The sequence below is a fragment of the Arachis hypogaea genome, chromosome 17, assembly GCF_003086295.3.
Source record: "Arachis hypogaea cultivar Tifrunner chromosome 17, arahy.Tifrunner.gnm2.J5K5, whole genome shotgun sequence".
In the NCBI taxonomy this organism is placed as follows: Eukaryota; Viridiplantae; Streptophyta; class Magnoliopsida; order Fabales; family Fabaceae; genus Arachis; species Arachis hypogaea.
Genome location: NC_092052.1, coordinates 38,955,472 through 39,027,560, shown reverse-complemented (window position 1 = coordinate 39,027,560; position 72,089 = coordinate 38,955,472). Strand labels below are relative to the sequence as shown.

Below are 72,089 nucleotides of genomic sequence, written 5' to 3'. Positions count from 1 at the left end.
GCTTCTAGAAATAAGCGAATCAGAGGCGTAGAGCAATAGTTTGTCCACGTACGAGAGCCCAAGGTGACGGTGGGTCACAAGAAGGAAGAGGTAAACTGAAACTGATACCTAAAATTTTATTTGCATATAGAATGTGAGACATCGCACTTATCCATACTTAAAATAAACTAGAATTGTGTTAAACTTCACAACCCAAAACTTCAAGGAAGAAGCATGACACGGATTTAGCTTTTAGCTGTAGATTACTCAAGTGGCGAGTGAGGGTGAGTAGCAATAAGAATTTGAGACAGAGACCGAAACATCCTTGAATACATTACGTACAATAACATTGTTAAAGTCGATAAAACTTGGAGAGCTAGATGAAGTGAGTAGTAAGAACGGAGTCCATTTGATTAAGCGTTCTCAGTGTGAAATACCGATGATGTCAGAGGAAGAGGAAGATAACAACAGAAACACTTTTGATAGTCAACTTACTACAGTCCAATCTAAAAGTCAATTACAATATCGCTTTTGTCAAATCGTCTGTGTACCATGGTTACATCACAAGTCAGTAGCTAAGCATTTCCATACTCATTACTCGAGCTTACTTCAACATCATCGTTGGCTATTTGGTAACTCTCCCGATTCTACTTCTTAGTTCATAGTTTTGTTTAAATTTGGAAGCCCTTTTAACAATTGGAGTAGATAGTCCTTTCAAATTATTCGAATCCTCTATGCCTCAGCTTCATATTTTAACTTGAAAACGTGTACTTGTTCTCAACTCACACGCAATCAACTTTCACCACTATCAATCACGAATTCAATCCTTACTATGTCATCAAACAAACTAGAGTCAATCTCATCGTAAGCCTACTCGTAATCTCCCACAAATTCCCAACTCTTTCAGCTCTCATCATTTGGTCCTACGAAATAATTATAAATAATTCGCGATTACTCGATAAGCTTTTCGACATTCACAATGGATCGATTACTTTCCCAATACTATTTCATACTTGCATGAGCCTTGTCTAGGCGTACTTATGTAAATTCCAAACTTGAGAAATTCGCTGTGAGTGGAGTTGTTCACTTCCGGAATCTACACTCTCCAGAAGTTAGTTGAGATTTACTTGACTCGATATTCTTCGTTCTCTCTCTATCACAAGACTAAGTTGAATTCCTTCCCATAATGCACTTTGATTTTTCTTCTTGTGAATGTTGTCATTCAGCTTGTATAGTTCCTAAATATCAGAAAATGTGGTTACTTGCATGAAAAGAAAATTAAAGTTCAAAAACAAATATATACAGACGACACAAGTAGAGGGTCAATAATACAAGGTAACACAAGTTCCTAACTCAGCCTGTGAAGCTAAGGCTGGCCAGAGAACATATACGTACATATATATACATAATAATAACCCAAAAGAACATGTTCAAAACCCTAGTTCTCCATAAAACCTCTAAGAGGTACATAAACAAAGTATCGTTACATACAAGAAGAGAAACTATACACATATATATACATCAGAGTAACAAAAGGAGGTCCCAAAGTAAACCACTTCGTTGCAGAAACTCCAGACACCTACCGAGGTGCCGCTCGACCTGCATCTAAAAATAGCAACACAGTATGGGATGAGAACTAAGGGTTCTAGCATGGTAAAGGTGCCACGCATATAATAAATAAGGTCCTTGAAATGCCAAAGGCAATCCTAGAACTCCATCATGTAATTATAAAACTTAATCTCTAAGCAGAAGCCATAGAAAGGGGTAGGTAATCTAAGTACCCTAAACTTACTCACTTTTAAACCTAACATAACCACCAAACCGCTCCACTCTTTCTCCGTTCCTCCAACATCCATGAATCAGCATAGACAAACAAACGAATAGTTTCACACACAAGTAGGAAGCAGGTAGTGCAAGTAGCAAATATAGCAGTTAGCAGGGTATATATTTAGTTAGGCAATCCTAAGTGATGCATAGCAGAAAAAACAAACAAATGCACATGATACATGCCTGTCCTACGGCTGTTGATATCAACTGTCGGTTACGTAGCCATCCCGACATATTCTCAAGCTCAAAAATACACCATGGAGAGAATCCCCAAGCTGACATGGGGAAGAGAACAACCCCAAGCTCAATAATATCCATGGGACGAATCCCAAGCTGGCGTGGGGAGAAGAGACAACACTCCAAACTGACATGGAAAAAACAATACCCCAAGCTTAATAATAACCACGGGAAAAATCACGGCTGACATGGGGACTACGCCCCAAGCTCAAGTTATTCAATCATTTCTTACAATTTATTGTTTTCATTCTCAATCTCACTTAACTCATTGAGCATACATTATATTATTCTCTTACTTACCTCACACATTTCATAATGTAGGAAATCAATCATTCAAGCCTTAACATCATAATTCATTCATATATACACCTTCTTATACAATCCATCATTTTTAACCTTAGCTTCACTTCCAAGTTATCTCTATTTCCTAGCTCCAACTAATCACTAGGCTTAATATCACTTATTATGACTAAGAGAATGAAAAAAGAGGTTTGGAAGTCTGAAATTGATTTTAAAACACATAAACCAGTTTTGCAGAAAACGGAGGACACGCGTGCGCGTGGGCCACGCGTACTCGTGGTAGTATGAAAGAGTAGCACGTGCGCGCATTCCCTTACCATGCGTATGCGTAGGTGAGAACAGCATGTCACGCGTACGCGTGGTCATGCATGTTAGATCATCACGCGCATGCATGGGTTATTCGCGCATGCATGTTGGCTCATCACGCGCATTCCCTTATCATGCGTGCGCGTAGACGTACGTTGATCAAAAAAATATAACTCATCCAGAAAGCTGCATAATGCCCTGTATTCTTCTGCATAATCACCTAACTCGTACCTAAACTTACGACGTTCATAACTTTTGCTACAAAATTCCGTTTTTCACAAAATTTATATCATTCAAAAGCTTTCAAAACCATCTTTGAGTTGGGACAATTTCCACTTCCATCCAAAATTTAAAACTCCAGTTATAAATCGTGGAAGTTTGGCCAAAAACCAAGTTTTTAAAAAAAGGAACTTCAAACCTCGTTTTCTTTCCAAAATTCATTCCCATTCACCTCAGTACATTCATATCCATCAATATAACTAGTCCTTAACCATAGCACAATAATTCTTGCAAACTTAGCTCAATAATATCATATTTTCTCAATTTTACATATTTTACTCACAACCAACATATTATTTCAATTTCACATATTATTATCATCATAAAATTCTTCAATCATTATCACAACATTATTCATCATAACAATACCAATCAATCCAAAATAAACACCCATAAATCATTATTAACCAATCAACAAGCCATAACCACAAAATCTCTTTAACATACTCCAACAACACCTTCAACTTACCATTATTAATTCTCATAACACATACTCATTAATTCCAACACAAACATAACCATCAATTTACCATCAACATCACAAGACTAGTCATTTAAGGTATAAAACCATTTCAACTTATCCTATAGTTCTCTAACCTAAGTTTTCACAAAACCTTATATGTTAAATGCGTAAAACCTAAACCATACCTTGGCTGATCACTATATTTTACCCAAGGCAGCCTCACAAGTCACAACACAGCCCCTTAAGCTTTGAGAAACCAACCAAAATCTTAGCTCCAATCACCACCAAGTTTCCAACATATACACTTATACACCTAATTTCATATATATCACCATACATACTCAAAATTTACATTTAACATACTAGAACCGAAATTGGCTAGGGTTTATGAATCTTACCTTGTATGTGCCTCAATCGAACCAAAGCCCACTCATTCTTCAACTCAATTTGATCCTATAACATCAATTTATTCAAAAACTTAACACCCAAAACCTTAATATTCCCAAATTGAAGAAGAGAGAATAGGGGCTAGGATTTTTATTTTCTCACTTTAAAAGGTACTAGGCTTTGTAGAGCTTGTCACTGCGGTCGCGTGGTCAAAAACGGTGCGGCGATCGGAGCTCCGGATCAAAAGTTATCTTGGTTTAAAGATTGAGCTAGGGTTTGAGAATCTCTTTCCTTCTCTCTTTTCATGGTGCAGCGTGGAAGTGATGAAGAAGAAGGGTAATGAGTTGAAGCTCATGTTTTAAATATATTTGGCTGGGCCTTGGGCCCAATACGAGCCCGGTTCGCTCGGTTCGGCCTATTTTGTCCAATCTTGGGCCAAATCCTTTAAAATTGGTGTCAAAATTCTCGTTTTAAAAAGCTCTATTCTATTTTGATATTAGATTTATATTTTTTATTTTTTAATTAAAATTTAATTTTTCTGTTAATTATCTGCTAATTTTGCGGAGTTTACATTCAGTCCCGTTTATCCAAAAAAAGAAGAAGATAATTTGTAATTTAAAAAATTGGATTAAAATATTAATTTTAGAGTAAAAATATTTTTAACACCTTGATTTTAGACTTTAAGATTAAGTACTCCTTCAATATCTTCACTATGTCTGTCCATTTTACTACTTTAACGCGTACGGCCTCACTACAATATTATATTTGAATTTTGGTTTTATATTTAAATTTATATTTATTAAAACAAAATTTAAATCAATATTTAATGCTTTCTGAGAGTCTTTTGTTTAAATTAAAACTATCTAAATTTATATATTACAAAAAGATAGAAATCCTAGAATAAAATTTTAAAATTGAAATTTAAAAATGAAATCTTTAATTTTTATCCATAATGTAATATAAATTAAATTGACACACTCTATCTTAAAAAGTGAAGCTTACATAATGCCTCACTATAATATTATATTTGGATTTTGATTTTACATTTAAACTTATATTTAATTTAAATCAATATTTAATGCCTTCTGTTTTGAGAGTCTTTTGTTTAAATTAAACTATCTAAATTTACATAATACAAAAAGATAAAGATTTTAGAATGAAATTTTAAAACTAAAATTTGAAAATAAAATCTTTTAATTTTTATCCATAATGTAATATAAATTAAATTAACACACTCTATCTTAGAAAGTGAAGCTTACATAAACACTATTATCTAAAAATAGGAAACCAAGAAAGAAGAAGAAGAAATAGGAAACCAAGAAGAAGAAGAAGAAGAACGAGTGAAGAGCAATCAAATTCTGCAATAATGAATCCGTGGGATATTGTAGACCCGTTGGATATGACCGACCTGGATGCCGATGAACCACCGTAGTTTCAGCTTGAGTCTCCGCCTCTACTTGAGCTCGTCTGGAATAGGGACGAAAACAAGATTGTTGCCGCCAATGTAGGTGATCCCCAGCCCCAGTCGTGTGCCATGGACGTGAGTGGTAATCAACCACCTCAGCCGGTTATTGATGAGTGTTTGCCCGAAGCTATGAAGATGACATAGCACTATTATAGAAGCCCATTATCTGGTTATCAACCACTTCAATCTCAGCCTCAGTCATGTGCCATTGACGTGTGTGGTAATCAACCACCTCAACTACCGTCTCAGCCTCAGCCTTGGTATTGGCCACTTCAATCTGAGCCTCAGTCGTTTGTCATTGACATGTGTGGTAATCAACCACCTCAGCTACCGTCTCAGCCTCAGCTTCAGCCTTGGTCTCAGCCTCGGCCTCAACCTTGGTCTCGGTCTCGGTCTCGGCCTCGGCTTCTTTCTCACCCTCAGCCTCAATCTCAGACGGATATAGTAAGGATGGTGACGGATGAGTTTTTTGCTGACATGTGTGGTTATCCACCACCTCAGCCTCAGCCTCAGACTGAGTGGGATACGAGGAACATGTTAGAGCTGATTCCCGATGTCGGTGGTCATCAACCACTTCAACCTCAACCTCCGGTCTGGACTTGGGAGGAGAACAAAGCCTTTCAATCAATTATTACCAGTTGTTTTCAGGATGTTATACACAACTGCTGGGAGGCCGTGGCTGCTCGTCTCTCCGGCAGGACCCTGGCACAGCTGCAAGAACGCTTTCAGAAGCTAATAAACGACATCAATTCCATCCATTACGGTTATCCTTCAAAAACTCCTCTCAATGCTGCATTTGATAACATGACCATCATGATGGAACACAACCCTCTCTCCATCCCTATCATCAATGCAACACCACCACCATCATTACAGCCTTATTCGACTAATCATCAACATCACAGGTCGATATTCTCAATGTTTTCATTCTCTTATTTTGCAAGGTTTATTTCTCGTATTTTTTCTTTCTTTTTATTTGCTTATTCTATGTTTCCTTTTTCTTATAAGTTTTATGAACAAACCGTATAAACAATGAACGTTTTTTTTTCTTTTGATTTGTTTTTGGAATAAATAAAATATTTTAAATTGGAGATGATCAAATATATAAATATTTTTGTTTACATGAAATTCATTGATTATCAAATATTTTGTTTATTTCTATCATGGCAGGGAGGAGGTAATGCCGATCATAGAGAAGGAGGCAGCACCAACAAAGACAGGATATCATTGGACCCATATGAACATAGGTTTTTATTATTATATTACTTCTTTTTACCTCTTATTTATTTATTTATTTATTTATTTATTTATTTATTATCTAGTTGAATATTGGTATTTACAAAAAAAAAAGTGAAGCAACTAGTATCAACATATAGGAGCACTTCTCTTGATTTAGATATATCTCTAACTTGTCAATGATGATTGTATGTTGTCTACAATATATAAGTCTAGCACCTCTTTTTTGTAAGATCGATTTCACTGCTCTCTTGTTAATTAAAGGTTTCATACATCAGTATTTTTGTGTATCAATAACTAGCAATTTGAGCGAGTTCTAAAGCAATTTTTGTTGATTGCTAAATTTACTTTTGTTTTGAACGTGGTTAGCATAATAAGGTTTCTAGTTGGACTGAAGACCAAAAAAGAAAAAAAATTTGTTTGATATCTAAAAATATCGTTACTAATTAAATAGTTTATGTTTTTGTTTAAAAATTTTTAGTATAAAATTTGTTAATAGTTATTTCAAAAATTATATTTTGGTAGGTTATTTCTTAGAGGGTACCAAGAAGAAGGTTCACATTGGAAAAGAATTTCAGAATATTATGTAAAAACAAAAACTCCTAGTCAAATTGCCAGTTATTGCTCAGAAACATTTTTTACATCAAGAAGAATTGGCTAAAGGAAAAAAGCTAAGAAAAAGAATTTTTGATATAATTTGATCATCGTAAGTCATTTCTTTACTCTCAATTAGTTAGTCTAATTCAATTTTTACTAATATAGAAAATATTTAATTGACTATTTTAAACTCTTTTAAGTTATTATCCATGATAGTTATACTATTTTAATTATTTTTCAATGTAGAAATTGTGCCCTATTTTAAGGTTGTTAATGGATGGAGGAGGATTTGCTTAAAGGAGGAAGAACATGTAATGGTTGCACATATCTAATTGCCCTATTTAGGTTGCACATATCTAGTTTGAGTTAATTGTTAGCTAGTTTTGTAAATCAATATAGATGTAATTGTGATTCATAACATTTTTATCAATAATATTTGATTTTTTAGTTCTCTGGCCTTGATGGCAATGTCGAAGGGGACGGTGAACTAGATTTTATCGAAAGTCTTGATGACTATGCTGAAGGGACTTTTGGTAAAAAAGATGTAACTTTTTAAAAGATTATTAGCTTCAAATGTATTAATCAAACAGATATATAAAAATTTTTTAAAAGTATTTCATCCATAAAAAGATCAATTCATACTACCTGTCAATTTCTTTTGACAAATCCTCCAACTTCTTAGCTTCTGCTTCTTTTTTTCTGTTGTTTATGCCTGAGTCTCTTGTTCAACTCAACTCTAGTGACCCTCTTCTTAAAAATATTTATCGAAATAAATATTCCTCTCTTATCTCATTTACACTAGATAATTTTGCATGTATTTCGTTTTTTATACGGGAGTACATATAAATTTTATTTGTTGCATGGGAGTACATAAAAATTTGAAATATAATTTAAATAAAAAGATTTCATATTATATACCAATAAAGTAGTGACATACATTAACTGGGTCATTAAATAAATCACGTGTATTTAAATTATATTTTAAATTTTTAAATAGTGGATAGTTAGAAAAGAAGTAACCGTATTAATAGTGGGCAGTTTAATGGTTTCCAAGTAAACGTGTTAATCTCTATTATTTAAAATGGACTAAAATTAATCAAACATATCCATTTTAATCTTTTCTACCAACTTTTTTATGTACCAATTGCATGCCAAAAGTTTGGATTATTGATATTATTAATATTTTTTATTATTTTCAAATTTTTTTTAAAAAAAAAATTACATATCACATGTCGCATACCCCTCTCTTATCTCGTTTACAGTGTAAACAAGATACATGTAAAATTATCTCGTTTACAGTATAAACGAGATAAGAAAGAAATATTTATTTCGATAAATATTTTTAAAATTATTTATTTTGGTAATTATTATATTTATTTAATTTATAAAAATAAAAGATCCTTGATGTTTTATTCAATTGCTTAAATAAATTATTATTTAACATTTAACTTTGTAAATAGTTCATCTAAATTTGTTTACCAATCCTTTTTATATATCAAATCAATTATAGAAAAATAATGTAAAATTAATAATCAACATAAAATTGTATGACATAATTATATATTTTGTATGACATAATTATATATTTTGTATAATAAAACATATATATATATTAGGAATTGTAGTTAAAAATAGAGCAATAAATTTTGAAACACATAAACATTTTATTCCATTAAACCTGAATAATTCAATTTTTTTATAAGATTTTTCTCTATAATTGAGATTTGAATTTTCTGGCTAAATGCAATAGTTTACTCCACTTGCTCCGAGTTAAAATTTGAAACTTTATGGATTCTCTGTCGTAAGATGTGGCTGGACACTATACCTTTTCGGATGATTCTTCCAAGAAAAGTGAATACCTCTTGGGGATGTGCACACTGAAAGACTATACAGGATTTGCTACTAGACATGTTGGGTTTGGCTGTATAACCGACAGATGAGTTCATTGGCCATAGGACAGACAAGCATCATTTGCATTTGTGTGTATTGATTGAGTGTGCATCTTGTATTTTGTTTGTCTTGTTGAATAACTGTATTTATATGCTATTTGATCTAATTGCTCTATCTGTTCTCTCTATTTGTGTATTCCTTGTATTGCTTTATATGTGTTTGAATAACTGAGAGATTCCTTATGTTGGCGGTGGTGACGAGGATTCATTCCTGATGTGGTAATTTGGAGGTTTGTAGAAAATTGAGAATAAATGGATAGTTTAGAATCCCTTAGGTAAGTTACTATGTTTTGGTTTAGTGAGAATCCTAGGCTTGGATTAATGAGATGTGGAAGATTAAGATTGCTTAAAGAGTTTCTGTTACCGTATATTGTATCGATTTGACACTTTTACCCTACTAGAAATCTCCTTGGGTTGGGTTCTCACCCATATATTATTTCTATTTTTCAGATGCAAGTCCCAGCACTCCTCAGTGAGCGGGGTCTTATTTGAAAGATGGCGAAAAAGACTTTTGTTTCTGTTTTGATATTTAGAATCTCTCTTTCTTTTGGAAAAACTTACGTGATGTATTTATTTATTTTAAAGACTTGTTTATAAAGGCTTATGATGTATTCTTGGAAAGATAGGTTATGTATATCAAATGTTTTACTGTTGTAACTCTAGTCAGATTAGTCTTCGCGGCCGAGACTAGTAGATATTTATATATACTTATATATATGTCTCTTTAATCTTATTCTTTCTTTAAACTTTTAATTATCTATCTTTTCCAATGCGCTTACGCATATTATTGAGTGGCGATTTCTCTTTTATCCAAAGTTTAAAATCCTCTTACAGGTTTCTAGCTTAATATCTTCTTTTATACATAAGTAATTATATTTCAACCTAGTATCGTAGCACCAAACCCTTGTTTTATGACTTAAGCATAAGGCTTTTAAGGGTAGAATGTTACAAAAGTCATCAAAGAACTTGTTCGCAAGTTCCATCTCTTCCAGCACATCATATCTTTTCTCTTCAAAAACCAGAACATTTCTAATTTTCTAGATAGAATACAAACAAGTGCAAAAAAATTCTCTTTGTTCTTTATCTAGGATTTTTAGCATATTCCTAGTTCAGGATTGCAGACTTACCTGGTTTTCCGTCTTTGGACTTAACGTGAAAGATATTAAAAACCAAATTCTTTGTGAAAATTCACAATCTCTAAACAAATTCATATTAAATTCTTCTTTTTGGTAACATCTCTAGCAAAGAGCTAGGCACCTCGTTCCTCTTCTTTACAAATTAAGCCTTGTTGGTAGAGAATTTCTCATCAACCTCCACACAAAATTTAAAATTCTTGGGTGAATATTGAGCTTCCATAGTACACTCCAATTTGGTTCTTTAGTTTAGACTCCTCTCTCACTAGTATTCTTGCCCTTAATCATTTTCCTTATCTTGTGATATGCGCCTTAGACTTGGTATTCACCTTGCCTTGAGAACTTCCAAGAGAAAGAGTCTTCTTGCTGTGTCATTGGAATCCTTATCTTTAGAATTTGTTCTACTTCGAAGTTAAGAAAAGTTTTCTTGATCAAGTTTTCGCTCCAGCCACTACCCTCAGAATTCATTAGCTCCCTAACCACCACATCCATCTGCCAATCAAGTCTTTGACTTCAGACTTTGAAGCCATTTTGGATTCAAATGTACAGATTCTCCCAAATTTTTACTATTCTTCCATCCTCTATTCTCCATAACCCCTCCCCCCATCTGCATCACCCACTTCGAGTTTCAAATACTTCTCCAAGAGTAGCTTGGGGCAAAACCTATCTCAACATCCAAAAAGACTTTTCTCTTAAAGTACTTTGCTCCCAAAGTCCTTGCCGCCAGTGACTCAAGGTTCTTGATGATCCTCCATGCTTGCTTTGCCAGCAGTGCTTGGTTGAAAGCTTCAAAGTTTCTAAAACTCAGACCTCCTTCCTTCTTTGGACTGCATAATCTGACCTAGTTACCCTAGTGAACATTTCTTTGCCTTTTTTTATATCCTCAATAGAACTGATTTATCATAGAATCCAAATGATTGTAGAGACCTTTTGATAGCATGAAACAACCCATAATATAACTTGGGATAGCTTGGACAACCGACTTTACAAACACCTCTTTCCTCGTTCTTGATAAACATTTCTCCTTTCAGCCAATAAGCTTCTTTCTCACTTTCTCCTGAACATAGTTAAAGACCTCTTTCTTAGACCTTCCCACAAAAGTAGGTAGTCCAAAATACTTGGAGTGACTCTTCACTTCCTTTAAACTAAGCCAATCTTCAATGATCATCTGTCTGGTAGGTGGCACATTTTGGCAAAATGAGATCTCTGACTTGTCAAGGTTGATACGTTGTCCAAATACTTTTTGATAGGAAATGCGAATATCTAAAACATTCAAAAAATAGGATGTTATCATCCACAAAGAAGAGATGTGATATTTTCTACACTGTCCTTGCTACTTGAATGCCCCTAATGTAGTGGTTGTTTTGTGCTTTCGTCAGTAAGCCCGAGAACACCTCAATGCACAAAATAAAAAGGCAAGGCGACAATGGGGCCTTGCCTTGGGCCTCTAGTTGGCTAGAAGGATCTACTAGGGATGCTATTTATCTAAATAGAGAAAGAGACAATGCTTACACATCTCCAAATCAACGTTACCCTTTTGTCCGGAAACCCCGTTGAGATAAGCATGAGATTTAAGAACTCCCACTCGACTCTATCGTAGGCCTTAATCATGTCCAATTTCATTCCAAGAAAATTCTTCTGCCCTTGAGTCTTCTTCTTCATGTAGTGGAAAATTTTGAAGGCAATTAAACCATTATCTGTTATTAACCACCGGTTTGGCACAAAGGCACTTTGAAACTCGCCCACCATCTCCGGCAACACCTGCTTCAGCCTATTTGCAATGGTTTTAATCATCAATTCGAACAAAATGTTGCAAAGGGATATTGGGCTAAAGTCTTTGGTATGTTTCGGTTTGTGTATTTTAGGGATAAGACAAATGAAGGTTGAGTTAATTGGGGTTGGATTAGCATTGTGGATTAGGATTTGTAGGCCACTTGAGACACTTCTTCACCCATTACTTTTCAGATCCTTTAGTAGAAGAGGGTCGGCATACCGTAAGGTCCAGGGGCTTTCGTTGGATGAATTTGGTTAAAGGCTTATGGTATTTCTTCTTTTGTAAAGTCCATATTTAGGAAATTAGCCATTTCCTAGTTTACTCTTTCCCTTACTACCTCTACAACATTTTCAGCTTTCTCAACATCCTCTGAAAGGAAAAAATTACCAAAGAAATCTAGGATTACCTTTTCTCTTTTTCCATCTTCTTCATTCACTATGCCCGATTCATCAACAATGCTATCAATGCAGTTTTTTTGCTTCCTCTGAGATGCTTTCCTATGGAAGAACTTCGTGTTTTTATCTCCGTTTCTCAACCAGTTCATTTTAGAGCGTTGGGCCCACCAGGTTTCTTACACTTTTAATAGCTCATCCAGTTCCTTTTCCCCAACTTTGTTCCTTTTAATCACCTCATGAGTATGTGGACGAGCATCTAGAGTAGAAAGCATGTTTTGGATCTTTCTTATATGTTTTGGGACTGCTCCAAAATTAACTTTTTCCTAAGAGTCCAACTTTCCACTGCAGTGCCTGATTTTTTTTTGTGAATATGCCCTTCACTTTCTTCCCAGGCTCTTCTAATCACATTCCCACACTCTTCTTTTTGGAGCCAACATTTTTCAAATCTAAACAAGTGTGGTTTGTTTCTTCTCCTATTACTCTTCCCAAAAGGTCCACCATGATAGGGCAATGATCCAACTTATATCTTTCTAGATGCTCCTTCCAGTCGATGTTTGCTAAGGCCCTGTCCAGTCTTTCTTGTATATTATGCTCCCACGTTTGGTCCACGTGAAAGAGAGTCCTACAAACCCTAAATCTAGTAGGTCATGAGTTTGGATAACTTGTTGAAAGCCTTAGACATGCATGTGAGAATGTCACTAGATTACCCCCGCTTTTCTCCCCTTGGCTTAGGACTTGGTTGAAGTCCCCAAAGACCATCTATGGCATATTCTCTGCTCTTCCCAACGAGTTTAGCAAATTCTAGTTTGCTTCCTTATTCAACACTTCTAGGAAACTGTAGAAACCTGTCGCGTGCATACTTGATTGCTACCTTCCAATTTAATTCTCAGGTCAATGTATTTTTTGATGTATAGAGGTAATGCCCACTTCCAGCATCTTATCCTATATTACCGTTAATCCTCTCATTCTCTGTCTTCCTTCACCATCCCAGTCCACTCTCATTATATTACATAATCTCCCTCTATATCTGAGTCTCGCCATTTCCTTCATTTACGCTATGTTTCCATAAGAAACACAAGGTTGGGTCCTTTCTATCGTAAGAGCTTATTCAAAGCTCTAATTGCCTATGGGTTCCTAAATCCACGGCAATTCTAACTTATAAATCTTATTGTTCTTGGCAGGGTTGCACCGCAGCCTCTGCTATTAGGGTTTCTTATTGGCTCGAAAACTTTTTTATAGTTGATTCGGTCTGATCAAGCTCCATATCAATTATTTCTTATAATTTCCTCTTCATTACTCCTGGCTTCCCATTTTCTTTCCCTTTCATAACATCCCTTGTTTGTCACTTCCATGTCTTCCTCCCATTTGCTTCCTTTTATTTTCCTATGTTAGTAATCTCCTGAAGGCCCTTGTTTTCATGTTTGGGGTTCCTCTTTTTCTCCATCTTCTCTTCTTCCCCACTCTCTTTCTCCCCTTGTTTCCTCTTTTTCTTGTTTCTTAAGTCTTTATGTTGCTCAAATTATGATTTTTCAGCTTGGATAATGGTTGTTTGTTCAAATTTCGGGATAGCTTTCTGGGATTTCTCCGTTTTAGGTCCCCTTTCTCCCTCCCTACCAAAGAGGTGTCCTGGGTACTCACCGTAAGGTCCTGGCTCTTGTTTTTTCCAGTGTTTGACCTATTGGAGTCTGTCATTGTCAAGCATGTCATTTTCTTCATTAGAATTCCAGACATGTTGTGGTTTTGGTTTCTAACTTTAAGTTTTTTATTGTTTTGGTTTTTGTAGTTTCCTTGTTCTTTCTGATTTTTCACTCTTATACCTTAGTATTTTGCTCTTAGCCATGGTCCTAGATCCTTGCTTCTGTTCACCCCTTTATCTTCATCTTTTCCTACCAACCTACAATTACCTTCTTTATGTCCTAACATTCCACAATAGTAACAAAAGGAAGGAAGCTTCTCATACCTAAAGTCAACCTAGAAATACCTCAGACCCTTATTCCCTACTTTGGTCCCTCTCAAGATTGGGTTTTGTATATTTAGAATTATAGTAGCTTTGAGAAATTAGGTCGTGCCTTTTGGTGACTCAAACAAGGCATACTCCTTCAATCCCAGCTTTGTTGTCTTGCGGTGCTCAGGAAGCCCCTAAATCTGGACCTTTAGCTATACTATGTCCAACCCAGCCTTCGTTAGTTTCCATCTTACTCCCACCTCTTCAATATTAACTAAGCATTTTTAAATAGTCATGGGCTCCCTTGCAGAATGTGTTGTAGCCTTTTTTCCATGTAGAATTGAAAGAGTTTTGGTTTTAATTCCACCACCCTTAGTCCCTCGAGTCTTCTCCAAATGTTCTCCAGTGTCGACTTAACCCACGCAATCAGTGGCGGAACTTGAAACAAAATTTGGGGGGCCACATAGAAGATAATTGTCAAAATATTTTTGATATGGACCCTATTTAAGATAAGCTCGTCTAATCTCATTTCTCCGGTTTGGGTGATATTGCCAAATTTAAAGCCGTTTTTCAGGGTCTCGTTCCAAAAAATTAAGGTCAAACTCATTAGATGTAACTTTTTGAACTTTTGAAGATTGTATCTCACTTTTTTCGTAATTCATTAAAGTAGAAGAACTATCTACAGGTGTTGATATTGTAAAAATTATATGTTCTTCTTCTTAAATATTAACCTTCCTCTTAAAAAAATCATCAATTCTTTAATTTTTTATTATTATTTTATATAAAAATTTGAATATATATCTTGTAGAATATGTAAAGAAGAGGTTAGAATGACAAATATTAAAATTTATAATATTTATTGAATTTTTTTATCAATTTATACAAATACAATAATATTAATACTTATTGAATATTCTATTATTTTTTATCATATAAAAAATTAAATTAAATAAATATCTAATTTTTTATATTTGAAGTTAAAGGTAGAGAAAGTATTACTTATTGAACTTATTGGGTATTTTAAGTCATAATAAAGTATTTAAACCAATTGAATTATTTTTTATCTTTTAAAAAATACTACTAATTTTTTTATAAAAAGTTTGGAGGCCATGGCCCCTTGTCTGAACTAAACTCCGCCACGGCACACGCAATATTAATGCTTTTTTCGTTACTAATCTCCCAATAATGCTCAGTTTACAGTTTTGGACTCCTTCGATATTGCTCTCGTCAAAATCAACCACCACCCTTTCTTCCTCTGCAGGTTCCTCGTGACTTGGTTTTCCTTCCTCAATGTCATTTTATGTGCTGGGACGCAAATGTCGATGTCGTCTCGCATACAAGCGATGAGTGCCACGGAGAGACTCGGATGTCTTCTTTACTCTTTCAAAATATGTTTTGAGCATTGTGTACATGGGATGCTTGGATCTTAATAGATAGTAATAGATTAGGATTGAATACATAGAATAATTTAAAGAGAAATAAATATTTAGAAAACATGAGAATGAAAAAACAATCCTATGACATAATACAAAAATAGGGGTTATGAGTGGATAAAAATATAATAAAAATCTTATGACATAATACGAAAGATAAAATTATGTCACCTATTAAAAAAAGAAAAGTCTAGGAACAATAATTTTTGTGTTTTCTGATCAGCACTTAATCATTAAAAACAAAAGTGAGTGATCTCCTACCATTAGATGTAATCTTACACTATTAAAAATATTATTGATGGCCAATTGATGGTTACAAAACACCAAAATTACTGACCCCTAGCATTCTTCATTAAAAAAGTCTTATGTAGTAAAATGAAAAAATGACAAATGTCAAAAGATGATTTTCAAACTATCCTGATTTCTCTTTTAATATATTGCAAATCCTCTTTTACACCTCCAGGGAATATAAATGTCACAGTGAGTTTTAGACAAAATGATGAGATAACATATGAGAAATGATTGGGGACTAAATAGTGAACTTAATTATCCTTCTGATTCTATAAAATTAATATTCATCAAAATTTTATTCAATTATTAAGATGTGTTTCTCTTTTCTTATTATTATTTTTTTATTCTTATTTTATCCATAATTAATTAATTATAATATTATTAAATTATTAATGGTAATAAAATATTACAAAAAAGAATAATATTAATTGTTTTTATATAATTAGGTTTAAAATATTCATTAATTAAGAAGTTTAATTTGAAATTCTTTAATTCAAGTTTATTTATTTTGTGTAAATATAAAACTAAATTATATCATCGTAGAAATTATCTATATTATTATCAATCTATGTAAAAAGTTAATATTATTCATATGAATATTATCATTAAGATTTGGTCTTTATTCTTTTTTCTTAATAAGTTAGTACTTGCCTACTTGGACTAGCATAATGCTATTATTTTTTTTTATTTTAAATTGTCACAAATTAAAATTATTGCTTATTATTCACCAAACAAATCCTAATAACAATGATGTTAAACTTACTACTATAGAACATTAATTAATCAATAGATGCTAAAAAAATAAAAAGAAAATTATTAGTAATAATCCAAAAGGTAGTATTATGGGTTGTTGACCTAATTTAACATGAGACAAAGGTTATGCGTGTAATCCTGTCCTTTTAAATTAAGTACATGAAAATAATGATAAAATGTTTGGAAATTAAAGACTAAGAACAAATGAAATAAGCTATGATATGAAATCAAATGTGTGGGTAAAATAGAAATAAAGAATCAATTATTAGAGAAAAATATATATTAATGAGATAAAAAAAAATTGACGAGCGTCAATTATATAGAACTAAAAGGATAATTAAGATCAGTACAATTTAATTCTCCAATCATTTCTCATCATAATATATAACACTTTCACAATTCGAGCAAATATATGACCACGTTTATGATTTAAGTTAACACTTAGCGATTCATTTTTCCACAATAGATGGCAAACTCTTCTTTAAATACTTCCTCTCCTCCATCCTATATGTTAAGCAACTGTTGTAGTGTCACTTCACTCCATTGATTATACAATCGTTCACAATGGCATTCCATTAACAGCAATTAGATTTAAATTCAAAATTATTTAACTTTTATATGTAAAATTTTTTTAATTTTTTTAAAAACTAATATTAAATTTAAATACAATTGTAAGCATATTAAATATTTTAATGTTTGGAGAAATTCATCACCTAATATATATTGCAAACTTAAATACTATAATGCAAGAATAAATGTAATGCAAATATGAATATAATGTTTCAATAATTAAAAATAATATCCACCTTTTCATGAATCATGATATTATATATTTTTAATATTATTATTACAACTAAATAATATTAAAAAATAAAAATTGTTAAAAAAATAGGTGATATATAAGTGACAAAAATAATATATAATTGATAAACACAATTAAATAAAAAAATAAAACTTAAAGATATTGTAAAAATATTATATATTTTAGTGTTTTAGGAGTTCATCATCTAACATATAATGAGAAAATTATTTTGTAAACTAACTAAAATAAAAACTTAGTCATCAATCAAATTTTTCAAATAATTGTACAAAACATTAGCAAAGATAAAGGAAAAGGAGTGAGATACATAAGATATGTGAGAGGAGATAAAAAATGTGTGAAATAAATATTGATTTACATAATAAATATGAATAGAAGTGAGAATAAAAAGAGAAAATAAATTAAGTTTTATTAAATAATTTATATCTTGAAAGAAATAACGTTACTACTAAAGGCATAGAGTAACCTACATAGAAATTAAGAGTAAAAAAAGAATATTTAAAGGTAAGGTTAAATATTACATAGTGTACAAGATGTCTCTGGTACGGGTTGAGAGATGGATCGAGAACTTGCGGGTTGAGGCAGATGCCGGATCACTTGCCTGGAACAATTGGGGGGTAGTACCTGCAAAGACACTCCGACGCTCAAGTCAGAATGGATCTAAGAGGTATAAGGTGTGATGAATGAATGAATACCTGGAGGGACCTGGGTCCTCTATTTATAGGTGATGGTGAATATCTTATCTTATCTTATTTGGCTAAGATAAGGGAGACGTTTGAATTATCTTATCTTATCTTATCTCATTTGGCTAAGATAAGGGAGACGTTTGAATTCGAAAGTTGGTTAGGAGCTCTAGTGGGCTGGTTCCGGGCCTTCTGGAAGGGCGAAGGGGGTCGGACCCTGGTAACCGGGTTCGGAGACCGTTCTGGGTGTAGGATCCGTGGGCCGGATCCGTAACAGTTGCCCTCGGAGCGAGAGAGTGAGGGTGCTCGATCTCATCGCTGGAGAAACATTTTCCTCGCCATTGTGGTTTGGCAAGGAGATTGTTGTTTGGTTTTTCCGATCGAGGTCGAGGATTTGGGGAGTTCCTAGCCGTTTCATGGTCAGGCCAGGAGCGCGTTGTTTGGGCGTCTCATCACATGCCGGGTTTGATGACCGTTCCGAAGAAGGGCCCAGAGATCGGGTCTGGAACAGTTGCCCCCGGAGCATGAGAGTATGCTTTCTTGGTCTCAATGCTAAGTCATTGGAGAGTCCGATTCTCTGTAGTTCGGGAGGCTGTGAGGGGCCTGAAAAAGGCGTGACGTCATCGTGCACCAATTGGTAGGATGTTGGTCAGTATGGCTTTTCGCGAGTTGGAAGACCGTCAGCTCATGCTTGTTTTGTGTGGCCTTTTTTGGGCCGTTATTGTGAACTTATTTTAGGCCTCTTGGTGGGCCGATTTCAAGACTTTGTTTATTTAGCTTATTTGGATTCCCGTTTTGTTGGCTTTGCGGGTGATCGATTTACGAGTCACTATTTTTGTTATTTGGATATCCATTTTGTTATTTGGATATCCGTTTTATTGGCCTCGGTTGATCGATTCCCGGGTAGCCATTTACTTATTTGGATATCCGTTTTATTATTTGGATATCCGTTTTATTGGCTTCGGGGTGATCGATTCCCGGGTAGCCGTTTACTTATTTGGATATCCGTTTTATTATTTGAATATCCGTTTTGTTGGCCTCGGGCTGATCGATTCCCGAGTAGCCGTTTACTTATTTGGATATTCGTTTTATTATTTGGATATCCGTTTTGTTGGCCTCGGGGTGATCGATTCCCGGGTAGCCGTTTACTTATTTGGATATCCGTTTTATTATTTCGATATCCATTTTATTGGCTTCGGGGTGATCGATTCCCGGGTAGCCGTTTGCTTATTTGGATATCCGTTTTGTTGGCCTCGGGGTGATCGATTCCCGGGTAGCCGTTTACTTATTTGGATATCCATTTATTGGCTTCGGGGTGGTCGATTCCCGGGTAGCCGTTTACTTATTTGGATATTCGTTTTATTATTTGGATATCCGTTTTGTTGGCTTCGGGGTGATCGATTCCCGGGTAGCCGTTTACTTATTTGGATATCCGTTTTATTATTTGGATATCCGTTTTGTTGGCTTCAGGGTGATCGATTCCCGGGTAGCCGTTTACTTATTTGGATATCCGGTTTATTATTTGGATATCCGTTTTGTTGGCCTCGGGGTGATCGATTCCCGGGTAGCCATTTACTTATTTGGATATCCGTTTTATTATTTGGATATCCATTTTCTTGGCTTCGGGGTGGTCGATTCCCGGGTAGCCGTTTACTTATTTGGATATCCGTTTTATTATTTGGATATCTATTTTGTTGGCCTCGGTGTGATCGATCCCCGGGCCGCTATTTTTGTTATTTGGATACCCGTTTTGTTATTTGGATATCCGTTTTATTGGGAGTGGGTAGACCGATGTTGTTTTGTCATAAGACGAGGTCTCCTGGTCCGAAGTCTCGTCGTACCGTGCTGCCATTGTACCTTTTATTCTCTATTTTAGGACTAGCTCACGTAGGTGTGCTATACTCCTGACCTTGTCTGCAAGCACCTACTTTGCTTCTTTGTCGTTTCCTCCCATAGTTCTGCGTAGATTTTGGTGTGCATCGAGATCGGAAAGGAAGATTCCTGCCGCGTCTCGGGATCTCTTGCGTAGGGCTAGGATGATGTTGTCGTATTCTACCGCGGTTTCCCGGTCTCCGTGGATGGTTCTGACGGAGCCATCTTCTGCCATGAACTTCATTTAGAAGGTATTTGGTAAAGATGACGGCGGAGAGGTCGTTGATTGTTTTCCTTCCGAGGATGACGTTATAAGCGGTGGAGTTCTTGAGGACCACGAACTTGGACAGGATTGTCTTCCTCTGGCTTCCCGTCCCTATGGTAAGGGGAAGAATGATGGAACCGTCTGGCTTGAGGAAGTTGTCTCCGAGTCCCGTGACACCGTTGCGATGTGTTTGGAGATTTTCGTTGCGGAGCCCGAGCTTGTCGAAGGCACCTCGGAAGAGGATGTTGGAGTCTGCGCCGGTGTCCACCAGTATTCTCTGAACTAGTCCTGTTCCAATTCTCGCCGAGATGACGAAAGGTGCGTCTTCGGCCGAGGTGCTGTGCTGGCAATCCTCGGGCAAGAAAGTTATCATTTTGTCGGCTGTGGTAGCTGGGGCTTGATCTCTGACGGCCAAGACTTTGAGGTCCTTTTTTAGTGTTGATCTTGACTTGCCTGACACATCCTTGCCTGTGATGACATTTACTACTATGGCCGGGTCGTCTTCTGGACTTTCCCTGGGAGGTTGTTTTTGTGTTCTCAGGTTGCGTCCTTCCCTCTCAGGCGACCTGTCTTTTTTCGCGCATTTTGGTTCTCTGATGATTTTGGCGAACTCTGGGGGTTTGCCGTCTCTTATAACTTGTTTGAGAGCATCTTTAAGGTCGAAACAGTCTTGTGTCCTATGCCCGTAACCTCGGTGGTAGTCGCAGTAAAGGGTATTGTTGCCGCCCGTTCTTTCTCTGAGTTGTCGGGCTTTCAGGATAATACCCCGATCCGCTATCTGGTGGTATATCTCGATAATCGGGGCTGTCAGGGGGTGTAGTTCGAGAATTTCCCGATCCTGGGTGGTCGGTTTGTTTGGGTTGGTCTCTTTGACTTTCTCTGGGCATCGGATTATGGCAGGAAGTCGGGTTGCCGTATGGGGTGTTGCCGTGTTGCCGTTTATTGGTGGCGACGACCTGGCTGACCTCTTCGTCATTTATGTAGTCTCTAGCGACGTTTTGGATCTCGTGCATGGTCCATACTGGCTTGGTGGTGAGGTGTTTGCGGAAGTCTTCGTTCATGAGCCCGTTGGTTAAACAGAGGCTTGCGACGGAATCCGTGAGTCCATCAATCGTTAGGCATTCATCGTTGAAGCGGTCCAGGTATTTTCGTGTGGATTCGTCTTGTTTCTGTGTGACCCCTAATAAGCTGATGGGGTGTTTAGCTTTGGTGATTCTGGTGGTGAATTGGGCCATGAACTTCCGTGAGATATCGTGGAAGCCAGTTATGGATCCGTTGGGGAGGGCGTTGAACCATTTGATCGCAGGGCCAGCTAAGGTTATCGAGAAGGCCTTACACCGGATCATGTCGGCGGCTCCTTCCAGGTTCATCCTAGCCTCGAAGGCCGTTAGGTGTTCTCGGGGATCGTTGGTCCCGTCCTATTTCATGTCAGTGGGCTTGTTGAAGTCCTTCAGGAGTTTGGCTCTCAAGGATTTTTCTGTGAACGGGATGGCTTCCATTATCACGTGCATGTTTCCTGCTCGTTTGGCCTCTCGATGGTGCCGTCGGTCGTCTTCTCCGCGTCGGTGTTTCGGGTCTAGGAAAACACTGCGATTGTACTGTTTGCAGTGTTGTTACTCAGGGGGCTTGGTGTTCTTGGTATCGCGATGAGATTTGGTCCTGGAAGTCGCTTGGCTTGTATGCTCCGGGTGGTACCGTTCTTTGGGTGTGACTCGACCTTTGAGGTTTTGCACCCTGAGGCACAACTCTTGGATTATCTGGACCGCCTTCTCTCCCAGGCCATCGGGTGGCCGGGCTTCAGTGGGAGGACGGTTGTCATCTCTTGGTTGTTGCTGGGTTGGTTGGCGATGTGCCGCGTTTATTATCCTCCGTTATGCCGCCACGATTTGGCTGTCCCCCGTATCTGTGCAAGAACCTTGAGAACTTTCTTGATCTATTGGCTCCTGAGAGGTCTGAGCTTGGCCACGGTGGTAGCATTTAAGGAGGTCGTTCATGATGTCATGGCGACAGAGTTGTCACAGGTGAGGCGGCGGATGACAGAGGTTTGGAACCTAGTGTTGAAAAAGGTGACCTCGTGGGTTTGGAGGAAGAGCTTGAAGAGTTCAAAAGAAGAAGCAACCTCGGTGGGCATGGAGTCGAAGTAGAGGGAGAAGATGGGGCCATGGCGCTTGGAGAGACGGATGAGGGAGTGGTGAATGAGAGGGTCCAAGAGGTGGAGGTGTCCCACTAAAGGGAGGCGAGACTTTGGGCTCAGAGGATTTGGAATTTCACCGTTGGAGTAGGGCGAGGGTGCATAAAGGGTGATGCAAGTTAAGGAAACATTATTCCTTTGGGATTTCGCCGTTGGAGTAGGGCGAAGGTGTGTTATCCCTGCAAAGGTGATGCAAGTTAAGGAAACATTATTCCTTTGGGATTTCGCCGTTGGAGTAGGGCGAAAGGATGCACAAATATGCAAAGGTGATGCAAGGTAAGGAAACATTATTCCTTTGGGATTTCGCCGTTGGAGTATGGCGAAAGGATGCATAAATATGCAAAGGTGATGCAAGGTAAGGAAACATTATTCCTTTTTGCTCTCAGTTACACGCAAGAAATCTGAGTTTGATGATTGCTCTTCTGGGTTATCCGTCATGCCGCCACAACGTTGCAAAGTCCCCACAGACGGCGCCAATGTACAAGATGTCTCTGGTACGGGTTGAGAGATGGATCGAGAACTTGCGGGTTGAGGCAGATGCCGGATCACTTGCCTGGAGCAATTGGGGGGTAGTACCTGCAAAGACACTCCGACGCCCAAGTCAGAATGGATCTAAGAGGTATAAGGTGTGATGAATGAATGAATACCTGGAGGGATCTGGGTCCTCTATTTATAGGTGATGGTGAATATCTTATCTTATCTTATTTGGCTAAGATAAGGGAGACGTTTGAATTATCTTATCTTATCTTATCTCATTTGGCTAAGATAAGGGAGACGTTTGAATTCGAAAGTTGGTTAGGAGCTCTAGTGGGCTGGTTCCGGGCCTTCTGGAAGGGCGAAGGGGGTCGGACCCTGGTAACCGGGTTCGGAGATCGTTCTGGGTGTAGGATCCGTGGGCCGGATCCGTAACACATAGGAAGGATAAAAAGTGATGTGAGAATAGAAAAATTATAAAATGACAATTTCACTAAAATATTTTTATAATAATATTAAAAGTTATCTAATATGCCAAGAGTTTATTGTGTTATTACTTAATTTTTCTTTTTATATATTATAATAAATTAACAGATAGATAGATAGTAGAAAATACACAAATAGATTCTTACAAATAAAATTTATTTTTCAAATAAAATATGCCATATTAGAATTTAGATAATTGATATGAATTAAAATTTTTATAATTTTTTTTGTAGAATTAGATAGTTTAGTATATGAAACTATGAGATTAATACTAAATTAATTATATAGATGCTATTCTCTATGATATTCTAAACGTAGTTCTAAAATAGATGTTTTTTCTATGTTGTTGCAATAGATGACATGGCAATTTTATATAAAACTTAAATCTTATGTCATTCATCCACTATAATACTACTTTGGACTCTCCTTTAATATATTATAATAGATAATAGATATTAAAAGTGAGTAAAATGAGATCATAAAATAACTTTTATAATTCATTTACACCTATTAAAGATAAAAATATAAACATAAAAAACATAGAGTAACTAAAGGAAATAATTGTCAAGATAGTAAGATGGAAAAAAAAAATTCTAAGTCATAATACATAGAAAAAAAAAGTAGGCTATGCCACCTTAGAGAAAAATATAATGTGGCACAATAGAAAAATCATAGGTGTTTGAGATTGATTCTCAATCTATCTTGGTTTCTCTTTTTATTTATTATAAATACATAAATTGATAAATAGATTGTTTTGGTTTTTTCTTTTATATATTATAAATATAGATGTTCATACGGATGGGAATTCACTTTCTCATATACCAACTTGTGTAAATTTTAGGAGTTAAATTCTTTGTTAACAGTGAATTTTCCTTTCTTTTCCCCTATTTTTATTTAAATTGCATTAGCTTGTAAGCAGTCTATATTGTTCAAATTATTGTATCTACACAATCATGCCAAAACAACTCCTATCTTCTAAAATATTAAGCTGCCAAAATTGCATATATATTGGAACCTACGTGAATATGCAACCAGAAGAGATGATCACAAAGTTGTTGATGAACAGCAAGTAGTGGTAGATGTTAAGAAATGGTATGAACTATGAATACAAGTAGTTCAATGAAGAATAATCCAAAATTTGAGTCCATAGTATTCTTTCAACAAGTTCATCCTCTGAGTATGCATGCTGATTGTGAATGATCAAACGCATTGTGCTTCTTGCTTAGATGAAAAATAAGACTTTCCATTTAGGTAACTTAAAGCTTGTTCAATTCACTTAATGCTTCATAGGCTTCAGATGCACTTGAGGAATCACTGTCATATGCTAATGAGTCAATCACTTGTTGAGGAGATGTTGATGTTTGCAATGCTGATGCTGGTGGAAATGATTCTTTCGAGAATGAAGCTGTAAAAGATTGGCAATATTTCAATCATTAAACTTATCAACAAAGTAGAATTTTAACATGAAAATCATCTATGAAAACTTCTATCCCATTTTCATGCCCTGATCGAGCATACCGGAAAGTCTAAGTAGTAAAAAGAAAGAAAAAAAATATTAAATAGTAGGAAAAAGACATGAGAATAAAACCTTTGTGTCCTTTAGCTTGGAGCTTTTGAGTGTGTCGCTTAATAAGCTTTTTAGCTTTCACAATCGTAAGCTGCCTAGCAAATGTAGAAGCTTCAGCTTCATTTTCACTGACATCTGATCCCTGTGCCTCTTGTTCTCCTTCACCTTTCTTTGTCTTGTTCACAAATGCCTTTGCTTTTTTCTTTTGAGTGTGAAATAGACCTTTAATGGATGTTACAAACCCATCACCTGCTCCATCAGCTGGACGCGGAAAACCTGACTGGTCAGATTTTACTGATGAATTGTCTTTTTCCCTTATCTCTGGACCACTAGCTGCACTGGGCTGAATTTGACCTTTGTCTTTAAATTTCTTAACCTGCATGAACCATTTACCAAAAGGCATAAAAATGTATTTAGTACAATGTTAGAAAATGGTAAATATTACCATAAAATAAATCTAGACTTTTCTTAATAGGAATAGAACATTTTAAATGGGATCACAAGAAAGAGTTTTGGCAATAGAATGTTTTCGGATGTTGCAATGGTTGGTGTGAATAACATAAATATCAAGAGTATGGCTACTGAAGGGTGTTTGGTAAGAGAATGATTTCGCTTATGAAAATACAAAAACTACCCTCATTGCCATCCACCATTACTGTGCATTGGGTCACCTAACCCACCATGTCTACTACCAATTGTCAAGTATTCTTCTAAATATACTTGAAACATTTTGGAAACTTGAAACATTTAGAATAAAAATTCGGACTTTTATTTTAAAGATTTTGGCCTAAGGTGGGACCAACGAGTTTAAAATTGCAAACGGACCCATGTTGGGACCAAACCCATAATATATAAGCCCTTCACTTAATCCATTTCAGCATACTCCCCCTTCATTAACTCAAATACATTCAGCACAAAGAGGGAAGAGAGGAAGAGAGTGATGCCCTAAATGTTACTATTCATCACTTCACTAAAATCCACATAACTTCCAAACCATAGCTCTGATTGATGACCCGTTTATGACTATGCATTCGTCTCGGCTCCCTCTTCGATAATATCTAAATATTGTGGTAAGAAACTTCGAAATCCTTGCTCCATTTTCCATTTCTCTTCAATTTTGCGTTTTGGGTTGAGGTGTTGAGAAAATTTCGATTTTTGATGTTTAGGGGAGGTTCAATCTTGTGTTCTAATGGAGTTTCAACCCAAGGTTACGTGAGACGAGGTAAGGAATCTCAATCCCCCAAATTTTTTCACTATATGCGAAAACCTAGACTTGAACTATGAGGAATTCATGTGATTAGATGAATTAGGAATTGTTTTGCTTGAATTTGGCGCGGAGCAAATTTGCTTGGCTTGGGATCGGTGCGAGATTGAGTTGATGATCATCATTGGTGAGGATTTTGGTGGGGCTTGGACCGGTTGGAGTTGGAATTGCCGGAGAAAAGATTTTCTGAGGTTGAGACCACCGTAAAAGTTATGGGTTTTAGTTTCGGGTAGACATTATATAAAATTATGTGAAAACCTAGGTTAAATGTCCCTAAGATATTGTTCAATACTGATGGATGTTGTGTGAATGATTAGTGTTGATTGATGATTGAATGATAATATGTTGTGGTATGAAATTGAGGTTTGATGATAATTTGGTTATAATTTTAAGTGAAAATTGATGAAAGATGGGAATTGGTTAATTGATGGGAATTTGATGGTTTTATGCCTTGAATGGCTAGGATGGGACTTGAGAATTAATGATTTAGTATAGAAGGTGTTTGAAGGTTGGATTATGTTGGTTTTGAAATAAAATAAATTAAGAAATAATCAAAATGAGCATTATGCAGAATTTGGTAAAAACAGAGTATTGACCAATTTCGACCGGCCATAACTTGGCGCTCGAAGTTCAGAATTGAGTGAAACATGTCTTAAATTAAAGATGATGATGAGAGCTTTAAAACCGTCCAAGAACGGAAGAAAAACGAATTTTGTAGCAAAAGTTTTGAACGTTTGAAAATTGGGGTTAAAAACTGAATTATACAAAGTTGCAGAACTTAGGGCAGTAGCAAGTTCCACGCGTACGCATGCTTGGTGCATATGCATGACCCTGGATTTGTGTTCGCGAAACCAGACTCAGGTTCCGCACGTACGCACGAGGCATGCGTACGCACAACTACCCAGTTTTGGCCAAAATGTTGTTTTTGAACTATTTAACCTTCCCAACATGTTTATAACCCCCTTTAACCTCCGTATGGAGTCGAATAACTAACTGATAAGCCTTGAATACATTGGGAAATGATATGACAGATTAAATTGAACTATTCACGGATAAACATTTAGTTAACCGGATGAAATATTGCGAGGATGGAGGTTTGTCCCGCTCGCAGTGAGGACAGTGATCTCATTCCGCTCACAGAATAATGAGATTAAAGTAGCTAATAAATGAATAGGGTTATGTTAGGTTGAATCTTCCGAGACTGGATGGAATTGTCAATTGGTTTAAGACGTGATATTGATTTCTTGCCTGGCAAGGACGATGGTGTCATTCCGCTTGCTCAGTGTGTAAACTACTATGCGAAAATGGTGGTTTTATCCCGCCTACGGTGAGAATAGTGGCGTTATCCCACTCACGTGATAATGAAATTGGTAACTGATAAAAGATGGGGTTAATAAATCTAATAAGTTGTGAAATTGATTAAAGTTAATGATTATTGATTAATTGCCTAGGTAAGATGCAAGGGTTGTGGTTTGTCCTACTTGCTTCGGGTTAATAGCCTTGTCCCACCATCCACAGTGAGGATGGTGGTGTTATTCCGCTCATAAAAGAACGAAATTGAGTATTTGATAAAGAGCTGAGGTTAATGAATTTAATAACTTGTGAAATTGTTAAAAAGACATTGATATCGATTGATTGTGGCCTGAATGGCTGGATTGACAAGGACGGCGGTTTGTCCTGCTTACATGGCAAGGTCTAGGTATTCTCCCGCTTGGGTGTTTGAGAATTGACAATGATTCTTGATTGGCAAGGATGGTGGTCTTATCCCGCTTGTGTATTGGTTTGGGACCGGCACCGGCACCAGACAAGGACGGCGGTTGTATCTTGCTTGTTCGTGTTTGTTGTGTCATTATGGGGATAGTGATTTTGTCCCGCCCACGGTGAGGACGGTGGCATTGTACCGCTCACGGATTAGGCAAGTTGATGATGAAGGATTTCCTCTTTTACTGTGATAGGCAAGTTGAGGATGAAGGATTCCCTCTCTTGTGTCATGATTGTGATTGAGATTTGATGTTGAGCACGATCTCGTGAGGACGGCGATACGTAACGCTTACTTGAGATAATGTGCATAAGGCTCAGTGGGGATGACGATATGTAACGCCCACTTGAGACCTAAAGGAGGGTTTCCCATGAGGACAGCGATACGTAACGCTCATGGAAGGGACGAACCTCGAAGTGGGGACGGTGATACTTAATGCCCACTTGAATCAATAAGTACGGCTCAGCGAGGACAGCGATACGTAACGCTCACTTGAGATCGAAAGAATGTGTTTGGGGGATGTAGGGAATGTGGAAAGGCACTCTTATTCGATTAATTCTCCCACATCTCTCTCTGGTTACAAGGTGGAAAAGCACACTCCTTCAATGTGAAAAGGTACACTCCTTCATAATTTCCTCCAGGAGAAGGTGGAAAGACACTCTCTTTCGTTTATGTTCTTCCTGGGAATGCGCAACCGATAAACAATATCCGAGTTGGCTACCGGATGTGTCAGGTTCTGACAGTTTAACCAACACGTAAGCTCATAGCCCGTAGGACAGGCATGCATAATGTGCATTTGTTTGCTATTGTTTGAGTGTGCATATTTGTTTGGGTTTGCCTAACTATATATTTCTGTTAATTACTAATTGAAATACTTGCCATACTTGTTCTCTACTTGTGTTTGCTTTGTAACGTTTACTGTTTGTGTATGATTTCACTGTTGAGACATGAGACTTGGGATTAATGATGATTATGACTATGGAAATGAATGAGATCGGTGATAGATTAGAAAATGCTAAGCATAGCGAATTAACCTCGTATTGATTAATGTTTGTGATTAAAATTGAACTGAATGCTGGACCGAACAATTGTGGTATTGGGATTTGGATAGTAATATATAGGAAATGGTTGAAATTAGAGGTGGATATGGAACTGAGATTTAGTAACTTAACCATATTTGGATTAGGAAGAAACCTAGGCTTGAACCTTGTGGGTTTGGAGACTAGGAATGCCTAGTGGGTTCATGTAGTTTTACATAGTCTCTATTTGAAATTATTACTCTACTGGAACCTTTAGGTTCTCACACGTTGTGAAAATTGTTGATTTTTCAGATAACAGGACGTGACGCATCCCGCTGAGAGTGCAGGACTCGTTGGTGAAGTGAAGAAGACTTTTATTTTTGAAGTTTATCCTGTACTTAGCATATTTCTCCATTGTTAAACATGTATTTGTATACTTTCCTCTAGAGATTTTATTTTGTAGAAACAATATATATATATATATATATATATATATATATATATCTTTGTTGTTTCTCTACACGAAGTTTTCTTGCTTTAACGTTTTGAGTGTGATACTGGTTGTCGCTTTGGTTTATCTTTCCTTCACAGGCTCCTAGTTAAACTATATTCCTTCATATACTACGTATGTTTCTTTGTTTTTAGGTATCGTAATGTCTCGTCACCCTTAACTTACAACTGCAGCGTGAGGCCTTGTGTGATAGGGTGTTACATCAAATGCTTCAAAAAGCAAATGACCGAAAATCACATTCCGAATATCAAAACCAATTCTTCTACCAAATATGTTATCAAGATAAACTAAGAAGGAAAAAATCACCTGCATTCCAGTCACAGATTTCAGGACTCCCCAGATGACATGCTTCTTAACTCGTGAGAAGAGTCTTTGCCAACTCCCAACAAACTCTACCCGATGAAATTGATCCATTAGTAATCTCAGATCACTTACGGCGAATCTTGATCCTTCATATGTAACCGATAACTCAACCTACAAGAAAGAATGCAAGATAACAAGTGACCAGATGGAAGATGGCAAGTGACAACTTTTCAAACCGCGTCCAACAACCACTAACCTGGCTAATCTTGATTTCATGAAAAACCATCATCTTTTTTGGCTTCTTCTCGTCACTAGGCTTAGAACCTTTAGTTTTGCTTTTAGGTGCCTCATCCTCACTAGAGTCGGCCAATATTTCTTCCTTTGTATTTTTAGCTTTGGATGCCTACAAGCACGTTACCAAACTCCTTATGACAAATCTACCATGCAAAAACATATAAACTTGGATAATAGGAAAAACATGAGAAAAGAAGCTAAAACCTTCCTTGGTTACCCGAACGATGTAGATTAAATTAGCATTACTTACAATGTTGCATAGATATGGACGTGGTACTTGTACTAGTTGTACGAGAATGAAAATTTTGCAGAAAAATAGGTACAAGTACGCGAGCATAACTCTAACAAAAAAGATAATTAAATCATAAATCAAGTATATTTTGCAACATTTAATGTTTCATGAAGATTAATTTATATTTAGATATATTTTTTCAATATAATATTTGATCAACAAGTATTCAAGTATCCATATTAGGTAGATACTAGTATCAATGGCCTTTAAGAGTACCCATATTTCAGACCCTAATTATATTAACATTATTACTTGAGAGACACGAACTGGACATTTTATTAAATAGTCACCTGAGTTGAATCGGCTTGGGCTGAGGATGAGGTATCACCTTTCTTTGCACGCCTTGCACCAGCTGTTGCTGAAACCTTCCAAACCTCCTGTACGGATAATCATTATTAACTGATGACAAACCATGAATTTTATTACTGTTGGTGAGATAAAGTTTGCAAGATCCTTAACTAACCTTTCGACGTTGAGAATCACGTTGTTCTTCTTCTGGAAAGAAATACCCCCACATCATTGTGTACATTGTCTCTGTTAAATGGATCTTAAGGGGGTAGATATCTACCTATAATGTAAAAGTAAACTATAGTAAACAAACTGCAAGAGTCAAGTTCAACAAAATGTCTCATAAATAACAATTTTGATTGAAATGCTTTTGTACTCAATAGATTCTCAATTCTAGACACAACAAATGAATGGAATATTCTAGGGAATGCAAAAGTTATCAATTAGTCATTTCTTTACCAATAGTTATTAGAGCAATTCATATTGCAACAATTATTGTATGCTTCTCATCCCTTCCCATCCCACCCTCCTCAACAAAAACAAAAGCAATTATACAAGGTAGGTTAAAAATAACGTCATATTTTGGCCAAAGTGATGGAAATTACATCTGCATGAGAAAAAGCTTTTCCATGCAATAGCAAATGACAAGGAGAGATATGGGTGTACCTTTTCTATGTTTCCTTGAAAGGAAAACCATCTTAAGCCTCTACTAGGAAAGATCAATGAAAATTTTAAAATTGTAGTTGATTTGCTAATAAGTTACTAAATCTATTAGGATTAGTTCCTAATAAGTTACTAAATCTATTTGCTACACATAAATGAGTAGTTTAAAGCAAGAGATAATGATAAGTTAAGGAAAGTGAAGAATGATATTAGTTGGTTATAACTGATACAATGTACGAAACCAAACAATAAAATAAATGGTAAGTTACACTCACACTCCTTAAAGTTTATCAAAATTACACACCACCCTCTATTTGACTAGTATACATTCACCTCCCCTTTATTGCATCATCAAATTGAAATGGCATTAAAAATAGGTTGAAAAAAAAAAGTCACTTTTAACCCGACAATCTCTATGCATATAAAACTCATCAAGAAAGCAGAAGAATCACAAAAACTTTGTTTCTTTTAACATTGTTATGAAGGGCATTTTTGTCATTCTAATTGAATAAAACAAAATAAAATAAAAAGAATATTAATACACATGTGACAAGCATGTGTATAAGGATCTGTTTAAAACAAGGGAGGTGAATGTATACTGGTCAATTTACCGTAGAAAATAAATCATTTAGGTTCAGGGTTGCCAAAGTACTTTTTCAACCGGTGCCCATAATGTATTTTGTTTTGTTTTCTTTGAGCTTTATCTTGAAATACAAGACATTGATTAAGGTAGGATCCATTCAAAAGGAGTCACAATAATTAAACTGGAACAAACTTGGATTCATTGAAAAGGGGAAATCAGGCAGCATAACTTTCATGTTGGTCATCTTAGCTAGTTCTCAAGGATTCCTAGGCAAAATTTGCCGAAAAAAACTGGTAGCAATAATGTTACAAATCATGATATCTTTCCACTAATGGGACCATAACAGTTAGCAGAGTCCATTTAAGGTGGTTTCAATGTCTTTTGAAAGCTAATAAAAATTATAATTTTGCCAAAAAAAAAAGGGTGCAAAACAGTAGTTCCAGAACCACTTATCCAACAATTCTCTCCATTTGCAAGCTTGTGAATTCTCTATTTCAACAATTCTCTCCATGCCAGGATTCCTAAAACTTACCCAAGTGGGGTTAGCAGCGGACAGTTTTGCAGAATGCAGCATTAGAGTTTATTATTAGGATTTAACTCTTAGGGATACTCTCATTCTCTCATCTTTAAGTAATAGACTTGAACGAAATGATTAAAACAACATAGCAGTGATAGATGGATCGAAGACAGAAGCACGACGAGGTGATCATTGAGGCAGCAGATGCTAGAGGAGGCAGTGGATGTGTAGTGGAAACGACTGTGGATGAATAGTGTAGCAAACTTAGGGAAAAGAACAAAAATGTAGAAAATGCAAGAGATGAAAAGTGGTTGGATGGAGAAAATAAGACTAGGTTTGGAAAGAGGACAGCAAGGTCATATTTAAAACTCTTTGCTATGATTTAATTTTATCCTGATTCTTAACACATGTAAATTACATTATCTTAGTAGGAATCTTCTAGACTCTCAATCACGTGATGATAATGCTCAAGTGAGCATCTAATGAACTCATTATAAAGTCAACCAACAATGATTGTGAAGTTTGCGATAAATCAACTTAGGATAGATAGTGGTGTATTTATTCCCTCCAGCTCCATATGGTATGTGTAAGAATAACTCGTAAGGCTTATCTTATGAAGACTTGTTAGAAAGAACATGACCGTGTAGTTTATAACTAGCCATAGACCATATTAAGAGGCTCCTATGGGTTCGGGTAAAGGATTTATGATGTTCTAAGGTGTATTAAGTTATGTGTATATTCATATATGAAGTGTTCATCTATATTACTAGGACTTGATTGTGGATAATAGATGTTTTGGATGCTTGAAAACTGAATGCTTATATGTGGCTAATTTATAATGTTGTGATTTGTTGATGATTTGGAACCATTTAATGTGTTAGATATATTGACAACTAACAGAATTTATGACTCAAAAATAATTATGTTACCAATCTGTTCATTTAATCTATCTCTAGTATTTTAAAACAAAAGAACCTGAAGGAAACACTTACCTGAAAAAGTTCAAAGGGAGCTTTTCCATCCTTTGGTTGTCCTTGTCTTGCATCAAGCCTAAGCATCACTTTTCTGGTGGAAGCAAACATATTCGAAAATAAGGAAAACATGAAAAGTAAGGCATTGGAATTTTATTTGTTATCGTTTATACCTAAGTGGATTCTAAGAAAATATATAAAGATATTCCTTGAATTGCTTGTATTAATTTGGAAGTTCATTAAGCCTTTATGTACAACTAGAAAATGATTGTAGTAATACTGTAATGTTTACTACAAATATATTACAACTATCTGTGCACATGAACTTACAGGTTAATGAGCACATTTTATTAATATCTATTTATGTTTCAAACGCTTAATCTAATTCTATAACATAGAATTCAAATGTTTCGATTGTTTAAAATGTTGAGGAAATGTTTACACAAGTACCAATTGTGAAGGTCAAGCAAAATTTAATGGCAAATCATTTTTCTATTATCGATATTCTAGTTGTCTATCATCATATTCACCTTTTTATACATATGTAGCTGGATATAATTACCAAGAATGTCCCCAAAAGTGAAAGTAACATATAAAAGATAACAAAAGAAGTATTCATTCTCTAGAAAGCTTGGATTTGTGAAAATAGTTTTATCCAGGCTTAAGAGATGGTAAAGAAAATAGAAACATTAGAAAAATTATCAAAAAAACATGTTGGAAAAGCTCTATTACATTGATTTTGAATTCTTTATTTTTTGTTATGATTTTTGCATTAGAAGTATGCCTTATACTCCTTACTTTCTCTAGTTATGTCTCTTTATTCCAAGACAATTCTTTTCAATTATTAAAAATTAAGTTATATCAAATGACTAAGATAATTACTGGAATGACAAAACTAATACTGCAACAACTAAATCTTGCCCAGTAAAATAGTATACCCTAGAAAGTTGTCTTGTAAGCACCAATAGGTACAAGAAAATTCCAGAGAAAAGTACATACTTTCCCCATTCAGACGGAGGATTCCAAGCTGCCAAAACTGTATCAGACTTGGCATTAGCCAGACAATTTCTGAAAACAAAGTATTTTGTTGTGAAATGAGAAATGCCCACATCCTTGAAATCCCGGTCAAAGTCGTAAATCTAAGTGGTTAGCAGAAAAAAGAAATCGAATTAGCATATTCTTGAAAATTCAGACAAAAGAAAAAATGAATTTTAGAAGTTAGAAAACACGAACATGAAAATAAAGGAAGATCTGTGTAAGTATTCTACTGTCCCTTTCCCTCATAACAATCAAGAATAAGACATTACAGTAGCTTAGGTTTTGTAGTCCACCTAAGGAAGTTGAATGAGAAAATTCAAATCTTTTTGCATTTAAAATTTATTTAGTACATATACATAAAAAGCAAGACTTTAAGGATATGTTTGGAAGATTTTGATACAATGGGAAGAAGACACTAACAGGATGGTAGAAAAACAAAGTAAAAGGAATGGATTCCCTTATTTGGTTATGCAATGAAAAAATGGATGACTTCTTTCAATAGTTACATACTCTTGTTCAACCCTCCCTTCCCCTCCATTGAGTTCCCAATTTGGTGAATTAAAAAAATGAAACTTTTGAGTGGAGAGGGACACATTGTTCGTTCTTGGCCATCCCACCACATTCACTAAAGTGTCTTGTAATCATAGTTCATTTAAATCTAGCCAGTTATACCACTTATCCCATTGCAACTCTCCTATTGTGTAAACTCATTTGGGAACTCATTGATTCCTCCTTATTTGATAGGATACGGTTTCCACTTTGACCACATTCCATATATGGCGAGGTGATGAGTCTCCAAATGAATACACACAAAATAAGTTGTTCTATCAATATTCTAGTTGACTTATCACCATAGAATGAAGAGTGCCTCTTCCCTTATTTTCACCCAATCTTATTATAATAAAGTGATGAGTGCAAATGAGCACACTAAAGAAGAGTCATTCAATCATTAACCTATTTCTATTTGATATTATGATAGAAGTTCACATTTAAAAATATTTTTCAGTGAACAAACTAAATTATAGAATGAGACACACATTAAAGCTTGCAGAAAAGAACTTACCATGTCATTAATCTCAACTTCAGCAAAGGATTTACCATGAATAAGCATGCTCCAAACAACTTTATTGATTTGCAAAGATAAGTGCATGGCATGGGAGGGACTTTTGCTCTTTTTTTCCTTTTCCATTAGTTGCAATTGGGCAGCTTTTTGCAGAGCAACTCTTAGAGATGCATATGCTTCCTTCCTTGCTTTCTTTGCAACTACAAGTTCTTTTCTCAATTCTTGGATCTGCCAGCAGAATAGGACTACTTCGATTACAAATGGAAATTTGTTCTTCACAAAAATATGCACAAGTACATATGTTGTCAAGATTCAAATTATTGTTCCCTAAAATTGACCATATTTGTGACTTTAATCATATGTATACTAATAAAGAAATTCAAAATCAAGAATTGATTACAAAATTATATATAAAAATAATAAAAATTTATTTATTTATGATATTTTATTATTTGTTGTCTTCAACATTATGTGGAGACTAAAGGTAAAAAATACTTAATAAATATTAAATTGAAATATGAGATTATCAAATATATTTAACAAAGAAAATTTCTTTAAAATGACAATTAATATACGTCTATACCATATGGAATAATAAGATCTGTAAAACAAATTTAGTTAATAGAAAAAACCTAAATTTAAAAGACAAACATTTATAATTGGAGTCAAGCTACCAGGTCACGAAATTCTATGGATTATTAATAAGATTTACTTACCAACAAAGGTATCCCACCATCTATCATCCAGCACTCATCTTCCTTTTCTAGAGTCTGGTCACCAATATTGTCGCACCAAAGAGATAATTTCCCTATATCATCAATAAGCAACCTCTGTTTTCTCTCTACCACTTCAAGATTGATTTTTTCAAGTTCAACCTCTTCAATCCCATCAGGAACCACCTCATCTGCTGCTTCCTCTTCCACAATATCATCATCTTCAACAGAAAGTGATAGGCTACTTTTTTGAGGCCTAAATTGTGTACAATAATATACTCAATTTTTTTTTGAAGAAACTTTTCATATAAATAGAAAATATCTTGAATTTTATTTAAAGGAAAAAGAGCATCAAAATATATATAATTACATAACTAATCTACCCAGGTTATGTATTATTAAATATCAAATCCATCAATAAGAAGCATATTTCACAAAAAATAACATAGAAAATGAACAATAGAGGAAATCAATATAAAAGTTTTCAAAGAGGAATTTTGTAGTGTCCTCAAACATCAAGGACTGCAAAAAGAAAACATGACACAAATATGTAATGGGTGACGTAAAGTAACCCCAAAAAATAATAGTGATCCTAGCTACACAGCACATATAAGTTTCAACAACCAAATTTTATGGTACTATTAAGTTTGACACAGTAATAAAAGATATAAACATACATCAGTATGTAAAGTAGGTAAACAGATAGAGAAACATCACATAGAATACTTTGAAAATTTGATACATCTTTTGATCAATAATTTGTATTTAAATACATTAATTCAAAAGTGAATTACCAATAATTTGGTGCATAGTTTTTTTTACTGTGGCAAGCAAAAAAAAATTCTTATATGAAACTAGAGCATATTTAATGCATGCTCTAGGAATATTCAAACCATTTTATTTATAGTATCAAAAGTTATATAAAAAAACATAAGAATGAGTACCTAAAGCACAAACTAAACATGCTATAAGAGTATACAATATTTATTAAACATAGAAAGGATCAAGGAGTATAAAGGTAGAGGGAGATTCTTGCACACAAAAACATCCTTAGACATACTCACAATAAAAGTGGATTCTATTAACGTTATTCAAGGTTTTAAACACTCCCCCAAAACTGTTATGTGAGTATGCCCATGATGATTGCTAAACATGTGTCCAGATAAGAAATTTTTTGACATAGAAATGGATCATACTTTGGAATGCGTGCAAAAAGAAGATTGCTTAGTACATCCATCATGACTTGAAATTGGCGAGATGTCATTATTGCTGTTATATTGTGAGAATTGAATTTAACCTCTTTCAAGGGCTTCACCTGCAGCAAGGATGCAAAACTTGTCAACAAATTACAGACATAATTTTTTTACTTAATTAAATACTATTTGACAACTATTATCCATCGATGTTAATTTTTCTAGTTAAGTTCTTACACAATTCCTATATGAAGGCTTATTACAAGTTTGTTAGTTGGGTCACAAGCATTTATCTGTCTTTATGCATGGAAGGGGTGTATTATAAGTCTCTTATTGTGCTAGGCCCACTCAATTCAATTGGATATCTTATTTGGGAAACAATACAAAATGAGACACTTGATTATGGAAGACAACATTTGATTGACAAGAATGTCATCGAGGAAGATTTAAGGGTTCCTTGAAGTGAACAAGCAAGGTACGAGTGTATTGCGTATGAATTCTAGTCCAGTTGAATTTAAAATATAGTGTTACATATGTATATATTTATACATGTACATGCACAATTGAACATGAGGAAAGAACTCGCGAACATCAAATTACCTAGGAATCAAATCATTCTATCTTGCCGGAATTATTAAAAGATGCATGATATACATATGATTAATTCTAAGATATATGTACACGTTACAGAGTAAAGGCCTAATTTGGTCAATTAAGTAGCAAGCCTGTTTTGTTTCGATCCATAAAACTTCAAAAAAAGATTCATTTATGCCATGTGGTGTGCATGCCACATGGCACACTAATGTGTCAATTAATACGACAAGTTAACAAAATTGTAATGGTTACCTAATGATTAACCGTTTAGAATAAATTGTCTTATGAGATGTAACCTAAGGAACTAAATTAACCCTTGAAATTTCAGGCATTTAATATCTAGGTGGGGAAAAAGATACCTTGAGTTCGTTTGTACATCCTTTGTGCCTCGTGTATTGGAAGTACATATCACAAGGCATAAAAACTCTCTCAAGAAGAGCACCTGTACGCATTACTTTTGGAGAACCTCTAAGAATTTTTGGAAGCCATTGTACTCCAGCACCAAGATCAACATCTGTTGGCGCAACATGGGCCTGCACATGCTCCAACATAACAGACATCTCCGTTCTTTTCCAAGCGATTTCAGGTACAACAGTAGGCAGTTCTTTAGTGCTAAGTTGTTGCTCAATCATTTCCTGACCAACTTGAAGGACCGATTGAAATGATTGGGCCAAGACACGACCACTAACAGCAGCAAGTAAAAATCTACCCTGAAAAGTTATGATACGAATTAGTCTTCTAGGATTGATCTCCATATTTTTCTATATTTTTTTCTACATTTCAGGATTTGTTTATTCATTTCTTCAGTAATTTAGGAATAGGGATTATAGATATTATAAAAAAGGCTTAATACATTATATTGTATATTACATCCCATCTCTACAAAATATACTATATCAACTTTGATATTAATCATCTTTACTCTTTCTTTTCTTCATTTACTACATAAAATTTATAATCTTAACATGGTCTATTGGTCATCCTCAGTGACTTATATGTCCATTATTCTATAGTAAAGTTTCTTATAATTTAGAAATCCTTTATTGTTCCTCCATTGGTATTCTTTGATACTTATCTTGAATATATCTCTTTCTTATCACTCATATTGCAATTTGTCTTTTGTCATGACTGATAAATTTTAGAAATTCCTATGACAATGGAAAGAATGATTTCTTCCAAAAGCTTATACTAGGTATAAGCACATTAATGATTTCATACTTTAACACATCCCTTGGAAAAAAGAAAACAACATGTGGGCTAAAAGCTTGGACTTTTTAATGAGAAATTGAATATATTACACGAACCAAATTCAAATAGATCTTAACAAAAAAGCAGAGTTGGCTGCTACTTCTAAAAGTAAGATCTTTCGAAATAATCAAAAATAAAAGAGAAAATATATATCGTGTTAATATCAATTAAAGTTTCTAGTCATGGGAATGAATTTTCCTTAAGCAAACCAATTTTGGCCATTTAACTCAATTCAAAATGCATAAATAATTGGGACTTACATTTGCATCCTCTGAGTGCAGATTAAATTGTGGCTCAATAACATTCACCATGAAATGTCGAGTCCCTTCTGTTGAATCTTCTGTATTTTCCTTTTTTGCTGGAAATAAATGAATTAGTGAAATAACATAATTACTCAAGCAAAAGGTTATCAGCAATATATATATGATACTCACCAGGTGTCAAGTTGTCCACCTTAGTCAAATCTGGTGGCTTTGGAAGTGATCCAGAAGTCTCAGTGGTTTGAAAAGAGGAAGAGTCTGATATATTACTAGCGGGAGGGCATTTAGAAATCTCCTCTTGATGGTTTTCTTGAACTCTATCATCCTTATTAGTTTTAGTTCCAATCGCAGCATCATGATGGGTTTCAGCTTCTGATTCTTTATTGCTTTCAACTACTCCAACTGCATCTTGATGGGTTTTCGCTCCATTATTTTGCTGGTTTTCAGCCCCCTGATCTTGTTGGTTTGCATTAGTACTCACATCATGTTGTTTGGTTTTCTCAAGAAGCTTTCTCCGTGCATACTGTCGAGATGGAGAAGGTTTGGAAGGTGCAGCAGCTTTAGCTAGACAAGCAATCCAGGAGCAAACAGCATCTCTGTTTTCAATGTTCCATAAAATCTTAAGGCAATACACAAACACACGACGACAATTGTCATCTATTATCACACTGTAACCATCATCATCGCTTGGGTCAGACTGCTCATGCTCATCACTTTCATTTCTTTTTTCAGGTTGACCCCGAACATTGGTTGGCTGAACATATTTTTTTCCTGCTTCTTGCCAGGCTAGTAATCTAGCAGGATCAATCTTTGGAGACTGCCTCCTTATAATGAAGTAATCACAAGATAATATGAACCCGTCATCATTATTCTTTTGTATGACAATGTCACCTTCTTTAGAGTTAGCTTTGTCCTTAGATGCAGCTGAAGGTTGAGAGGTTTTTGGTATTATGTTTAGTAATTTAGCAATGCTAGTGGAGTTTTCTTTATCTATAAAAGCTTTGGGCATGTGTAAGTCGACACCTTCATAAACAATTGACAAAAGGTCACGAATGCTTTCAAAATCATACTTCTGCCTACCCCTACTAAAACATACTTCAAACTTCATCTTATTCATCGTGAGGGTTAATCCTTTGGCCAGATCGTCATCATGGAAAGGGATGTTCTTTATGCAAGTTGGTGTGGAATCTATACGGATCATAAATTCAGTCATCACTTTATCCATTGCAAGATTACCAGATCTAAGAATCCTTGGAACTCCAAAACGAGGGAAACGCGAGAACAAACGTAACTTATGTGGAGGGAGGTACATCACGTTACCAAATTTCACAAGCCATGCAAGATCATGAGCACCAAGTTTGATAATTGTGTAAGCAGGTGAAACATTATGAGAAGGACGGGTATTGGTTCCAGCCATTGAGGATGAGGATTGTTTCTCAAACGAAGGAAGAAAGGAGCTGAAATATATGTCCATCCGAAGGGACCAATTGGTGGATCTAAATGGGTCAAATACTTTCTCCCGAGTCTTTCCCTCAGCTGGAAGTGCAAATAAGAAATGATTCATGGGGTCCCCAGAGTCACAATCCCAATCCATTCTAACATCAAGAATAAAGAATGGAGCTTCCAAAAATGCACCAGACACACCTGCTGGAATTTCAGAACCTTGCTTACTTGCCAAGTTTTCCAAACTGCTCACTAGAACCTTGAAATCTTTGGCAGAAGCATAAATTTTACCATCTGACTGATGAATTTCCATAGAGCTTGTTACAATTTCAAGTTTATCAAGCTTTTCATAAGGATTTGAAGTTGCCAAAAGATGAAATTTTGTTTCAGATAACGTTAAAGAGACTTTTCCGTGGATATAGTTTCTCATGTCATCCCACCACGGTAAACTCTTCTCTTTTTTTGGTGGCAAAATAAGTGGACCAGGTTTTATGACACTTAGATTAGCCCTTCGCATTACTACTGTGAAAGCATAACTAATATCAGCGAAAACGGGTTCATAACCCACACCAAATGACACTTCACCCTTTTGAAAATGTATTGGCAAATTTAAATATGACTTCATTGGTGGAGTAGTACCAGTAAGTGATCGAAGCATGGAAACCTTTCTCCATTTTCCAACGTAAACATCCTGAAGCATTTGAGGTTGAAAGAAGGTTGCCTAGTTGAAACAATAGAAATATGATCAGATTGAATATCAAGTAGACAATCTCCCAACTGAAAATCATATTGAGTTAAAGTGGTAGCAAACTTATTTCTTTTCAGTTGCAAGTAATATGAAACAATATTTCATTTTCATATTTATTACATAATTAGGATCCTTTATCATGGATCCTTCTTCCAAAAGTTTATGAAAGAACAAGAACATGTTTTATATCTAACATGCCCACTCATTTAAGTCCTATCAGTTTGAAGTGCAAATCATGCACAAATATGTCGTATATTCTGTAGTATTTTAAATTTTATTTAAAAGTTTCAAATAAAAAGTTACACTATAAAATATTGGCAGCTAAACATATCAATTTATTAGCAAATTTGTACTAATTTTTGTGAGGGTTCAATTGAGCACTAATGGTTATGTGGACAAAAAGACAATGGTTAAACTAGCTAGTATCTTGTTTTTTTAGTTAATTATTTATTTTTTCATATTTCATAACCATTATTATTCCAACAAGACATAATTTCTTTATAACTAAATATCGAGCTCCAATATTTATCCCTATATAATTCATTTATCAATTATCAATTATACAATTTCTAAGATTAAAAATGTGCCATTAAATATTGACACTTTTATATTTCAAGTTGGTGTTCTCTTGCTCTACATTATTTTGTCTGAGGCTCCAAAAAATAGAGACTACTACTATTTTTCCATAACTGTCAATTGGCCTCATTAGTGATCCCTAATGTAATTAAGGAAGTGCATTCTACAATAGCAATAGCATGATATTTAAAGTTCATATCTAGATAAAATTCCAAGTTAATAAGCTAAAGGTAAATAAATACTCAAACTTTTTGTCAGTTAAGAGTATGTTGTTTGTAATTTTGAGTGTCTATTTAATCGCAACCATAATAATATCACAAAAAAAGGAATGCTAGATAAAGAGATTATTTGCGAAGGAAAAGGAAAGTAGCTAATGAATATAGTGAACACTATAATGAAAAAGAGTAAACATAAAAACCATATACTAAAATGGAAGAATTTTCAAATATTATTACAAGTTTATATGGTTTTGATAAAGTTTGAATATAAATTATTTATCTTTGTTTTCCTATTGTTGGTTCTTTTATTTATCATAAATAAATAGTATTTTTAATTTAGTTACATAGTCATTTATTTCTAAGTATTCTAACTATATTTTTGAAATTATTTTTATATATACTTGTGAGATATACAGATCCCCCAATCACATTTTATTTGAAGGATGAGAATGGTATGAACTGAATTTTGGACCATTTATTATAGAAGTTCCAATTTGTAAAACACCATAAGCTATTAGTTGAAATAGCATTAAAAGAACCTATTAAACCTTAACTTGGTGGTAAAAATATGAAATCAACTTAATGAAAAAGATATAAAGAATGATGAAAGAAATCAGGATTGTCAATATTACCTGCTGAGCTAAGACAACGCTGCCTTCACATCTGCCAGAACTTCCAGAGAAAAGAGGATATGTGTAATCACGAATCTGGGCGACAAGAGAAGCAGTGCGTAAGACAATGTTTGCTCCAAACATTCGCGAAAATGGTATATTATGTTTAAGAATGATAGGATCAAGCTTCTTTAGAAGTTCAATCATCCCATCTTCTCCACCATCAATTTTTGTCAAGGTTACATCCAAGTCTGATGCAGATAACGTCAAAAGGGAAATCCTTGAAGCACTCGGTTTGAAACCAACTTGAAAGCCAGCATCTTTATAAGCACCTGAACCTTCTGATAACACTAGGCTCTGACATGCCTGATAGTATTGTTGGAATGATTGTTTATAAATTTCTTCCCTCATAGAATTAATAGTTGAAGAGTCACTTGCATTAACTTCAATATCATTACCATCAACATTCTTTCCTTGAGAAGAATTAACAGTAGTAGTATCATCATTATTAGATTTCGACCCTTGATTGGCCTTTGATACAAATTCATCAAGGAAGTTCATCCGAACAGCTAGCTCGCCCACTTCCCTTTTTAGCAGATGATAATGTTCATCGAGCCATCCTTGGATAGGTTCTTCCTCAATATCAAAAGTTAGCTTGCGTATGAAAAGCTTTAGGCATCCAAACTTTACCCCTGAACTAGGTTTCTTGACTTTAGAACTCTCTTTCTTCACAGGAAAAATTATACTAGTCTTAGCAGCAATAATTAGCTTCAAAGCTCTCAACATATCCTCAAGAGCATCATCAATAGCTCGGAGTTGCAGTCTATATGGCATACAAATTTGGATATCAAGTCCTTGAATTACCCAATCCAAGGTTGGGCCAATAGATGAGCTAATAGATTTACTAGGAATTCGTGAAATTTGCATTCGACTACTCTTGATGATTCTAGCCCCATTAAAACCAAACATAAGTCCTTCGAGGAGCACTCCTATGCGAGCATTCTCAGAGAAAATTGATTGCACCTTAACTGTTGCTTCAACTCCATCTCCCAACCCAGCAGATATATTTAGCATTTCTACATCAACTGCAAAAATTTGTTCTTTCTTCTTCTTCTTCTCAACATGTCTTGGTTCTGGTATTGGAGCATCTTTAGCTTTAGACAAATCTTCAACATTCTCATTACCTTGCTCCTGAAGCTTGCTATTATGCATTACAGATTTCAATCGAAGAACAAAATCCATCAGTGATATTTGTAAATCGGGCTCCCACCTCACAGTAATGTCAGTAACACTAAAAAGTGACCTGGTACTATTCTCTTTAACGCCACCTGAGCGTTGTAGAAACTTGGCATTCTGCATATCAAATAAAGCCACCTTTGTCACTGGCCTATCATTTTCCTCTATGTATTCCTCATAATTGGATCGAGTCCTTTCAAGTTCTATTTGAGTGGATTGTTTTTCCTTATTTAAACACAACTTTGTATGAACAATTTCAAGAGAGATAGAGTACTTAAGCTTTGGGTATTCACTATTGGACATTACGCTTGCAGTGCGCAGGGTACCATCAGCTGATTCGGTTATTACAATCCTACCACCTTGTGAACCATAATTGACTCGCTTGGGATCTGGAATAACTGCATTTTCCAATTCGGTCTCCCCAAATATATACAGTGAACATTGTTCCAGATTGCATTTCACCAATTTAGCTCCCTTTCCAGACGGAGGTTTTGGTGGAGGAGGCTTTGTGATCTGAGTTGATTTCTTCTTTGAAGCAGATAAGCTTTTTAATAATGCTTGCAAGGGCATTGCTACTGCTATTAATGGTTCTACACGCTTTACAGATACAACAACTCGCACATTATTTATAGTAACTGATAAACTTTGCATACCCTTAGAACTGTCTTCTTCGGAGGATTTCGTGTCCATTTTGTCCCAGTCCAAACTGACCTTTGTAATTTGCATAATGGAGCCAGAGTTTGTTTCCATGCCAAGAAAGCTTTCTTCCAGGCACTTTTTATATTCATCATCCAAGCTAAGATTTATTTCACCAAGTTCAAAGTGTACAGTAGTCCCCATATGTGAAATGTTGTTTGCAACTAGATGCGATGATTGTAAGCAACCCTAGATTTTGAAAATAGTAAATGGATGCTTGCCAATGAATGTTTTGACAAAAATCTTTAAGCTAACAAATATGGCTAAGACGTATTAAAAGATAACGTCATCCAAAACAGCATATCTTGAATAAACATTAGTGGAGATTTAAGGAGCTAAATAAATGTAAAAAAAAAAAAAAATCAAACACAAACCACCGAGTAACTTAATTTCCTACAATAAAAATTATCAATTAATGCCCTTTAAAGAAAACTAAAATCCAGCAACAGAAAATGATCCTTTGGAGCTTGAAAATGTAGAGCAATACATGAAAAGGAAAACAACAACTGCAATAAGCTCACAATAATAGAAAATGATCCTTTGGCTATATCGTGTTATGTTGAATAAGCCCTTGCTTGTTGGAGTAAATAAACTAGAAACACTATTTATATAGTTGTTATTAGAAAATATATACATATTGCACGCATACTTTCATGATTAAGTATACTTGTCTATCTAAGACTTCATGTTTCTAATGCCACACATTAAACACATGCTCAATAAACTTAGATTCATGAATTGTTCTCAACAAAACTCAAATTATATCTATGTACCCGATGCATGAATTGTTCTCAATAATACTTGATCCGAATCTTTTTTATTTCTTAAACAAGTCATTTAATTCAGGACTGACCAACGCACCCAAGACATCCAAAAAGTCATATTTGAAATGAAATTGGTTGTTAATTACAAAATGTGAGAAATCTAATAATTTTCAAGATAATGTTTCAACATTTAAAAAGTTTCTATTTTATGAAATAGTGATAACCATATTCATAAGCACTCACATAGTACGCCGGAGATCCAGCCATATCAAAAAGCATTATTGTCACCTCAGGAACTGACACCGTACATTTCCACTTGATAGCCATTTTATCAGTAGATTTTGTTTTTGGTTTTGGTTTTGGTTTTACAACAGAAGAATCTTCTTGAAGAACCATTCTTTTCTTCTTGGACAAATGGAGAAGCAACCAATGCCTTAACCTGTTAGTTAGGATATTGCATTGAAAACCTTCGAGATTAATTTCAATTTCAGCTCTAATAGGTGACAATGACTGAAAAAAAAAAACAAAAAAACCAAATTGAAGGATCAGTGTACCCAAAAACTACAAAGAATCGTAAATCTACAATATATAATATATATTGAACAACACCATAACACATGGAACCCAAAAGGGAAAAGTTGCAAGAATTAGATTACACATGTACTTTTGTTTACAAATAGAACAATAATAAGTATTATTAAAAAGGAAAGGGTATGCAAAGATATGAAGGATGAATGATCCTTGTTAAAAAAATTAGCAAAACAAGAACCTATAGAAAGAAAGACACACAAAAAACAATCAGAAAAATAAATATCCCCCTAAAGTGATCATGCTCCATGATTCGGAATCACATATTTTATAGTTTCCTTATTAGAATGCTTTTCATTAAAACCAAGAGAGTTATGCTTCAGTTAAATACCCTCATTTTTTGTCTTTCTTCCTTCTAAGAAAACCAATGAGGCTAGTCAGCAAGAACTAGTCTGTACTTTATGGCAATAGAGTAGTTAAATGCAAAATATGAAATCTTTTGATAAAGTTAGAATCCTCTAAGTAAAAATGAGGTGAGAGGATTTATAAACCTCACAATCCTTTTTTTTGTGTGTTATAAAGTTTAAATAAGCTCTTGTCTGTTACTATTAAACATAAGTTATAATTCATAAAAGACTAAAATATGCTAATTTTAAAGCAGTTAGTGGATGGTTATAAAATAAACATAGTAGATCGATCAAAACTTGAATAAACATAATGGAAATTAAGTAGTAGTACTTTCGTGATAATTAGTTTATTCATTTTGATTTGTAATTAATTATGTACATATATAAATTTTAAAAGGTAAGGATCTGTTTACTCTCATTGTAAATTTTGTTTAGTTATACAGTAAAATAACTTTTAGTGTTGGATTATACATCAATAAAGTGGTAAGATGAAAATTAAACAGCTTCCAAATTTTATAAAATTTTAAATTGATCTATGTGGTGAAATATCTTAACTTAAATATTAGATTGATAAAACTCACAATTCTTGGAAAAAAACAGAACAAAAGTTATTTAATGGTACAAGTTAACAAGACTTACACTTAATGTAATTGTAAGCTAATCCTGACCCTTGGTAAAATATGCTTATGGAAATTATAATGTTTTTCATTCAATTTAGAGAGACTAATAGATACTTACTGAAGGCAATCCATGTGAATAGATCAACTTTTCTAATCTTGTAACATTCAAATATTAGATTTCTATCACATTAATCCATAACCATAACTAATATGGTAAAAATATTATTTACATGAATAATGTGATAATTGTTTTCAATTAATTTAGGGCCAATTTTATGACTAACATTGTTGGAAGACTAATATGGTGAACAAAATTTTATTAGGGACTAAACTATGGTTTTGTTATGAAGTATATTTCATACCAAAAGGACTATATTGAATCCTACCATTAATGGGAGAGCCATTTTAGTCGATGACCTATAAGTACTTTTGTAGATGTTCAAAGAGCCTAGAAGCATACTCTCACCTTGGTAGGAATTTCATGTGCTTCTACTTAATAGATTGATTAAACACAAAAAAGTACCATTTTTGCAAGCACAGAAGATGCTTATGTGGAGTGCAAATTACTTGCCTGTACTGGAACATACACAAAAAATATTAGATCCAACTTGGATATCTCCAACATTGAAGAACCAGCTTCTCTAAGTAGCTGTAGTATCAATCGTACAAAAGAAAACTGTTAGCCAGAAACAAGATGAAAAGAGAAAAATCATATCACAAGAACTTTAATAATTAATAAACATACTCCATACATGAATTTCAGTAAACACCAGTTGGACATCAACTTGTGTGATCTCGCCAACATCCTCAATGGATCGAAATTTGTTGATGTTCAATTGGATACTCGTGATACTGTTTTCAACTAAAATACCATGTTCCCGATGGGTAAATTTTACATCCACTTTTGGCAGGTTGAAGCTGACCTATCAATGACATTATAATTCAATAATTGACATTAAAATTATTTTAATAACCACTATATATAATTTTTTAAAACAAAAATTGATAGATGGTAAAGCAAACAAGTGCTCTTACTTTCAAGAGGGTCTAAAATTGCCAAATTAAATTAACGAAATAAACAAAAGCAAGATACCAAGGCATGAGTTATTAGGTAAAGGTATACACATGCATTTATATTTAAACACATCCCAATTGCAAAAACTTATTAGGCATGAAGTACCAAAGGCCAAGAACTATCTTCCCTAGTTTCGATATTTAACTTTTATTTAGAAGAACTAGGGGAACAAGAACCCAACTCAAGACTACTTAATCATAAAGGCTCTAATATCTTGGCCAAGATTAATTCTCTAAAAAATTTTAATTAAAGAAACATAAATGTTTTTATATCTTACAATAAAAAAGGTTATTTTGAGTAACTTGCAAGAATTCACATTTTTCCCTAAGCAAAATCAGTGTTTAAAAAGGAAATGTCTCTTGTTTTGGGGGAAATTAGACAACCATAAAAATTAGAGTTATCCACAGCATGGCAACTAATAAAGAATGTATTCACATTGTCTATGTATAATGTCTTTTAAAGTTTTTGAATCAAGATTGATCACGAAATGGCCTCAAACAGAAAAAATTGACTTAATTTGCCTAAAGAAGACACTTATAGATGGATAGAAGAAGTATAATGTTTGAGCAAGTTGTCAAAAGGCCAAAAAAAAATTACCCATGCAATTCAACATAAAAGAAGGGCAAAAAAACAGAAAAGAAAAATCGAAGTCTATGGAATTGTTTGTCATAAACAAGAGAACTTTTTAATGAGAAAAAACGGTTAGGAGTTTAATAGTTCATTTATTCTACTATTTGGAACGACAAAAACAAGAAGGGAAGAACCAAAGAAAAGGCGCAAATTCCATAAAATAGTTACACCCGCATTCAGGCTTATATGTGAGTTGATAGAATAGAAAAAAACAAAACCATACTAAGAGTCAAGCCAAAGCACCTAAGAGAGACAATGTTTGGCATTTTCAAAAATACAGAGCCAACACAATACAACTAGGAAAAAATGTTTAGTTAGAAGAAGGGACAACCTACAACTCGTATTTTCAAAAAATACAACTTTGTAACTAGTTGAGATTTCTAACCAAATAGTCTATGTGTTATTTACCCTTTCATGAAAAACATGATGAGCTACTACTAGATATAATAATATGGTGAAACTAAATAACCTAGAAAACATCTAGCATATTTTGAAAGAGAGACTATATCAAAAAGATGTTTATGGTGAAAAGACCGAAGACTTGTCTCAAGCTAAGAAAAGATATCCAAAACATGATATCTACATTTTAAATGCAAGAACAAACCAAAAAGAACTATTAATGAATCAAAGCCTCTAATATCAACATATTTAAAAGTAAGGTTCCTCTAAAAGACTTTTTACTATTTCCCTATGTTAAACATGTTAAACTTTTATGAATAACAAATCATTTAGGTGTGAGAATTATACTACAACCAAAGCTATATAGCAGACTTCCACAAACAATTAGCTTCTTTTCTTTTCCTATAACTTGTAATCATAGAATAATCTATGGTTATAAGGCAAACCCAACACTCACTTCAAGATACCAACTAAATTTTACTTTTAATAAATGGAAAAAGAAGAGTACAAAAAATGATCATAGGTTTAAATAAAAAATATGAACTAATGATTGTCCACAGGGAGGATAATACATTTTCCAGCTCTCTAATCTCTAGATATTTTGGCAAGGTAGATAATAATGAAATATTTAAACATGAATGATAATTAAAGAAATTGTTAAAGTAAGGATAGTTGAAGTAAAATGCACCTCATATATTATATATTGATGTATTCTCTAAGATTTTAATATGTTTTTGTCTTTTTTATTATCTGAGGATAGTTGCAAGAATTCTACCCCACATAAACAGAGAAGTTGTTTATCAAACTTATATATATTTTCTTCTAGTATATAAGGCTTAGAAATGCACATCGTGATTTAAAAAAAAATGCAAAAAGGTTACCAAATAAGTATAAAAAAAAAAATCAAAACCAAACCTTCTCAGGAAATTTAGAAATGTTGGCCGCAAGTTTTTGCTGCTTACTTAATGGCTCTTGTATGCTTATAGAATCTTCACTTGGTGTTGTACTTATATCAGGGGTAGAGTGAGATTCCAAAGAACTCTTTTTCTTAACCAGAATCCCCTCATTCAAATTCACCATGATCTCTCCAATAGAAATATCCACATTCTTAATAATGGTACCTACTTCACTGTCTCCAAAGGATAAAAGAAAGAGAATAGTTAAGGAGCAATGGATGGATAAAATTAAATATTAAGAAAAAAGAAAAATTAAAGTATTTAAATATAAAATTAAATAAGCTCACTACAATGGCAACATCTGAAAAAGCTGGACTTTGTTTTTTTAATGAGTAGCACTCAAACTGGTACTCATTGGTGTATGCAATTCTAGTCAATATGAGGCGTTTCAAAACATGCTCATCCTCTTGAAAAAGCACTCAAAATTCATTTGCTAACAAATTGAAACTCCCAAGAATATGAAGTACTTAAAAACCATATTAGATGACCCCAAGACTAAAATATGAAGCTCCCATCAATATTTATCTGACAACAAAATCAACAACTAGCATTGTTCATAGTCAGAATCCATTGCAATATAACAAAACCAAGGATATTGAAATTGATTGATACTTTATCAAGTAAAACATTTTCATATTAGAATTGACAAATGAGTTAACTTAATGTCCTCACAAAAATAGTTTAAAGACTTGCAAACTAAGAATAATATATCTAAGAAAATATATGATAACAATATTTAAACCAAAGTTCAGGCAAACAATCATCAAGTAAATTAATGTTTATTAGGTAATAGTTTCTCTATGTTATATGTTGTAGACCCTTGTAGAACATTTATTTGAAAAAAAAGAAACTATTACTTTTTCCCTTTGATCTCCTTTCATATCAACTTGTTCTTGTCTTACACACAAGTCCACTTCCTATTTTTCATCCACATATCCAAGAAGTGAAAGATTAATATTTTCTATTAAAAAGTATATCGGAAAGAATAGTACCTATTATGATCAAATTCACATGAAACGTTGAATTTTTCACACATAAAAGAACCAGAAGACTTTTCTGCAGCTGTAGCAGATGCTTGGTTAGGAGCTATGTACCCTTTTCTTGTAGGATTGGACAATTGATCACCCATTTGAGGCCCATGAATACGAACACCAATGGGCAAAATGTTTACCCTAACAAACAATTTTGTTTCAGACCCTTGATCTTTAGATATATCCACATTCAACTCCCTTATCTCAAGTGCAAATTTAGGTGTCTGTGTCATTTAAAAGAGACTCTGAGTGACCCAAAGACAAGCGTCTAAAAAGGTCTAAACAAAAAAAATACAAGCAAGTTTAAATATAAAAGTACACATGATATTTTAAAATTTTATTTTACCTGGCAAAGAAAATAATTCTACTAATAAATTTTGATATATACACACACAGCAGTGTTAAAAATACTACAGTCAACATGAATTTGGGCAAACTAAAAGGAAATTGTAATGATATAAATGCATACCTTTAGAACTATATCTGTCACACAAACAGACAAATATTTGGCAATGTTGCTTATCATTATCCACTTTTTATTCCCCTTTCCCTTTCCCTTTCCCTTGCTTGAACTACGAGCACGGGACTTCTGAGTTTTCTTCTTTGCAGGGCTTTTAATAGAAGGTCTCGTAACAACTTCTAACTTGCATATTGATAGTTGCAATTTTGGATCCAAAGAACTAACACCGGCAACATGTTCAACCAAGGAATGACGCAAGATGATTTTAATTTCACTAACATATACAGATTCCACAGCACCCTGTTCATGTCATAAATCAACATAATAATGCATCAGATTTTGTAGACACAATTCTGGTTCAAAAAAAAAGGTAAAATAAAATAAAATAAATCATTAGAATAAAAGAAGCATAATTTAGGATTTGGAGAATAATTAAAACAAATCAATTGAGCCAAGCGTCTCATAATAAGGATGGACATTGCACAATACTCCATGTATGAATAAATTTGGGAAGGGATAATTAGAAGTTTAGAACCACTTTCAGTGGTAGTATTCTCAATCTATGTCACACAACAAAAACATTAGTTAGAAGGAATGTCACGAACTAAAGTCAGAATTATTTAAGAGTTTGGTATTTTTTTGAGTAAAATACTACATTTCTTTGTTTTATTTTAGAGTTTTTAATTTTTGAAAATGTGAATTTATCTGTCTTCTCTTAGTATCAACTGATGAGTCCAATTATTGTAATAATTCTCCACTCATGGAGTGTCGAGACATGAATGAGTTATAAATAAAAATAAAAAAATTTAATAGTTCCACAGGAAAGTGCTTTGTTTTAGGATATGATTTTTAATTACTTAGATGATGATAATTAGAAATTAATTCTATACAAAATGCAGCAAAACCAACTTTTATTGCACACTGTTTTATAAAAAATTAGTTAATAGAAGGAAGAATCTTGGCCAAATAGGAACTAAGCTCATCATAGCTATTTCATCAAAGATTTGATAGCCTAGGAAATATTACATTTCAGATGAAACTTGGAGAGATTAGAGGAAAATGTTATTTAATTTCTTCAGTCAATATACATCAATTACCCTTGGCATCAAAATTGTTACTATGATAATAAGCTAGTGAGTTAAGGCGAAGAAGAATAACCTTATTAAACCTCACGACAATGTCTCTTATACGATTACATCCACCAACACGAAATCCAACTCTTGCACCCAAAATCTTACTCACAATCCAAACCGAGAATGCACAAACAAATCTGCAGTGGATGCATCATCATAATCAGGTAACAACATGGTCCTTGCATGAAACACTAATTACAAGATAAACAACATAATGACATTTGAACGTTCAATATTAAACCTTGAAGCCTAGTATGTAAATTGATGCATAACTATTTAAGAAAATAAAGAAATTCCCAGGCCTACATGATCAATTAGTCATGATTCATGAATCTCTACGAACTTTAAAGACTCTTGTACAAGGAATTTGATACATGAAATGGAAGACCTTATGAAGGACAATGTTCAGACAACTTCATAAAACAAGCAATGATCCTATTAATTAAACACATGACTGCTCAAACTCCTTGTCAAATTCTTCTTTTTCCAACAAAACCACTCTTTCAAATCTTCAGAATTTTGTTCCAACTATCAAGAGAAAAAAAATACTTTGTAGGGAAAAGAAAACTTCGTCTCTCAATGTAAATCTTGTTAAGCCATGGGAAGACCAAAGTAACCCAGATATCTACTGCAATCAGCTTAGTACAGAGTCTTATGCATGTAAATTTTACACATCCATTTTCACTTTTCCATATGCAATATCTTCACTTTCCACCAATCCAAACTTTGATTCCCAAAAACTAATAACAATCTTTCCCTTCAATTGTAGGAAGTCTCTTCAACAAGAAAAAAAGGACCATCATTAAGCCTAAAAATCACATGGATTTTCCTTCCCATAATCCATTTCATGCCAATGAGGAACAATCATTGCTTACACACATGCACACTTACTAGCAACAAATTTATCAGTTAAATTGATTCCCCAATTTTAAAACGTGCAACAAGAATTTGAATTTAATTCAATCCATTAAAAATTTGTAAACCTTGCATTCATAGCACAAAGGCATAAAAAAGGAACAATAACTGAAAAAATTAATATTCAAAATATAAATTAAAACATTGTTCGGGAGTACTTACAAAAACGTGAAAAACGCTGTAAAACAAAATGAGAAGAACGCAATCACGAAATTAGCAGGAGTAACTTCCATTTTTGACGAAAGGGAAAAATCATGTGTCTATTGATGAAAGGAGAAGAAGAAACACTTAAAATTGAAGTGCTTAGAATTTGTTTGAAAAGAAGGGATTGCGTATGAGGAAAGGGGATTGAGTCTTGAAAAGCGTGGCATTAGGAGAGCGTTGCAGTGTTATGGTTAAGATCCGATCCATTAGGTGGTTGATGATCAAAGGACATGAAAAAGAAGCATATGCATATTCATGCTGCTATCATACTTGTCTTTTGGTAGTGCATGAGAAACAAAATGTAAATCAAGATGATGTGCGACATGTGTACGCCGTAGATTGTGTGGGTGTTTCATTTTTCTTTTTTTTTTTTTTTTTCTTCTTTTCAAGATGTGTGTAATAACTAATAACTTCTAGTTACAACTTACAAGAGTAAGATTGTTTAAGATAATAAATTTGGATCGTCTAAATTTTAGATTTTTATTTTAGAAAATAAAGTGAGATCTCTTATTATTAAATATTTTTTTATATTTTTTTTAATTTCATCTATAAAATAAATAATGATACATCATATTTTATTCTCTAAAGTAGAATTCAAAATTTAAAAATTCTAAATCCCAATATAATAATTTGGTCTCCTAAATCAATAATTTTCTGTTTAAATTTTAGAAATTAAAAAAAAATTAATATTTTAGTAAGTTTGATTTTGATCAAATTATATATTGTCGTGTTTCTAAAGTAGTTATTTTAAAAAAAAAATAATTATTTAAAAAAATTATAAATGATTGTGAAAAAAAAATTATTATCGATGTATTTAATTTAATAAAAATATTAGATAAGTAAATACTATAGACAGGGACGGATCCAGAAATATTATTCTGGAGGGTAATAACATATATAATATTAAAAAATTATACAAAAAATTATATAATATAAAATATATTACAAAAAATATATCGATAGAGAATATATTTTAAAGTACAAAAAATATGTATGTACTTTTTATTAACGAAGTGGTCGATTCTTCGTATCATAAAATTTATTGATAATAGAATCTGTGTCAAATTTTCAGCAATTTTCTTTTCAATATAATTAAAAGACAATTAGCAAGAAATTAACATTTCATTTTGTTTATGAGTTATTCTTCACAATATTTATTGCTGAAAAAGATCTCTCAATTGTAATAGTTGAAACAGAGAGAATTAACACCAAATGAATCAAAAAGGATGCACATAAAAAGAAAAAAAATCTACTTTATGTGATTTAAAAAATTTTATTTAATTAAAAAATATTAGTAACAATATCTTTTCAGATTTTTTAAATATTATTACTTACTTTTTTAGATATTAAAAATCATTAATATTTAAGTCAGGCTGGACTTTTATTTATATTAGACTGAATATTAAATACATTTAAAAAAATTAAATCATACTTAATAATTTATTACTATTAATCTTTTTTTAAAAAAATTGGAGGGCCGAGGCCTCCACTCGCCCTGTATGTTCGTCCCTGACTATAAACAATTAAACATTTTATATAACTAAATCTTTTGTTTTTCTTTTTTTTCTATTATCATGGTTGTCGTTCTCATTATCCTCATTATTTTTTTCTTCTATTTTTATCTTCCTCCTTCTCTTTCTGTTCTATCATCTTCTCATTCATATATATATATATATATATATATATATCCTCAAACACGCCTCTTGTGACATATGTGTTTCACACGCCTTTTTAACAGACTTTTAAATTAATTAACGCGCGAATATATAACTTTCTTTTTTCAAAGAATTTCAGTTTCTTTTTCGAATTTTTTGCCTTCTTTGTTCGATCTCGTTCGTGCGTTTCTCTTTGCCTTTTCATTCGTTGTTTACGTGCATTTTTCACTGGTTTCTCTTTCGTCATTTACGTGCGTTTCTCTTTCTGTTTTCTTGCTTCGTTTTTCTCGATTTCCATGATTTCTGAAATCAAACTTTGAAATCGTTTTGAAGATAATAGATGATTCAACTTCAGATTATCAGCTGAACTAGGGCGAAGTGGATTTTGAATTTGAATCGAATGAAGTTCCTGAGGTGTGATTTATTTTCAGTTAATTATTGAATATGAATTTGATGCAGTTAGTCATTTATGATTGTCTAGCTGAATAATGCATGAACATTGATTGTGAAATTAATGCATGAACATTGACTGTGAATTGAATCTAATGTATTAGTTTTTATTAATTTTGTGTATTTTATACCAGACGTTCGGGTATAGATCAGAACTATTTGGGTGTATTTTAGAGAAGTTTGGGTGTATTTACAGTTTATGCCTTTTCTTATTATTTTAGTTGAGTTGTTGTCATTCGGGTGTAGATCAAGAATATTTGGGTGTATTTTAGTTGAATTATTATTTTTTATGACGTGCAGAAACTCTATAGTATATCCTTGTTTTTAACATGGTGTATTTTTGGGTGTATTTTGCAGCCCCTCTGTGTTGTTGATGACTACTTTGTTCCCAAGGTTGGAATGACTTTTAATACCCTTGAAGATGCTAAAAATTTTTATAAGGACTATGCGAAGGCTGCAGATTTTTCTACAAGAGTTCGGAGCACAAATAAAAAGGGAAACGAAATTAATAATCAATTGATTACATGTAGCAGGGAGGGAAAATGGAAATCCAAAATATCTCTGACCGAGAAGACAAATCCCATAGCTGGTTTAAATTGTCCTACAAGAATTTATATACACACATTGAAGGATGTTGGTGCTTGGATTATTTCGAAGGTCGTGTTGCATCATTCACATTCTTGTTGTCCAACTCAAGCAGAGATACTCAAACAGCACAGAGAACTAAGCATGTTTGTTCGTCGTACAATAAAGAATAACGAGAAAGTTAGTATCAGACCAAGCAAAACTTATCAATCATTTGTTGCGGCAGCTGGGGGTCACCGCGAGTTAAATTTTATCGAAAAAGACATGAGGAATTACATCACGAGAGAAGTGCGGACGGAATATTTCGGAACAAGAAGATGCAAAAGAATTCGGGAAATACTTATTAAGAATGAAAGAGAAGAATCGGAATTTCTTTTTTGAGCTCGAACTCGAGGACGATCAGTCGATTAAGCTGGCTTTTTGGGCCGATGCAAGGAGCAGAGCTGCCTTTGAGTATTTCAAAGATGTTATTTCATTCGACACCACCTACAATACAAACAGGTAACATGCTAAATTAATGTTGTTTTATGAATCTGCTACAGAGGTGTATATTGGATGTTTTTGGGTGAATAAAATTATTATTTGGGTGTATTTAATGATTTTAATTCTGTTTTGTGTGTTGTTTTATGAATTTACTGCAAAGGTGTATATTGGATGTTTTTGGGTGTATAAAATCATTATTTGGGTGTATGTAATGATTTTAATTATGTTTCCTCGTAATTTGTATCAGGTATAATTTAGTTTGTGGTTCTTTTGTCGGGGTGAATCACCACGGTTAGTCAACACTTCTTGGATGCGCTTTGATGAAAAATGAAGATATTGAATCATTCAAATGGTTATTTCAATGTTGGCTTCGTTGCATGGGAGGAAATGCTTCGAAAGGGATTCTCACTGATCAATGCGCGTCAATGAAAAGGGCTATAGAGGCTTGTATGCCTACAACAATTCACCGTTGGTGTATTTGGCACATCACGAAGAAGATTCCAAGCAAATTAAACAGCTACAAGGGACACACAGAAATCGAACAAGAAATGAGCTAAGTTGTTTGAAACTCTCATACCAAAGAGTCATTTGATAGGAATTGGAATGATTGTTTACTGAAGTATGGTCTTGTGGACAACAAGTAGCTTTTAGGTGATGATGTTTAAAATCTATAGCAGAGGTGTAAATTGCATGTTTTTGGGTGTAATATAGTCTGATTTGGGTGTATTTTGCAGATCTTTACGAAGACCGTCATATATGGGTTCTAATTATCTGGATCACCACTTCTGGGCCGGGATGAGAAGCACACAAAGGAGTGAGAGCATGCATTCATTTTTTAACAAGTTCATTACCCAGAACAGCTCACTTATCTAATTTCTCAAATAATACGATAATTGCCTCGAAAGCAGGGAGCAAAGAGAGAGAGAATCCGATGCTGTAGATTTTCACACCGTTATACCATGTGCAACAAAATCCTCCATAGAAGCTCAGTTTCAACATGTGTACATTCACCAAAAGTTTAGGGAAGTCCAAGTACAATTTAGAGGGAAGGTGAATTGCATCACAAGATTAATGAACTCTGCTCTAGGCTATTCAGTATACAAAGTTGGAAAACAAGTTTCCAGCTCAATATTCAACAAGTTTGCGGTTACTTACGACTCAGTAGCAGCCCAAGTGAAATGCCAGTGCTTATTATTCGAGTCAAGAGGGATATTGTGCCATCACACCCTAAGCGTGATAAGCTTTGAACGAGTAACCCAAGTGTCACTGAGATATATATTGGAACGATGGAGCAAGAAGGTAAAGAGGCGACACACACACATCAAGAGCAGCCACGACGAGCCACTATTGGAGGCAAGAAGCAAGAAGTTTGACGAATTGGTGTTTCGTTCGCAAAATATATGCGAATATGCATCAGAATCCAAGGAGCTGACTTCCATTCTGCACCATGCCTACGATAACGTCATGGTTGAGATGGAAGAACTGAAAGCCAAAAGGAAGGGGACATGTTCATTATCTCATGAAAATGCCAACTTGGAATCCGTTAACAAGCTTCAAAGCCCTCCAAGGGTTCAAACAAGAGGACGTCCAAAAAATAGGCTAGGTTTAAAATTAGACAAACATATTGCAAATGCCTCAAAGAAGAAGAAAATGAAAGCTCTAAACGAGGTAAAAATGATGTTCTTTAAATAAGTGGTGATTGAGTTTAATTTTTTTGGTAATAGTTTTGCTAATATGCGAGTTTATTATTTCCAGTTAAACCTTTTTGATGCTGCATCAGTGGTGCGACCAAATTCCAGCCAATATCACAGAGATGTTATGAATTATCAGTTCAAGGAACCAGCAGTAGGGGATAGTTTTTTGGGTGTATAATTACAGGATATTGGTGTAACGCTCAATTTTTTTGTTGTATTTCTGAATTTTTTTGTGTTTGACATTTTACTTTTATATTTTTTAGATGCTGCTGTTTATGTTAGAAATTATTGTTTTGTTTAGTTTTTATGGTTTAAGGTTTAGAGTTTAGGGTTTAGTAGTTTAGGGTTTAGGGTTTAGGGTTTAGGGTTTAGGATTTAGGATTTTAGTGTTTAGGATTTAAGGTTTATGGTGTAGGATTTTAGGGATCCAACAGCAGGGGATAGAATTTTGGGTGTATAATGAAAATATTTGAGTGTAAAATTCAATTTTTTTATATTTTTCAGATGCTACTGTTTATGTTAGAAATTAGTGTTTTGTTTAGTTTTTATGGTTTAAGGTTTAGGGTTTAGGGTTTAGGGTTTTAGGGTTTAGGGTTTAGGGTTTAGGGATTAGGAGTTTAGTGGTTAGAGGTTTAGGGTTTTAGGGTTTAGGGTTTATGGTGTAGGGTTTTAGGGATCCAACAGTAATGGATAGAATTTTGGTTGTATAATGAAAATATTTGGATGTAAAATTCAATTTTTTTGTGTAAAAATCATTTTTTTTATATTTTTCATATGCTGCTGTTTATGTTAAAAATTAGTGTTTTGTTTAGTTTTGATGGTTTAAGATTTAGGGTTTAGGGTTTAGAATTTAGGGTTTTAGGGTTTAGGATTTAGGGTTTAGGGTTTTAGGGTTCAGGGTTTAGGGTTTAGGGTTTAGGGTTTAGGGTTTTAGGGTTTAGGGTTTATGGTGTAGGATTTTAGGGATCCAGCAGCAGGGGATAGAATTTTGGGTGTATAATGAAAATATTTGAGTGTAAAATTCAATTTTTTGGATGTAAAAATCAAATTTTTTTTATATTTTTCAGATGCTGCTATTTATGTTAGAAATTAGTGTTTTGTTTAGTTTTTATAGTTTAGTGTTTAGGGTTTAAGATTTTAGGGTTTAGAGTTTGGAGTTTAAGGTTTAGGGTTTATGATGTAGGGTTTTACAGTTTAGGGGTTTAAGGGTTTAGGGTTTAGGTTTTAGGGATCCAGCATTAGGGAATAGAATTTTGGATGTATAGTAAAATTATTTGGGTGTAAAATTCAATTTTTTGTGTGTATAACAGGTTTGGTGTTGTTTTCCTTCATTTTTTTAGAACCTGTAATTTAGAGCTTTTGAATACAGCAGAGACATTTAATTATGGAAAAAAAATTTATATTTGCAAAAGTTTATAACAAGTGTTCAAACTATTCCAAGAATACATAACACTTAGATTAATCATTGTCAATATCATATGAATGTATCTGACAATATAGACTCAATAATAGTGAGGATGGCTTGGACAATCTTACTGCTTCACTTCCCCTAATGGCTTCAGCTCTGTCTTGATTCATTTCATGAAATAGAATCCGGGAAGCAAATTCTACTCTAAAGTGGTCCATCTCCTCCTACAATTTAAAAGAATATTCTTTTTAATAAACTATATTAATTTAGTAAAGTAATAAAGAGTTATATAGTTTTAAACACAATTACTTGAGTCCAATTGTCCCACTCATACTTCCTTCTTTTAATGTTTTCAGGTTGAATTATTTCAAGCCATTTCATTACATAAATAGCACAATCATAGCTGAAAAATAAAAATAAATTAGCAAATTAATATAGAAAAGGTTAATTTTCAGAGTGAAAGATTTATACCTTGTTTTTTGACCTGAGATGTTAATGTATGGTGGTTCAATTTCATGATCCTTTTTTTTTAGAGGTGCCCCAGCATATACCCTCATTCTCAAAATTACATATCCCTAAAAGCAAAAAACAAAGCAAAATATAAGAATAAATTTAATAAAGAAATACACCCAAAGGATCACAAACTACACCTTATTTTGAACAGAAATACACCCAAATATTAAAACACAAAATATAGAAACAACTTACAACAAACGTATTTAGCTTCATTTTGACTTTGGAGGGACACTCCTTGTGATACGGGTCAAGTATATAAAATTTTTCTTTCTTACGTCAGCTACCCATATCCACCAATACTCTGAATAGCAAACAAGTGCAAAAATCTGAAGCATGTCCACATTGAACAGTGTTTTAGTTTAATTGGCACATAACCAAAGAATTGTGATAAGAAGTTTTAGAAACGAAAACTTTCATATCGATGTGATGCTAATTTTTTGAGGTCCAAAAAGGGTATAAATATTGGGTAGTCTTGGACTTTAAATGGCTTTCTAGTTTTAGGCTGTAAGAATTTTTCATCTGGATGATTTTCAATGGTCATGTTCTGCAACATTTGTGAAACACCAAATAAAATATCTAATACACCCAAAAGATTATAAAAATACACCCAAATTTCATTGAAGTACAGCATACCACAATATGAGGGGGAAGACAGTATATTTCTTCTTAAAATCTTTTATTGTTTTGTTGGTTCAGGATCAGGCACATGTCAGTGACAATCTAGAAAAAAAAAACCCAAATCAATTTACATGAATCAACATTGCAGTTACATTTCATGATAAAATTATTAATGTTATTCTAATATTATCTCAGCTTCTATATGTGTAGCAGCTTTCAGAGATGCAAAGTGAATTTTTGACAAAAATGAATCGATCTTGAGCTTTGAAGATGCACATCGGGTCATATTCATTAGTACTTCCATCTTTGTATGTCTTTGCATGTGTGGCTGATGCGTAAGCATTTTTCCCATCTTTTCCTAGTGAATTTGTATCAAAATTGTTGAGTTTAATAAAGAATTAATTATCTTTTAGCCAATATGGATGCTACTTTGAGTCTTTTGTAATTTTATTTATTTTAGGTAACATTCGGCGGGATTTAATAGAGTTTCTGCAGCACAAGAATTGAAGAAGATGGCAGCGAGGAGCGACGCGTTCGCGTGACTGACGCGTACGCATGACTGACACGTGCGCATGAATAGGAGCTTTCCATGGCGACGCGTGCGCGTGACTAACGCATACGCGTGATTTGAAGATTTGCATAGCGACGCGTGCGCGTGACCGACGCGTCCGCGTGACTCGCGAAGAAGACCATCGACGCGTACGCGTGACTGACGCGTACGCGTGACATGCGCCACGTACAGAAAACGTAGAAAAATGCTCGGGACGATTTTTGGGGTGTTTTGACCCAGTTTCCAGCCCAGAAAACACATATTAGAAGCTGCAGAATGGACAAAACTAGTGGTCCCCACCCATCAACTAAAGACTTGTTAACTAATTCTAATTTAAATTCAAATAATATTTTTAGGAAAAGATATTATTTTTTTAGTTTTAGATATTAGATTTTAAATTATTAGGATTAGATATAAAAGGAAGAAACTTTTCTTCCCAAATGAGGACTCCCAATTCTATACCAATTTACATTCCATAATCCTAGTTTTCTACTCTGAACCATGAGCAACTAAACCTCCATTGTTAAGGTTAGGAGCTCTGTCTATTTGTATGGATTAATTTTATTTCTTTTTCTATTTTAATTCATGTATGGATTTATAATTTAAGAATTGTTTTCTCTCTTTATCTTATGAATTTGGGTGGAACGGAAGTATGACCCTCTTTCTAATTGAGTTTTTGTATAACTTGAAAAAGCTCTTTACTTGAACAACAACTTGAAAACATATTCTCCTAATTTTTAATTATCTGGATTTAACGGGATACGTGACATATAATCCTTTTATTTTTGGGTAATTAGAGTTTTTGTGGCATATAAACTGGAATTTGATCATGCAACTTCTAATTGGAATTAATTGACCAAGGAATTAGCAGTTAATAAATTTTAGAGGAGACTAGAAAGGTCTAAGGAATTAGGGTCTGGTCACATATAGTTTGCCATAAATTAATCCTACATGATTAAAATAGTTAGTAAGAAAAGTTCATCCGAAAAAATAGATAACTCTGAAACCTTAACTATCTTCTCCATATTTTATTCCCAACTTATTTACCTGTCTGTCTTCAAACTCTTCTTTATTGTTTAATGCTTTTGAACTCTCAATTACTCTTTTCTGTTTGCCTGACTAATCCTATCACTCAATTATCATTGCTTGATCCATCAATCCTCATGGGATCGACCCTCACTCACCTGAGGTATTACTTGGTACGACCCGGTGCAGTTGTCGGTTAGTTTGTGGTTATAAATTCTGCACCAAGTTTTTGGCGCCGTTGCCGGGGATTGACTGTGATTAACAACTATTAGTTATTTGATTGTTTAGATTAGGCGTTTTAATTTTAATTTTATTTAAATATTGTTTTATTATTTTTCGAAAAAAAATAAAAATAAAAAAATAAAATTTAAAATTTTCCTTTTTTTTCGTTAGCAACCCCCTCCCCTGTTTCGTTTTCTTTCATTTTTCTTTATTATTTAATAAATAAAAATAATATATATATATATATATATATATATATATTTACATTAGTACTAATAAATTTTGTTTTTAGTTTCTGAAATTAAGTTTGGTGTTGACTAGTTAATTTTGTTTTAATTTCTCTATTTAATTTTCCCTTTAAATCTTAGAATTTTTTATTTATTGAGTAGTAAGTATTTTTAATTTATTATTTTACACATGTTACCTTATTGGGAATTCTCTGCACTCTGACGTAGAGAGTTCCATATTTTTTTGTCTTCTGTTTGTTTATGCGCAGGAACAGAGACAAAGAACATCTCTTAGACTTTAATCTTAAACCTGAAAGAACTTTCAGGCAACGTTTACAACAAGCAAGACTTTACAAGGCTGCAGAGTCCATTATGGATAATAATAATGCTGTTAATGCCAATGTGGTAAATCCAAATGGGATGATCAACAAAGAAGAGTGCTTGGCTCTTATTCTGCCCCTACTGTGGATTTTTATGGAAAAAGTATTGTAGTACCTCCTATAGCCGCGAACAACTTTGAGTTGAAGCCACAATTGGTCACCCTGGTGCAACAAAACTGCCAGTATCATGGACTTCCTCACGAAGACCCAAATCAATTTATTTCTGATTTTCTGCAGATATGTGATACTGTGAAGACAAATGGAGTGAATCCTGAGGTGTACAGACTCATGCTTTTCCCTTTTGCTCTGAGGGATAAAGCAAAGCTATGGCTAGATTCCCAACCAAAGGAGAGTCTGAATACTTGGGAGAAGGTTGTTATTGAGTTTCTCACTAAATTTTTTCCACCAAAGAAGCTGACTAAGCTTAGGTTGGAGATTCAGACCTTCAGGAAGAAGGAGGGTGAAACTCTTTATGAAGCTTGGGAGAGATACAAGCTACTGACTAGGCAATGCCCTCCAGACATGTTCTCCAAATGGACTCAACTAGATATCTTTTATGCAGGCTTGGGTGAGATGTCCAAGATGAGCTTAGATACTTCTGCATGCAGTTCATTGCACAAGAAGAAGACACCAGAGGAGACTATTGAGCTTATTGAATTGGTTGCAAGGAACCAATATTTATACTCATCCAACAGGAATCCTGTGAACTCTGAGACCTCTCAGAAGAGAGGCGTGTTGTAAGTAGAAGCTGTGAATGCTCTTCTTGCTCAGAACAAGCTTATGTCTCAGCAAATAAATCTACTTACTCAACAGATGGGTGGCATGCAAGTCTCAGCTATCAACACACAAAATTCACCTCAAGAAGTCTCTTATGACATGACAGGTAATTTTGTCCAAAATGATAATTATGATTATGCTCAACCCTCTTCTGAACAGGTCAATTACATCGGAGTGGTCCTAGGAATCCCAACAATGATCCATATTCTAAGACATACAATCAGAGGTGGAGGAATCACCCAAATTTTGGATGGAGGGACCAACCTCAGAGACCTCAGAACTTCAACAATAGTTCTTAGGACGGTTTCCAACAGAAGAATTACAATAACCGCCAATTTCAGTCTCAGCAACAACAACCACCTCAGTAGGAAAACTCTAAGTCCCAAGAAGATTCTAATTGGGAGATGATGAGGAGTTTTATGTAGGAAACCAGAGCCTCCATTAGAAAATTAGAAGTGCAAATGGGCTAACTAAGCAAGCAAATACCTGAGAGGTCTGCAAGTATATTTCCAGGTGATACAGTAGTGAACCCAAGAGAAGATTGCAAGGCTATTCAATTGAGAAGTGGTAAAGTAGCTGGCTCTGAGACCAAGGCCAATGAAGAGCTAGTTGAAAAGGAAGCTCCAGAGGAGAAGAAAGGAAATGTAGAGCATGCCCCTCCTAAACGTGCAGACAACCCGTTTCTTGACTCTCTTGACACTTATCCCACCTTGCCAAAGGCTCCTGAATACAAGCCAAAAATGCCATATCCTCAGAGGCTTCAGAAGGCATCCAAAGAAAAGTAATTCTCTAAATTTTTAGATGTCTTCAAGAAGCTGCAGATCAACATTCCTTTTGCAGAGGCTCTGGAGTAAATACATCTCTATGCTAAATTTATGAAAGAATTGTTGACCCACAAGAGGAATTGGAAGGAACAAGAGATAGTGGTGTTAACCAAGGAATGTAGTGCCATAATTCAACACCACCTTCCTGAGAAGATGCCAGACCCAGGGAGCTTTGTCATTCCTTGCACCATTAGAGAAGTCGACATTCAGCGAGCTTTATGTGATCTTGGAGCTAGCATCAACCTCATTCCACTTTCAGTGATGAAAAAGCTTCAAATTGAGGAGGTAAAACCCACTCGTATTTCTCTTCAACTTGCTGATCTCTCTATTAAATTACCTGTGGGTGTGGTTGAGGATTTACTTGTTAAAGTAGGACCATTTATTTTCCCTGTTGATTTTGTTATATTAGACATGGAAGAGGAGGTAAAACCCTCTATTATACTTGGTAGACCCTTTTTAGCTACAGGTAGAGCTCTGATTGATGTGTAAAAGGGAGAATTAACCCTGAGGGTCAATGAAGAACAGGTGGTCCTAAATGTTTTTGAAGCCCTTAAGCACCCTAATGATTCTGAGGGGTGTATGAAAATAGATGTTATTGAACTACTTGTTCAAGAAGTACTGGAAGCTGAGGTACTTGATGATATTCTGGATCCTATTTCTGAGTATGAATTAGTGGAAGTTGATGATTCACCACCCCAAAAGGAGCTGATGAACACGCCAATAAAGGAGGAGGATGTCCCCAAGCTTGAGCTCAAACCTTTACCTCCTTCTCTGAAATATGTGTTCTTGGGTGGAAATGATTCATATCCAGTGATTATTAGCTCTTCTCTGAAGCCTGAAGAAGAAGAAGCGCTTATTTCAGTACTCAGGAGCCATAAAACAGCTCTTGGGTGGACCATTAGTGACTTGAAAGGGATTAGTCCAACCAAGTGTATGCACAAGATCCTCCTTGAAGATGATGCTAAACCAGTTGTGCAACCACAAAGGAGACTTAATCCAACTATGAAAGAGGTGGTCCAAAAAGAGGTAATAAAATTATGGGAAGCAGGTATTATTTACCATATTTCTGACAATCCTTGGGTAAGTCCTGTGCAGGTAGTTTCCAAGAAATGAGGGATGACAGTGATCAAGAATGAAAAGAATGAGCTTATTCCTGCAAGAACAGTCACAGGATGGAGAATGTGCATAGACTATAGGAGGCTCAACACTGCTACAAGGAAGGATCATTTCTCCCTCCCTTTCATTGATCAGATGCTTGAGAGGTTAGCTGGTCATGCCTTTTATTATTTTCTAGATGGATATTCTGGATATAATCAAATTATAGTGGACCCTCAAGATCAAGAGAAGACAGCATTCACATGCCCCTTTGGAGTATTTGCTTACAGGAGAATGCCATTTGGACTTTGTAATGCTCTAGCAACTTTTCAGAGGTGTATGCTTTCAATTTTTTTTGATATGGTTGAAAAGTTTATTGAGATATTTATGGATGACTTCTCTGTTTTTGGTAATTCTTTTGAATCCTGTCTTAAACATTTATCTCTTGTCTTGAAACGATGTTAAGAATCAAACCTTGTTTTAAATTGGGAAAAATGTCATTTTATGGTTACAGAAGGCATTGTTCTTGGACACCAGATTTCAAGTAAAGGGATTGAGGTTGACAGAGCAAAGGTGGAGGTAATTGAAAAATTACCACCACCAACTAATGTTAAGGCAGTTGGAGTTTCTTGGGTCATGCAGGATTTTACAGAAGATTTATAAAGGATTTTTCTAAAATTGCTAAACCATTAAGCAACCTGTTGGTTATTGATGTTTCTTTTATCTTTGATTCTGATTGTCTGCATGCTTTTGAAACTCTGAAAGCAAACCTTACCTCTGCTCCCATTATAGCTCCTCCTGACTGGAATTTACCATTTAAATTAATGTGTGATGCTAGTGATTTTGCTATAGGAGCTGTTTTAGGACAGAGGCATGGTAAGCTTGTACATGTCATTTATTATGCTAGTCGTGTGTTAAATGATGCTCAAAAGAATTACACAACTACAGAAAAGAAATTATTAGCTATTGTGTATGCTGTTGATAAGTTTAGGTCCTATTTACTTGGTTCTAAGGTTATTGTTTATACTGACCATGCTGCTTTGAAGTACCTTCTAACCAAGCAGGATTCTAAACCAAGATTAATCATATGGGTGTTGCTCCTTCAGGAGTTTGAGATAAAAGATAGGAAAGGGTCAAAAAATCAAGTAGCTGACCATCTCTCCAGGATTGAGCTTGAAGTAGGAGTACAATCACCCACAGCTGTGACTGAGACATTTTCGGATGAGCAATTATTCCTCATTCAACAGGCTCCATGGTTTGCAGACATTGCAAATTATAAGGACATGAATTTTATCCCAAGGGAGTACAGCAGGCAACAAGTAAAGAAGCTATTGACTGATGCCAAGTACTACATTTGGGAGGAACCATACCTCTTTAAAAGGTGTTCAGATGGCATCATCCGAAGATGTGTCCCAGATGAAGAAACACAGCAGATTCTTTGGCACTGTCATGGTTCTGATTATGGAGGCCTCTTTGGTGGTGAAAGGACAGCTACAAAGGTCCTTCAGAGCGGGTTCTACCGGCCTACTCTCTTCAGAGATTCAAGAAAATTTGTGAAGCACTGTGACAGATGTGCAAAAGCCACGAATTTCCCTGCCAACCATGAAATGCCACAGTAGGGGATCCTTGAGGTTGAGCTGTTTGATGTGTGGGGTATTGATTTTATGGGACCTTTCCCACCCTCACATTCAAACAACTATATTCTAGTGGCAGTTGATTATGTGTCCAAGTGGGTGGAGGCTGTAGCTCTACCCACCAATGATGCCAAGGTGGTAATGAGCTTTCTTCAGAGATATATCTTTAGCCAGTTTGGTGTCCCAAGGACACTCATCAGTGATGGAGGAAGTCACTTCTGTAACAGATAGCTGGATTTTCTTCTGCAGAGATATGGAGTCCGTCATAAAGTGGCAACCTCCTATCACCCTCAGACAAGTGGACAGGTTAAAGTTTCCAACAGGGAACTTAAGAGGATTATAGAGAAGACCGTCAGTGTTTCAAGAAAGGACTGGTCTAGGAAGCTTGATGATGCTCTCTGGGCATACCGGACAGCATACAAGACTCCCATTGGCATGTCTCCTTATCAGTTGGTATATGGTAAAGCCTGTCACTTGTCAGTAGAGCTGGAGCACAAGGCTTACTGGGCAATCAGGTACCTGAATCTTGATTCAGAAGCTGCAGGAATTAAGTGAATGCTTCAGTTGAATGAGCTTGATGAATTCAGATATTTAGCTTATAAGAATGCCAAGCTCTATAAGGAGAGAACCAAGCTACTGCATGACAAGAAGATTGACATCAGAGTCTTTGAGCCAGGACAGCGAGTGCTTTTATATAATTCAAGGCTCAAATTCTTTCCTGGGAAGCTGAAATCCTGATGGTCAGGACCGTTTGTGGTTAACAGAGCTTCACCATATGGTCATGTGAAAATACAGGAAGAGAATTCTGATAGAAAATTTACAGTGAATGGCCAGAGGCTGAAGCACTATCTTGGAGGCGAGATTGATCGCCAGAGGTCCACTTATCTGCTGAACTAGTAGAACTGACCGTCAAGCTAGTGACGTTAAAGAAGTGCTTGTCGAGAGGCAACCCGATAATTTCGTATCCTTAGCTATTTTTCGTAGTAGTAGTTTTCTTCCTTATTTGATTTTTACTAAGTTTTTATTGTTTTTCAGATGATGCAGCTATCTTAGAACATGAGTCGGACACTACAAAAAAAAGCACAAGAATGATGCCTTTCACACAAACAAGCCCACGCGTACGCGTACCCTATGCGTGCGCGTCATTGGTGATTTTGGCACTCCACGCGTACGCGTTACTGACGCGTAGTGACGCGTATGCGTGACCTTGAAATTCGACGTAAATATGTGATTGGGCAGAGAATTGTGCTGGCTTGGGGCTGGAAGTGTGCTAGAAGCACAAAACTTGTTCACGCTTACGCATGCACGTCATTTGACCAAACGACCATCCATGCGTGCGCGTGCATGACTCGCACGCGTCGTATGAAAATATTGGTTCCCTAGCTACGCGAACAGAGATTGGTGCGTGCGCGCGGCTGGCTTCTTGCGAATCGCACAAAACCAAAGGCACGCGGACGCGTGCCTGACGCTCACGCGTCATTAAGGAAATTTTGCGCCCCACGCGTACGCGTTGCTTGCGCCGCACAACTACACTAGTTCGCCGCCCAGTTCTAATTTTCTTTCTCTCTCTCCCAATCCCTAATTCTCTCTTGTTCTTTTATCTTTTTATTCTTCTTTAATCTTACTATTTGTTTTTGTTTTCAGTTCTTCTTTTCTTGAGAACAAGCAAACCTTTAAGTTTGGTGTTGCCGCTTCACTTATGGATTTTCTGTTTATTTTTATGGCACCAAAAGGGAAGCGAATCATCTTCACGAAGGAGCACAACCTGAAGAATAAAACGACCGCTAGGATAACTAAGGTGGTTGAGTTCCTTTCATTCTACATTCCTTCCCGCTTTTACTATATTATGTTCTGGTTTTCTGCTATTTTGCTTTGGTTGTTGCATGATCATTTATTAGTTAGAATCCTAGGTCTAGTTTAGTTTTCTCTTAATTGCTTTGATTCTGAAAAGATATCTCATGTATTACTCACTGAGCTTGAATTCAAATAAAAAAATACAAAAGTGATGTATTGCATGAGAAATTGAGTTAATTTTAAGAGTAGTCTTATTTACTTAAATGTGGTGGTATTTTCTGTAAATTTGAATGCATGACATGAACAGTGCATATTTAAATTTGAATCAAAGAATGTTGATGTACAAGGAACGAGAATTTAGAAAAGTATTATGATTTCTCTGAAATTAATGAAAGTTTAATCCTTGAAGCAAAAGAAACAGCAAAAAAAAATAAGAGCAAGGTCTAAGGCTCTGAGCATCAATGACTAGGGAGGTCAGACATGATTAAAAGCTCAAAGAGTTGTTTCCCTAGTCACATGCTTGTGGTGTTCTTGTGTCAAGTAATCCTTGAGACAAAACATTTAGAGTCGAGATCAATTGCAGAGTACGCCAAAGGCTTTGAGCACCACTGTCTAGGAGTAATTCAAAAAAAATAATACTAATAAAAATAATAATATTTAGAACGTAAAGAGAGTTCCCCAGTTAAGTGCTTGTGGTGTTTCTGTGTCAAGTAAAGCTTGAGACAAAACATTTAAAGTCACGGCTAGGCTCAAGGTGCAAAGCACCAAAGAAAAATTACTGTGTTCAAGGATTAAATTAAGTTACAAAAGATCAGAGAATTCATAATATTATCCGGATTCTAATTCCAAATGACAGTGACATCCTTCTGATTCAAAGGAGAGTGAGATGCCAAAACTATTCTAAATTACAGTTGTAAATCCCACTATAAGAAGAGACATGAGCTTAATCAAACTCTCATTCTCATGCAAATTTACATCCTAAGCTTATATTAGTTCTGGTTGCTTGAGGACAAGCAACAATTCAAGTTTGGTGTTGTGATGCGTGAGCATCTTTCCTATCTTTTCCTAGTGAATTTGCATCTAAATTGTTGAGTTTAATAAAGAATTAATTATCTTCTAGCCAATATGAATGCTACTTTGAGTCTTTTGCAATTTTATTTATTTTAGGTAGCATTCGGCGGGATTTGATGGAGTTTCTGCAGCACAAGAATCGAAGGAGATGGCAGCGAGGAGCAGAATGGACAAAACTAGTGGTCCCCACCCATCAACTAAAGACTTGTTAACTAATTCTAATTTAAATTCAAATAATATTTTTAGGAAAATATATTATTTTTTTTTAGTTTTAGATATTAGATTTTAAATTATTAGGATTAGATATAAAAGGAAGAAACTTTTCTTCCCAAATGAGGACTCCCAATTCTATACCAATTTACATTCAGTAATCCTAGTTTTCTACTTTGAACCATGAGCAACTAAACCTCCATTGTTACGGTTAGGAGCTCTGTCTATTTGTATGGATTGATTTTATTGCTTTTTCTATTTTAATTCATGTATGAATTTATAATTGAAGAATTGTTTTCGCTCTTTATCTTATGAATTTGGGTGGAACGGAAGTATGACCCTCTTTCTAATTGAGTTCTTGTATAACTTGGAAAAGCTCTTTACTTGAACAACAGCTTGAAAATATATTTTCCTAAATTTTAATTATCTAGATTTAACGGGATACGTGACATATAATCCTTTTATTTTTGGGTAATTAGAGTTTTTGTGGCATATAAACTGGAATTTGATCATGCAACTTCTAATTGGAATTAATTGACC

At 34.6% G+C, this 72,089-nt stretch overlaps 1 protein-coding gene and 1 long non-coding RNA gene across 6 annotated transcripts; one reads left to right on the top strand and one right to left on the bottom strand.

Moving 5' to 3' along the window:
* Nucleotides 1–24,513: 24,513 nt before the first annotated feature.
* On the bottom strand, nt 24,514–54,596 carry LOC112764595 (protein SABRE). Of its 5 annotated transcripts, none has more exons than XR_011875170.1 (23): nt 54,289–54,596; nt 53,237–53,348; nt 52,088–52,378; nt 51,580–51,842; nt 50,547–50,760; nt 48,280–48,450; nt 48,099–48,176; nt 46,216–46,482; nt 43,298–45,397; nt 39,855–41,844; nt 39,681–39,778; nt 38,532–38,882; nt 37,582–37,700; nt 36,389–36,641; nt 35,673–35,900; nt 34,571–34,639; nt 33,593–33,665; nt 31,013–31,117; nt 30,840–30,926; nt 30,220–30,366; nt 29,967–30,134; nt 25,129–25,483; nt 24,514–24,945 (listed from the first exon to the last, which is right to left on the bottom strand). XR_011875170.1 is itself a non-coding variant. In XM_025810272.3 (23 exons), exons 1-23 carry the CDS (start codon nt 54,357–54,359, stop codon nt 24,797–24,799), a joined length of 7,830 nt encoding a protein of 2,609 aa, XP_025666057.1. In that variant the 5' UTR covers nt 54,360–54,596; the 3' UTR covers nt 24,514–24,796. The 5 variants fall into 5 exon arrangements, 3 of the variants coding, with proteins under 3 accessions (XP_025666057.1, XP_025666058.1, XP_025666059.1); XM_025810272.3 differs by having other exon boundaries at nt 34,571–34,710; XR_011875171.1 differs by lacking the exon at nt 34,571–34,639.
* Nucleotides 25,987–29,718, top strand: LOC112764597 (uncharacterized). Its single transcript, XR_003183254.3, has 3 exons — nt 25,987–26,177; nt 26,274–26,329; nt 29,462–29,718. It is a non-coding gene; the product is annotated as an uncharacterized lncRNA (long non-coding RNA).
* Nucleotides 54,597–72,089: the final 17,493 nt, after the last annotated feature.

Coding starts and splice junctions, on each gene's coding strand:
- LOC112764595 (XM_025810272.3), bottom strand. CDS start 54,359: ATGGAAGTTACTCCTGCTAATTTCGTGATTGCGTTCTTCTCATTTTGT. Junction 48,451..50,546: donor TTTCTAAATTTCCTGAGAAG/GTTTGGTTTTGA, acceptor TGTCATTGATAG/GTCAGCTTCAACCTGCCAAA. Junction 33,666..34,570: donor CCTCCGTCTGAATGGGGAAA/GTATGTACTTTT, acceptor TGCTTCCACCAG/AAAAGTGATGCTTAGGCTTG.